A 72089-nucleotide genomic window follows, 5' to 3' on the forward strand; every position below is an offset into this window, starting at 1 on the left:
ATTGCTCCCCCCTCTCAAAGTAAAACATGATTGGTTTACAGATATTTAAATAATGGCTTCTGATTGGTACACATATAGTACTTCTAATTGGTTAGAACTGAATCCATCAATTGATTGGTTAATAGCCTGTGGGCTTTTTAATATTCCACTATCGGGTTAATAGCTAAGACTGTGTTTTTAGAAAGGAATGCATATTTGGTTATTAGCACGCACACACCTTATCTTATCTCAACACACATGGCTAACTTCTATAGTTTTTAGCTTACACATCATTGTCAACTTTTTTTTCAGCTGTAAGCTGTCGCCATTTTCTATTGCGCACACAGAGAAATGGAAACATTAAGTCCTTTATAATATCCACTTTCAGAAAAGCTGGATAATTTCTTTAACAACCATTTGATCGCCTAAAGTTAATCTGTATCATTGAAACCTTTTCCTTGCCACATTACATTACATTTTTTTACCTTGTCTAGGGACAGTTAGTGATAGGTGGAGGAGCGGCTGGTATTGTGAGTGTGTGTGTGTGTTAGATAACTGTAATTTGGGTAGGAGTATATTTAGAGGGTATTGTGGGTTTTGCATAGAGTTGCATGGCATTGTATAATTGTTGTAGTGATTATACATATATATATATATATATAAAAAAAAAATATATATATATATATACACAGTATAATGAAAAACAGGGCAGCACAGCCTCAAAACGGCAATGGGTGCACGGCCCACTGGGAAAAGTCAATCCCACACCAATAAGCAGGAAAAAGGCAGCACTCCAAAAAATTAAATAAAAAAAATACTTTATTCACCTCAGTGGCAATTACGACGTTTCGGCTCTATATCAGAGCCTTTCTCAAGCTTGGGAAAGGCTCTGCTATAGAGCCGAAACGTCGCCATTGCCACTGAGGTGAATAAAGTATTTTTTGAATTTTATTTTTTGGAGTGCTGCCTTTTTCCTGTATATATATATATATATATATATATATATATATATATGTATATAAAACACAGATAATGCAGCAGCACAGTCAGAGTTGGTGGACTGGGTGCAAATCCCCACAGAGGTAGGCTCTTCCTCCACGATATACAAAGATGAAATAACGAGGCAGCACTTCCAGCTTTTAGTGTACGGGTGAAGACCCCAAACTTTAATCCAAGCGACGTTTCGGCCTGCTCAATGAGGCCTTTATCAAGCTACATAACAGTGCAAATAACAGGGTATATATACCCACACTCCAATACAAGTGAATTACAATCAGTGATTACACATGTTTTCAATCTAGTCACATGACCAAAGACTACATCGTCACATGACATTCGTGTATATTAAACATTACAATTATACTCATATTAGAGCACACAAATGTGTTCATATTAACATCAGAGGAAAGGCAATGTGCACAACTGTTTAAGTGCATATATAGTATATAGAGGATCCATGCCCTTTATAACCAGTGTACAAAATATACAGTGCTAGGTGCATATAGGGTTAAAATCATCTGCTGTCCTTACAGCTGTACCTTATTAAAAACCGGACGGAGCTCACCGCATATGGACATCCCCACGCCGCCAAGATTGGCGTCCCCTCGTCGGCGGTGCGCATGCGCCGGGCCAGACGCCTCTGGCCACGCCCCCGACGACGCCGTGCACCCACGCTACGCTCCAATGGACCGCAGCGTCATCCACCAGAACGCACGTAGGAGCCGCAGCAGCGAGGGGAGGGAGGCCAGACCATGTGACTCAGCGCACGTCACACCACAGGCGGGGCATATAGAGTAACCATGGGGATGTAAATATGTTTAGACAGGCGGACGAACCCAACGCGGCCAGAGCGCATACATGTGCACAAATCCAAAGTAAAAACGCACCAAAGGCTATTTGGAAACGGCCAAGGGGGAAGAAAATCAAGCTCTGCCATTAGCCTAAGCGATTATATCGTCCCCCTTGGCCATCACCATCAACCTTCATGATGTGTGGCTATGATGGGACACACCCCTCCCATCAACCTACACACAGTATGATCTCGTGCATGTCAAGTCACTGACCCCAGGGTGTGTGGCCAGTGAGAACGCATACACCATCAATATATTTATATGCTATAAAACAATATTGGACATAGTGTGCACCATGTAACAATCCCAGGCCGTCTAACGTCGTCCCGCATGTCTCCACAAGATGTTCACTGTCATATTCATAACCAAAATCATAGGGCGGCTCCATCCAATACATAGACAAAGGTTCATCAAGCTAATCAAAGTATTCTGAAAAAGAAGAAATACAGTATCAATACACGATGGTTGTAATCTCAAGAAGGCGTGCACTGTTATGTTTCTCCTACACCAGACTGAATGGTCGAGAACCCCCCCACGCTAATAAGCACTACACGTATCCCTTATCCATATAGTTCCCATCTACATTCAGCATTGAGGCCAGCAGGCTTCAGTGTGTGTAATCTGTGTATCCACATGATCTCACGTTGTTTCAATAATCTTTCCCTGTTACCTCCCCTTTTAAGTGGGGGGATATGATCTATCACCCTGAATTTAAGGTCCCTTTCTCTATTTCCTGCCTCAACAAAGTGCTTCGGCACCAGGAGGTCTCTCCTCTTTTGACGAATCGAGTACCTGTGATAGTTCATTCTGGTCTTGACCTCACAGATGGTTTCCCCTACATACAAGAGATTGCAGGGGCAAGACAAAAGATAAATCACAAATGAACTATCACAGGTCAAGAAATGTCTAATTTCAAATTGGGTCTTCAGTACCGGGTGTGTGAATTTCTCCCCTTTTAGCATATAGCTACAGTTGACACAGCCTAAACACGGATAGCATCTATTCTTCTTACGACCTATATAGGTTTGAACGGGGGCCTTACCCCCAGTAACTTCTGCTCTCACCAACTTATCCTTCAAGCTGTCTGCTCTCCTATACGACATCAGGGGGGGGGGGGGGGGGGCACGGCAAACTCCTTCACCTTTTTGAAGCTGTTACTTATTATCGGCCAATGTTTTTTAATGGCTCCCGCTATCTGATAACTACCCTCATAAAAAGTGGAGATGAATGGTACCCTATTCTGTTTAATGACCTCACTTGTCATCCTGGGTTCTAGTCCATCCAACTGTCTGTGGACCAATCTTCTCGGGTACCCTCTATTGATGAACTTGTGTGCCATCTGTGACAACCTCCTGTTACGTAACTCCGGGTCTTTAACTATGCGTTGCACACGGAGAAACTGACTCCGTGGCAAAGTCTTAACCAAAGATCGCGGATGGCAGCTCTCGAACCTCAATAATTTATTACAGTCAGTTGGCTTAGTGAACAAGTCAGTCACCAATGTTGTGCCCTGTTTCTTTACCATGGTATCCAAAAATTGGACCTGCTCGGTGGAGTGTACAAGAGTGAACTGAATCTCAGGATCCATTTTATTCAAAAACATATGAAACTCAGCCAACTCATTTTCAGTGCCGTCCCAGATGACAAAAACATTGTCTAAGTATCTCCACCACCCCCGCACTAGGCTGAAGTGGTGGGACACACAGACGTGCTCAGCCTCCAGGCCCGACATAAAAATGTTGGCATAAGTCGGCGCCATATTTGAACCCATTGCGGTTCCCCGCTGTTGAAGGTAGTAACCGTCTTGAAACGCAAAGTAATTGTATCTCAATACCACACCGAGCAGGTCCAATATGAACTCCCTGCATTCATCAGTGTACGGGGCTTGAGCCAGACACTTTCTGACTGCCTCATGATTGATAGAGGTGTTGAGGCTCACCACATCAAAGGAGACCAGCAGCGTTTGCGCAGTTACTTCCACATTAGAAAGAATTAACTATAGGGCCAGGTATGTCAGACAGGCCCACTAAATCCCAAAATTATGTAGCATGAATACTAATCCCGTAGGACAGAGGGATAAAACTTAACATTTAATTTTTGGTCAATCTAAAATTATAGACACCAGAGGAGGAGCCTCTATACAAAACAAAATTTAACAAGACAGCCCAGCGGGCAAAATGGTACATATAAAGACAGTGTGACCAGAGGTTTGGAAAAAGCAGGAACGTTCTCACCCGGTTGTGGATCAGGATGTCTCATGAGGAAGACTGGAGGTGGAAACGGTCCTTTGATGCTTCTCGTTCACACAAAAAGGATAGGTGTGCCCCTTCGGATTGGGTGGATAACGGGGTGGTTAGCCCTAGGCAACCCTAAGAAGGGGGGCAGGGGCTAGTATGCCCTACCTATCTACACGGGGACTTACCCCGCAAGGAGCGTCCCCGTCCGGATACCTGTCCCTGTGGGGACAGAAACCCTAGTAGTCCCTAAAAAAATGCTCCCTACGTGTCACGTTTCAGTTCGTCACAGAAAATCATCAGGGGAGATCAATGGTACACACAGGGCTATGGATTGGGCCTGTGCGACCAGAGAGACAGAGTAGTACGAAAAAAAGGGTTTTTAAACGTGGGTCAGAGGCCTGAAAACGTGTGTAGCCAGTCAGGCTAAAATACACAGGGCATGGCCGCATTAAAGAATAAGTTAATCAATATAGATGCACCAGTGGGTGCCAGCTATAGGATAACACTAGGCCACAGGATGGTTAATCCAAGGGCAGGCTGTCAGCAGAGTGTACTCACCACTCTGTGTCTTAAATACACTCCGATACCGCCGAGTTCCCCTGCCGCTTCCTTCTTCCGGGCACGTGACTGGGTGAACAGGATGTCACGTGCCCGGTGGAACGCAGGAAGTGAGCGTGCGTTTCACCCAGACGCGGCCCGTGGAGCGCGTCGCCAGAGGATGACGTCGCACGGCATGCGATGAATCACATGACCAGTAACTGGTCACGGGGCGCGCCGGGCCGAAAAGAACACGCCCACTGCCCCAGTGCCGAGGAGGAAGCCCAAAGTGTATTGGCAAGTGGCGGATCGGTGTGTGGGCAAAATAATTGGGCACATTTGTTAATTGTCACAATTAAATGCCAAGTGGATCCAAGGTTCTAAGGATCCATGGTAACATTTCATTTATATGAAGTAAATAAACTAGACTATTAGAGGCAGATTCAAATGTACATGGGCCAAAAGAGCGGTATAACCGGCCCGGCGAGGGAAGAGAGAGTACACATAATCGGATAATCAAATAAAACAGCTGAAATTGAGCTGTTCATTTAATCCCATGGGGGCCACTGTTTTCAAATAATAAATCCAGCGCGATTCGCGCTGCAATATGGCACGGTCCCAATCTCCTCCACGTTTGGGGGGTGGAACACGGTCAATGCCCATCACGGTGATGCGGGCTTTCCCGTTGTGTTGACGGTGAACATGATTGGCGACCGGAGTGTCCTTAGCTTTGGCTATGTTGCCAAGATGTTCACCGACACGTCTGCGCAGCTCCCGGATAGTTTTTCCTACATATCCCTTGCCGCATTCGCATGACAGGAGATAAACAACACCACGGCTCCTGCAGTTGATGAAGTGGTGTATGTGATATGTCTTCCCTGTGACCGTGCTACTGAAGTCTTTACCGGTTTTTAAATAGGGACAGGCAATACACCCACTGCATCTGAAGCATCCCTTAATATCTGATTTGAGCCAAGCTGAACCTGACACAGAGGGTGGGGGTATGAATTCGCTCGACACTAATGTATTGCGAAGACTCCGTCCTCGGCGGTAAGTGACGTGAGGGTAGTCCCCCACCACTTCTTTCAAATCTGGGTCTAGTTGAAGAATACCCCAATTTTTTTGAAGGATGCGTCTAACTTCCCCAGCGGCCCTGTCGAAGGTCATAATGGGGTGAATAATGTTGGAAGATGGCAACACGGTGGTCATGGACCATGGCCAATACACGGATATGTGCGAGACCTTGCTGAGGGATTCATCCACGTACGAGGTTCTTTCTGCGAATCCAACAAATAGATATAGACTAGAATTGAAAAGCATTCTTGATGAAGCTAAAACTGCGTCTATTATCTCCGAGGACGAATATAAATTCATGTTGCCCACTCATCCACGCTTGGCGACATTTTATTGTCTGCCCAAACTCCACAAGGGAACACGTCCCCTGAAAGGGCGCCCCATTGTATCCGGGGTAGGGAATTTATCCCAAAATGTAGGGATCTATGTGGACCGTGTATTAGCACCTTTTGTGACTTCGCTGCCATCCTACACTCGGGACACTACACATCTGCTCAAACAACTGGAGGGCATTCACGTCGATAACACGAGCCTTCTGGCGAGTATCGATGTGGAGGCCCTCTACTCCAACATTCCTCACACCCTTGGAGTGAAGGCAGTCGAGCATTTTCTTAGTACCCGTGGTTGTCAGTACCGCGCCCACAGCCACTTTGTCCTCTCCCTTCTTGAGTTTACCTTGACCACCAATGTCTTCTCTTTTAATGGGAGACTCTACCACCAGCTCAGGGGCACCGCGATGGGGTGTTCCTGTGCCCCGTCGTACGCCAATCTGTTCCTGGGGCTGGTGGGAGGAGACCCTGGTCTTTAGGGATGAATGTTCCATTCTTTTGGACCGGGTCGGCTTGTGGGCGCGGTACATTGACGACATCTTCATCATTTGGAACGGGAACGGTGCTTCGTTCCGTTCGCTGGTGAAGATGTTCAACGACAACCAGATCGGCATGCACTTTACCTGTGAGGTTGGGGGCACCATGTTACCATTTCTTGATGTCCTCATCTCCCACACACCTGCTGGCGTTCTGGAGACGTCGATTTACCGTAAACCGACGTCTACCAATACCCTGCTTAGGTGGGAGAGCAGTCATCCCCTCCCACTTAGGCGGGGTATTCCCAAGGGGCAATACCTCAGAATTAGGCGCAACTGCTCCACGAAAAGAGAATTTGTCAGACAAGCTGCCGACTTACGTACAAGGTTCCTTCAACGTGGCTATCCCGACAAGGTCCTAAGGAGAGCATTTGAGTTTGCATTACACTCAGATAGAACATCCCTCCTTGTTCCTAAACCCTGCACCACGCCATCTTCCAACATTATTCGCCCCATTATGACCTTCGACAGGGCCGCTGGGGAAGTTAGACGCATCCTTCAAAAAAATTGGGGTATTCTTCAACTAGACCCAGATTTGAAAGAAGTGGTGGGGGACTACCCTCACGTCACTTACCGCCGAGGACGGAGTCTTCGCGATACATTAGTGTCGAGCGAATTCATACCCCCACCCTCTGTGTCAGGTTCAGCTTGGCTCAAATCAGATATTAAGGGATGCTTCAGATGCAGTGGGTGTATTGCCTGTCCCTATTTAAAAACCGGTAAAGACTTCAGTAGCACGGTCACAGGGAAGACATATCACATACACCACTTCATCAACTGCAGGAGCCGTGGTGTTGTTTATCTCCTGTCATGCGAATGCGGCAAGGGATATGTAGGAAAAACTATCCGGGAGCTGCGCAGACGTGTCGGTGAACATCTTGGCGACATAGCCAAAGCTAAGGACACTCCGGTCGCCAATCATGTTCACCGTCAACACAACGGGAAAGCCCGCATCACCGTGATGGGCATTGACCGTGTTCCACCCCCCAAACGTGGAGGAGATTGGGACCGTGCCATATTGCAGCGCGAATCGCGCTGGATTTATTATTTGAAAACAGTGGCCCCCATGGGATTAAATGAACAGCTCAATTTCAGCTGTTTTATTTGATTATCCGATTATGTGTACTCTCTCTTCCCTCGCCGGGCCGGTTATACCGCTCTTTTGGCCCATGTACATTTGAATCTGCCTCTAATAGTCTAGTTTATTTACTTCATATAAATGAAATGTTACCATGGATCCTTAGAACCTTGGATCCACTTGGCATTTAATTGTGACAATTAACAAATGTGCCCAATTATTTTGCCCACACACCGATCCGCCACTTGCCAATACACTTTGGGCTTCCTCCTCGGCACTGGGGCAGTGGGCGTGTTCTTTTCGGCCCGGCGCGCCCCGTGACCAGTTACTGGTCATGTGATTCATCGCATGCCGTGCGACGTCATCCTCTGGCGACGCGCTCCACGGGCCGCGTCTGGGTGAAACGCACGCTCACTTCCTGCGTTCCACCGGGCACGTGACATCCTGTTCACCCAGTCACGTGCCCGGAAGAAGGAAGCGGCAGGGGAACTCGGCGGTATCGGAGTGTATTTAAGACACAGAGTGGTGAGTACACTCTGCTGACAGCCTGCCCTTGGATTAACCATCCTGTGGCCTAGTGTTATCCTATAGCTGGCACCCACTGGTGCATCTATATTGATTAACTTATTCTTTAATGCGGCCATGCCCTGTGTATTTTAGCCTGACTGGCTACACACGTTTTCAGGCCTCTGACCCACGTTTAAAAACCCTTTTTTTCGTACTACTCTGTCTCTCTGGTCGCACAGGCCCAATCCATAGCCCTGTGTGTACCATTGATCTCCCCTGATGATTTTCTGTGACGAACTGAAACGTGACACGTAGGGAGCATTTTTTTAGGGACTACTAGGGTTTCTGTCCCCACAGGGACAGGTATCCGGACGGGGACGCTCCTTGCGGGGTAAGTCCCCGTGTAGATAGGTAGGGCATACTAGCCCCTGCCCCCCTTCTTAGGGTTGCCTAGGGCTAACCACCCCGTTATCCACCCAATCCGAAGGGGCACACCTATCCTTTTTGTGTGAACGAGAAGCATCAAAGGACCGTTTCCACCTCCAGTCTTCCTCATGAGACATCCTGATCCACAACCGGGTGAGAACGTTCCTGCTTTTTCCAAACCTCTGGTCACACTGTCTTTATATGTACCATTTTGCCCGCTGGGCTGTCTTGTTAAATTTTGTTTTGTATAGAGGCTCCTCCTCTGGTGTCTATAATTTTAGATTGACCAAAAATTAAATGTTAAGTTTTATCCCTCTGTCCTACGGGATTAGTATTCATACTTCCACATTAGCAATTTTATTCAGGAAGTCACCAGTGTCACGTATATACGATTTGGCCCCAACTGAAAAACATCTAAGTATCTTATCCAAGAAGATAGCCAGATTGGAGAACACTGACTCCCTCCCGGAAACAATGGGTCTCCCAGGGGGGTTCTGTATACTTTTATGAATTTTTGGTAACACATATATCAATGGTGTCTTGGGCTGCGTTATCAGTAGGTATTTATAGAGAGCTTCATCAATCAAACCTCCTGCTTTGGCTCCATCTAATATTCTCGTGATAACCTTAATCACTTCAAATTTGGGGTCATGATTCAGCCGTCTGGCCTCAATGCTGAATGTAGATGGGAACTATATGGATAAGGGATACGGGTGCTTATTAGCGTGGGGGGGTTCTCGACCATTCAGTCTGGTGTAGGAGAAACATAACAGTGCACGCCTTCTTGAGATTACAACCATCGTGTATTGATACTGTATTTCTTCTTTTTCAGAATACTTTGATTAGCTTGATGAACCTTTGTCTATGTATTGGATGGAGCCGCCCTATGATTTTGGTTATGAATATGACAGTGAACATCTTGTGGAGACATGCGGGACGACGTTAGACGGCCTGGGATTGTTACATGGTGCACACTATGTCCAATATTGTTTTATAGCATATAAATATATTGATGGTGTATGCGTTCTCACTGGCCACACACCCTGGGGTCAGTGACTTGACATGCACGAGATCATACTGTGTGTAGGTTGATGGGAGGGGTGTGTCCCATCATAGCCACACATCATGAAGGTTGATGGTGATGGCCAAGGGGGACGATATAATCGCTTAGGCTAATGGCAGAGCTTGATTTTCTTCCCCCTTGGCCGTTTCCAAATAGCCTTTGGTGCGTTTTTACTTTGGATTTGTGCACATGTATGCGCTCTGGCCGCGTTGGGTTCGTCCGCCTGTCTAAACATATTTACATCCCCATGGTTACTCTATATGCCCCGCCTGTGGTGTGACGTGCGCTGAGTCACATGGTCTGGCCTCCCTCCCCTCGCTGCTGCGGCTCCTACGTGCGTTCCGGTGGATGACGCTGCGGTCCATTGGAGCGTAGCGTGGGTGCACGGCGTCGTCGGGGGCGTGGCCAGAGGCGTCTGGCCCGGCGCATGCGCACCGCCGACGAGGGGACGCCAATCTTGGCGGCGTGGGGATGTCCATATGCGGTGAGCTCCGTCCGGTTTTTAATAAGGTACAGCTGTAAGGACAGCAGATGATTTTAACCCTATATGCACCTAGCACTGTATATTTTGTACACTGGTTATAAAGGGCATGGATCCTCTATATACTATATATGCACTTAAACAGTTGTGCACATTGCCTTTCCTCTGATGTTAATATGAACACATTTGTGTGCTCTAATATGAGTATAATTGTAATGTTTAATATACACGAATGTCATGTGACGATGTAGTCTTTGGTCATGTGACTAGATTGAAAACATGTGTAATCACTGATTGTAATTCACTTGTATTGGAGTGTGGGTATATATACCCTGTTATTTGCACTGTTATGTAGCTTGATAAAGGCCTCATTGAGCAGGCCGAAACGTCGCTTGGATTAAAGTTTGGGGTCTTCATCCGTACACTAAAAGCTGGAAGTGCTGCCTCGTTATTTCATCTTTATATATATATATATATATATATACACACTCACCTAAAGAATTATTAGGAACACCTGTTCTATTTCTCATTAATGCAATTATCTAGTCAACCAATCACATGGCAGTTGCTTCAATGCGTGTAGGGTTGTGGTCCTGGTTAAGACAATCTCCTGAACTCCAAACTGAATGTCAGAATGGGAAAGAAAGGTGATTTAAGCAATTTTGAGCGTGGCATGGTTGTTGGTGCCAGACGGGCTGGTCTGAGTATTTCACAATCTGCTCAGTTACTGGGATTTTCATACACAACCATTTCTAGGGATTGCAAAGAATGGTGTGAAAAGGGAAAAACATCCAGTATACGGAAGTCCTTGTTGATGCTAGAGGTCAGAGGAGAATGGGCCGACTGATTCAAGCTGATAGAAGAGCAACGTTGACTGAAATAACCACTCTTTACAACCGAGGTATGCAGCAAAGCATTTGTGAAGCCACAACACGCACAACCATTTGTGAAGCCACAACACAACTCAGCAAAATTGGACTGTTGAAGACTGGAAAAATGTTGCCTGGTCTGATGAGTCTCGATTTCTGTTGAGACATTCAAATGGTAGAGTCCAAATTTGGCATAAACAGAATGAGAACATGTATCCATCATGCCTTGTTACCACTGTGCAGTCTGGTGGTGGTGGTGTAATGGTGTGGGGGATGTTTTCTGGGCACACTTTAGGCCCCTTAGTGCCAATTGGCCATCGTTTAAATGCCACAGGCTACCTGAGCATTGTTTCTGACCATGTCCATCCCTTCATGACCACCATGTACCCATCCTCTGATGGCTACTTCCAGCAGGATAATGCACCATGTCACAAAGCTCAAATCATTTCAAATTGGTTTCTTGAACATGACAATGAGTTCACTGTACTAAAATGGCCCCCACAGTCACCAGATCTCAACCCAATAGAGCATCTTTGGGATGTGGTGGAATGGGAGCTTCGTGCCCTGGATGTGCACCCCTTAAATCTCCATCAACTACAAGATGCTATCCTATCAATATGGGCCAACATTTCTAAAGAATGCTATCAGCACCTTGTTGAATCAATGCCACGTAGAATTAAGGCAGTTCTGAAGGCAAAAGGGGGCCCAACACCGTATTAGTATGGTGTTCCTAATAATTCTTTAGGTGAGTGTATATATATATATATATATATATACTGTATATATACAGTATATATAGTAAAGTAATTGACTGTAAAAAAAATTGTGTTTCAATAAATACATTTTATTAGTACACGCTGTGTAGAGTCTCAGTTGTAGGTGTAGTCCAAGTATGCTCACACATTTGGTTCTGTAAGGAAACAGAGCATTAAGGAAGAAGGCGGAGTCACAATAAGCCTCTCATTTTCATATTGATTATTAATATTCAATATAGATATTAATAATTAATATTTTCCAATAACATAAATGCAGCAGTCTCCTTCACTGACGAGCGTGTGCTTGCTGAAAAGGATCACTTCCTTCCTGACAATTGCCTGCTAAGGGCTCTTTCACATCTGCGTTATAGTCTTCCGGCATAGAGTTCCGTCGTCGGGGCTCTATGCCGGAAGAATACTGATCAGGATTTTCCTAATGCATTCTGAATGGACAGTCCGTCCTTCAGGATGCATCAGGATGTCTTCAGTTCCGGAACGGAACGTTTTTTGGCCGCAGCAAATAGCGCAGCATGCTGCGCTTTTTGCTCCGGCCAAAAATCCGGAACACTTGCCGCAAGGCCGGATCCGGAATGAATGCCCATTGAAAGGCATTGATCCGGATCCGGCCTTAAGCTAAACGTCGTTTCGGTGCATTGCCGGATGCGACGTTTAGCTTTTTCTCAATGGTTACCATGGCTGCCGGGACGCTAAAGTCCTGGCAGCCATGGTAAAGTGCAGTGGGGAGCGGGGAGCAGCATACTTACCGTCCGTGCGGCTCCCGGGGCGCTCCAGAGTGACGTCAGGGCGCCCCAAGCGCATGGATCCCGTGATCGCATGTACACGTCATCCATGCGCCTGGGGCGCTCTGACGTCATTCTGGAGCGCCCCGGGAGCCGCACGGATGGTAAGTATGCCGCTCCCCCGCTCCCCACTACTACTATGGCAACCAGGACTTTAATAGCGTCCTGGGTGCCATAGTAACACTGAAAGCATTTTGAAGACGGATCCGTCTTCAAATGCTTTCAGTACACTTGCGTTTTTCCGGATCCGGCGTGTAATTCCGGCAAGTGGAGTACACGCCGGATCCGGACAACGCAAGTGTGAAAGAGGCCTAAATTGTTCAGTGTAAAGGGGCCTTAAGAAGTGATCACCCCTACTATTTCACTGTCCCACACCATATCACCTTATCTGCTTAATGAACTTCTGGTCCACTGTAGAAACCTAGCCTACTGTAAGGGTTAAGGGTAAAAAAAGAGATTTGGATCTGCACAATGGAAAGTAGTTCACATTCTGAGCATACAACCCTTGTTCTTTCTCAGCTTCAAGGGAGCAATAGAAACTCATTTGCGACCAGAAAACCACTTGCAGTGTCTACTTCAGTTAAGCGGAGGAGTGCAGTTTGGGAACCTTGGGAATGAGTGGAGTGTGTCTTAGAGCTAAAGCATTCTTTGTCTTTGTTTTTTTGTTTTAGTGTGTGACTTGCGATTAAGTGTATAGTATAGACCGGAGCACTCTCCGTGGGCACCCGCTTCCTGGAAAAAGTCTATGGTGTACCAATATGCCTTAAACTTTTCCTGCATTCATTAGCACTGGGCACACTCTGAACAGAGCAGGCAGCACATTGAATGCAGGCTACTATAGCTAAATGATATAGTACATGGAACATTTACTATATTGGACTGTAGTATTAAGGTTAAATTGCTGTGTTGGCACTTTGCGATACATAAGGCTACTTTCACACTTGCGTTAGGAGCGGATCCGTCTGGTGTCTGCACAGACGGATCCGCTCCTATAATGCAAACGCTTGCATCCGTTCAGAACGGATCCGTTTGCATAACTGTTTATTTCAGATCAGATTTTTCACTTCGGAAAACTCGGATCCGACAGTATATTCTAACCACAGAAGCGTTCCCATGGTGATGGGGACGCTTCAAGTTAGAATATACTGAGAACTGTGTACATGACTGCCCCCTGCTGCCTGGCAGATGCTGCCAGGCAGCAGGGGGCAGACCCCCCCCCCTCCTGTATTTAACTTATTGGTGGCCAGTGCGGCCCCCCCTCCCTCCCCAGTATTAATTGTAACCAGTGCGGCCCCCCTCCCTCTATATTCATCGGTGGCCAGTGCGGATTCCCAGTATTAAATATGACCAGTGCGGCCTCCCCCTCCCTCCCTCCCCAGTATTAAATATGACCAGTGCGGCCCCCCTCCCTCTATATTCATTGGTGGCCGGCCAGTGCGGATTCCAAGTATTGTGACCAGTGAGGCCTCCCCTCTCCCCCCCCCCCCTAATTAAAATCACCCCCCCCCCCCCCATCATTGGTGGCAGCGGAGAGTACCGATTCGAGTCCCAGTTTAAATCGCTGGGGCTCCGATCGGTTACCATGGCAACCAAGATGCTATTGCAGTCTTGGCTGCCATGGTTACTTGGCAATAAATACAAGCATTATACTTACCTGAAGAGCTGCGATGTCTGTGTCCGGCCGGGAGCTCCTCCTACTGGTAAGTGAAAGGTCTGTGCGGCGCATTGCCTATAGCACAGACCTGTCACTTACCAGTAGGAGGAGCGCCCGGCCGGTCAGACATCGCAGCTCTTCAGGTAAGTATAATGCTTGTATTTATTGCTAAGTAACCATGGCAGCCAAGACTGCAATAGCGTCTTGGTTGCCATGGTAACCGATCGGAGCCCCAGCGATTTAAACTGGGACTCCGATCGGTACTCTCCGCTGCCACCAATGATGGGGGGGGGGGTGATTTTAATTAGGGGGGGGGGAGAGGGGAGGCCTCACTGGTCATAATACTTGGAATCCGCACTGGCTACCAATAAATATAGAGGGAGGGGTAGGCCGCACTGGTCATATTTAATACTGGGGAGGGAGGGAGGGGGAGGTCGCACTGGTCATATTTAATACTGGGAATCCGCACTGGCCACCGATGAATATAGAGGGAGGGGGGCCGCACTGGCTACAATTAATACTGGGGAGGGAGGGGGGGCCGCACTGGCCACCAATAAGTTAATTACAGGAGGGGGGGGGGGGTCTTCCCCCTGCTGCCTGGCAGCATCTGCCAGGCAGCAGGGGGCAGTCATGTACACAGTTCTCAGTATATTCTAACATGAAGCGTCCCTATCACCATGGGAACGCCTCTGTGTTAGAATATACTGTCGGATCTGAGGTTTACGATGTAACTCAAATCCGATGGTATATTCTAACATAGAGGCGTTCCCATGGTGATGGGGACGCTTCAAGTTAAAATATACCATCGGATCGGAGAAAACTCCGATCTGATGGTATATTAATAGGGACTCCTGACTTTACATTGAAAGTCAATGGGGGACGGATCCGTTTGAAATTGCACCATATTGTGTCAACGTCAAACGGATCCGTCCCCATTGACTTGCATTGTAAGTCTGGACGGATCCGTTTGGCTCCGCACGGCCAGGCGGACACGAAAACGCTGCAAGCTGCGTTCGGGTGTCCGCCTGCTGAGCGGAGCGGAGGCCAAACGGTGCCAAACTGATGCATTCTGAGCGGATCCGCATCCACTCAGAATGCATTGGGGCAGTACGGATCCGTTCGGGGACGCTTGTGAGAGCCTTCAAACGGAACTCACAAGCGGAGCCCCGAACGCTAGTGTGAAAGTAGCCTAAGTGGTTTTTAGGTTGCAGTTTGGGCACTCGGTCTCTAAAAGGTTCGCCATCTGGTATAGACAATGAAATTGCAGGTTTAAGTCCCATAAGGGGGCTAAGATTTTTACAAATATTAAGCATCTGTGTCATTTTTTCCACACCTGCATTGATCTATTTTTTTGCACAGTACTGTGTGCGTGTATATCTATATATGTTTCTTTGTATCTATCTATCTATCGAGAGAAAGGATATACGTAATCCATAGTCCAACGCTGCTCCCATGAATGCTCTAGATATAGTGTAAAGCTGCAAAATAATAGACATAATTTCCCCCAGAGGTATCTTATAATCTCATGTGGGCATATTATATCATAAATATATTTATAAGTTTAAAAAACATATAATCTAATATATAAAGCTGAGTGTATGTGTGTATGTATGTATGTCCGCTAAAGGAATCCGTACCATCGCATTTACTATCACGAAATTTGGCACACAGGTACATCAGGTGTCCGGGAAGATTTTAGACCAGGTCTCAGCTCTCTAGGACGTACTGTTCCTGAGATATTCCCAAAAAAATGCTTCAGCCAATAGAAGCTCGCAGGTCCTTCAGCATCCACATACACAGTTTTACTCCAGGTTTCCATAACAACCCAGCCATTTATCTTTACTGCTGATAATCGCTATTGAAGTAAAGCCATGGCCTAATAGCACTTAGTACCTTATTTCAAGATGTGCCTTTGTTCCAGCAATAGATGTTTTTATCCTCAGAAAATCCAGTTTATTTGGTATGCAAATGAGCCAGTAAGGTGTCCAGAGGGGCGTCACTCTTCCAGGAAGGAGCCCAGACACGGCCCCTGCCACAATTTGTCCAGCCTCAAAAGACTTAAAACCACGCCCCCAGGTCCCACTTAGCCATGCCCCGATCTGGTTAGGCCATGCCCCTCCCACTGCTGAGCCGACGGGGATCTAAAAAATGAAGGTAAAAATCAACTTCTGTCAGCTGCAGGGGTGGGAGGGAGAGTGACTTTCTCCCTGCAGTTTACACTCAGACAGTACAGTGCTGCTGTCTTAGAGGGAGCTGTTCAAAAGGACACACCCCCGATCCAGTAAAGGCCACTGTTAAGGGGGCAGTATGCTGTGAAAGTCACTGTTAAAAGGGAAGGCTGCTGTAAAAGTCAAAGTTAAGGGGGCGGGCTGCTGTGGAGGTCCAATTTTAAGGGACGGGGCACTGTGGGGGGGTCAGTGTTAAGGGGTGGGGGGCTTTGGAGGTCACTGTTTTGGGGGTAGGGTGCTGTAGATGTCACTGCTAGTAGATAGTGTTGATATCTTTTAACAACACACACAAACATTAAATGAAATAGATTAAATATACCCAAGCAAAGCCGGGTCCTTCAGCTAGTCTAATATATAAAGCTGAGTGTATGTCCGCCAAAGGAATCTGCCCCATCACATTTACAATCATTAAATTTTGCACAGCTGCCTCCTGTGACTCGGGGAACGTCATAAACTATGTTTTGAGTGGAAATTTCCAATTATTTGCCAAAAAATATGCTTAGTAACCTAACTGCCAAACTACAGGAGCCATTGTCTGTTGGCTGTTGTGCAAGTTAGCCTGGATATTCACCAGGTTGCATATAGCAACCAATCACAGCTCAGCTTCTATTTTGCTACAGGTCATTAATTTGAGCCCTTATTGGTTGCTATAGGCAACAAAGGATATTCTTGATATAAGACAGCTTATGTGTGAGTTAATAGGATTTCGATTTGCGACGCTTAGCCAATGTTATTGTAGAGGCTGATGTAACTCACCTGACTTTAAATGTATACTAATTATGTAGAGATTTATAAACTGTCAATTAAAGACAATAATGCACCGTAAGAACAGGAATTCGATCTCTTATATATATATATATAAAAATTTACTTCTGTCTCTCTGTTCTTTATACACGGCCAAACGACTAGACCAATCTGCACTAAATTTGGCACATAGGTACATTGGGTCTACGGGCAGGTTTTAGCTCTCTAGGACGTACCGTTCCTGAGATATTCCCAAAAATGCAAATATGGCACCATCACATGACCTGCATTAGCCAATAGAAGCCCACAGGTCTTTCACTCATACCCCAACTGCCACACACATGATCACATGACCCTTATCAGCCAATAGAAGCTTGCAGGTCCTTCAGTCTCGACATACACACAGTTTTACACTAGATTTCCATAACAACCCAGCCATTTTTCATCACTGCTTTGCAGGGCGCTGTGGATGACACTGTTAAGGGAGTGGAGTGCTGTGGAGGTCACCTTTAAGGGGGAGGCTGATGTGGAGGTCACAGTTAAGGGAACAGTCCGCTATGGAGGTCAGTGTTAAGGGGGAGGGGTGCAGTAGAAGTCACTGTTAAGAGGCGGGTGTTGTGGAGGTCACATTTTAAGGGAATGGAGCACTGTGGAGGTCACTGTTAAAGAGTTTTATGGAAATCATTGTTAAAGAGACAGGGTACTGTGGAAGTCACTAATAAAGGGACGGCCGCTGTGGAGGTCACTATTATAGGGGCGGATGCTGTGGAGGTTACTGTTAAGGGGGCCGGTCGCTGTGGAGGTCACTGTTAAAGGTGCAGGCACTGTGGAGGTTACTGTTAAGGGGCAGGGGACGGTGGAGGTCACTTAAGGCAGCGGGGTACTGTGGAAGTCACTGTTGAAGGGGTGGGCACTGTGGAGGTCTCTGTTAAGGGGCAGGGAACAGTGAAGGTCACTGTTAAGGGGGCAGGAGGCTGTGGGGGTCACTGTTAAGTGAGTGGGGTGTTGTGGAGGTCACTGTTAAAGGGGCAGTGCTGTGGAGGGTCACTGTTAAGGAGGTGGTCCGCTGTGGAGGTCTTTGTAAGGGGTGTGGGTGGGGTGCTGTGGAAGTCACATTTTAAGGGGGTGGGGCACTAAGGGGGGGTCAGTGTTAAGGGATGGGCTACTGCAGAGGTCACTGTTATGAGGCACTGTGGATATCTTTTAACGACACACACAAACATTAAATGAAATAGTGGAAATATATTGCATTTATATTTAACTTTTCATATAATTTCTACCTAACAAAGCTAAAAAAGAATATAACAGGTATGAACCAATATAAACTTACTGCTATACCCCTCTACCTACACTGCCACAGGATGGATTAAACATTGGTAGCTCCTCTACCTGTGACCCCCACCACCCCCAGAATGAGGAGGGAAGGTAATAACATCACCAACTGTACCCACTAGCTCCTTTCAATACTGTAGATTCTCTTGAAATCTAATCAGCATAGTGTAGGGGCACATCTCAGGCTACCACTTCCTTCATCTATCTCATCACTGGAGTGAAGTCAGAGCCTTAAAATCAGCTAGATGTATAAAATTATGACAATGAAGATATTTCAACAGAAAGTGAATATTTTAACGATATTCTTATTAATATAAGTAGTTTATTTGTAGATTTGCCAGAATTATATGAAAGGAAACCCTTAGCAACAGAATACATATACAAATGGGACTGTGCTGTTTATATCACTTTGATGAAATGGAGTGTTTTCCCAGAATCTGAATATTTAGAACACAAGATCAAAAATTATTCCTTTAGTGTATAAACTTGGTTCTTAAGCGTTCCTTACTTAAAATAGTTTCGGAGGGAGAACAAGATGAAAGATTTTTTATTGCTCTCTGTTATACTCTGGATCATCATTATATGTTGGCATTGCGGACCAAACCCTTCCAGTAAACTTAGACCTTCAATTATATGGAATGAAACAAACATGCTGGCATTGTAGGGACATTTTTTGTAAACTGTGTGGCCATAGCAAGTATTGACATTACAGGTTCTTATGGTGGGAACGTGCTTGATGACGTCACTTCTGTGGTTTGATTGGCTAGAGATGAACAAAGAGGGAGTTTATATTGCAATATGTCCAACAAACCCAACAAACTAAATCTGTGCTCTTCACTCTTAGCTTCAGAACACTTTGAAAAAGGTAAGAAGGACTCTGTCTCTTTCTAACTTTATTCACTTATCTTCTATTTCCCTTTTATGTGTTAAATATTTTATCATTATATTTTTTTACCAGTAAGTGGACAAGAAGAAATAGTATTATTACATATGTGGCTTAAATTGACTATTGATTCCTAATTTCCCCAACTGTATTGATGTTTTACAATTTCCTGTCCTAGCTCCCCGACGACCATATGATACTCACGCATATTTTTTTAAATTCCTTTTATTAAAACACAAATTAAGTTTATTTTATTTTTTTATTTACTGTGATTTTGGATGTTATTAAAATGTTATTGGCATTCTGAAGAAAAATCTTTGAGGGCTTTTATGGACCAAGGGCCTTTAAGATGTTCTTAGGACACCCAGGAAGGTTGCTGAGACTAAAAAGGAGTTCACACTTCAGTTTTTTGATCACCTATTTACATCAGTTACTGTGAGTTAAAACCAGCAGTGAAGCCTACTTAGAGATAAGGTATAATGGAAAGATCTGCACCTGTTCTTTGTTTTTGACCCGGACCTAGTTTTGGCTCACAATAACTGATGGAAATAACTGATCAAATAACAGAAGTGTGAACTCAGCCTTATTATTTTTACCAATGACCAAAGGTGTTAGGGTACTTTCACACTTGTGTTGATGGATTCCGGCAGGCAGTTCTGTTGCCGGAACTGCCTTCCGGATCCGGCAATCTGTATGCAAACAGATACCATTTGTAGACGGAACCGGATGCGGATCCGTCTCACAAATGCATTGCAATACCGTATCCGTCTCCCCAGTTGTCATCCGGAAAAACGGAGACGATATTTATCTTTTTCATATATTTAAAGGTCTGCGCATGTGCAGACCGCAAAACCGGATCCGTTTTTCCGGAACATTAATGCATTTCAATGGAAAAGAATGCCGGATAGGGCATTCCGGCAAGTGTTCCGTAGAGTGACTGAACTGAAGACATCCTGATGCATACTGAACGCAGTGGCGTACACACATTCCATGGGGCCCCGGTGCAAAACTGAATCATGGGGCCCCCCTCCCCGTCGCCGCCCCCCCCCAACCTCCCTCCACCAGCAGCAGAGTTAGGCTACTATCACACCTGCGTTAGGTGCGGATCCGTCTGGCATCTGCACAGACGGATCCGCACCTATAATGCAAACGCTTGTATCCGTTCTGAACGGATCCGTTTGCATTACCACGAAAAAAAAAAAAAAAAAGATAATGCAAACGTTTTGACTTACACTAAAAGTCAATGGGAGGCAGATCCGTTTTCAATTGCACCATATTGTGTCAGTGAAAACGGATCCGTCCCCATTGACTTACATTGTAAGTCAGGACGGATCCGTTTGGCTCTGCATCGCCAGGCGGACACCAAAACGAATCTGCACAGACGGATCCGCACCTATAATGCAAATGCTTGTATCCGTTCAGAACGGATCCGCTTGGCTGCTTGACTGGCGTTTCTGGGTCCGCTTGTGAGATCCGTTTCAGGGCTCTCACAAACAGTGCAAAACAGATCAGTTTAGCCCCAATGCATTCTGAATGGATAAGGATCCGTTCAGAATGCATCAGTTTGCCTCCGTTCAGCCTCCATTCCGCTCTCGAGGCGGACACCAAAACCCTGCTTGCAGCCAAACGGATCCGTTCTGAACGAATACAAGCATTTGCATTATAGGTGCGGATCCGTCTGTGCAGGTACCAGACGGATCCGCACCTAACGCAGGTGTGAAAGTAGCCTAACTCTGCTATATTTCTGTAGCCTGCAACCTCTAACTGCCCAGTTGGGCTGAAACTACTACACCCAACATGTTTTGGCAGTAATAGTAAATGGATATTGGTGCAATTCTGAGCTATTAGTCTATATAATACATATGTATATACATATGTATTATATAGACTAGTAGCTCAGAATTGCACCAATATCCATTTACTATTACTGCCAAAACATGTTGGGTGTAGTAGTTTCAGCCCAACTGGGCAGTCAGAGGTTGCAGGCTACAGAAATATAGCAGAGTTAGGCTACAGCAGCAGACCAGCAGACCCTACTCTGAACTCACTCACTCATAAATGTGGTGAGCAATTAGGAAGACCTTTTTTTTTTTTTTTAACAAATCTAATCTTATCTTAACTTCCGGACAGGCACTGGCACCGGCTTCTTCGCGCTCTCCTGAAAGTGCCTTCTCCCTGCTGCGTCTCGGCGTCTTGTCCGGTAACAGGAAATGAAGAGGCTTGCCGCACCCACACGGGGAGGAGAATCAGGGGGTGGAGACTCAAGGAGGGTAGGGCTGGCCTGGTACTGACTGCAGCGCAGAAACGCAACACTGGGCGGCGGGCCCCGGGTTAAACAGGCAGGCACAGCACTTCTGCAGGGCGGGGCCAGGGGTCCACAGGCGGCCGGGCCCCCTGGAGTGCCGGGCCCGGTCGCAACTGCGACCCCTGCGACCCCTGTATGTACGCCCCTGACTGAACGGAATGCTCTCCATTCAGAATGCATTAGGATAAAACTGATCAGTTTTTTTCCGGTATTGAGCCCCTAGAAGTATAGTAACTGGGTACAAGTTTGATTTTCACTTCAAAAATGTTATTCCAACTAACACAAGATATTTGGCCTAAATACACACAAACTTATTCTTCTGAAATGTCTTCAAACGGAGCTCACAAGCGGACACCCGAACGCTAGTGTGAAAGTAGCCTAAGAACACAGCCAGACAAATCAATGGACATTTGTTTACAAAATTGCATAGTAAGTAGTACACTATGGAGGGTCTACAGTTTGGGAAACCAGGTACACACCATAAGACTGGATGATCTGAACAAATCTCTATGGTATATCAATATATACATTTAGATTGAGGATTCAAATTAGAGATGTATACATATAGATGTATACATATAGATGTACTATAGTTAATATCATTTTCATATACAAATGCAGTAGAAATTTATAATTGCTCATTTTCAAGTATTAGTGAAAAGGCTTCTTGCAGCAATGCAGAGCAAAATTACAAAGTGTCTGGTGTGTGCTTGTGCATATCCTACTGTGTGCTTGTGTTTAATGCGCAAAATAAATGTTAATGGATTATATTACAATTTAACTGTAGCTGCTCTTCATAATTTATAGGTTAAAGGGTTTCTGTCACCACAATTGGCCTTATTAAACTGGCTGACATCAGCAGACCCTAACTCTCTTATTCTTATGCTTATCAATGCCTGTGCAATTTGAACTTTGATGATAAGCAAATAAGCCTCTAGGAGCGGGGGGGAAGGGGGGCGTTGCTCCTAATTTTAGAGGCTCGGTTCTCCCACCTCAAGTCACGCCCTGCCATCCTTGATTGATAGGACCAGGCAGCGCACAGGGCCAGCAGGAGAAGACAAACGCTGGCCCTGTCAATCAAGGACAGCAGGGCGTGACTTGAGGTGGGCGAACGGAGCCTCTAGGAGCAGGAGCAACGCCCCCCCCCCCTGCAACTAGAGGCTAATTTGCATATCATAAAAGTTAAAATTGTGCAGTTAACGCTAATCACACGCACATCGCTAATGTCAGCCAGTTTAATAGGGTTAATTCTGGTGACCCTTTAAGAGGGATAATTATCATTAGAGATGAGCAAATTTCATATTTTACTGGTAAAAGGTGAATTGCGTTATGGATTCCGTTGCCACGGACTATAACGCAATTGTATGATAGAATGCCTTTAGAGGCATTCCGTTATTCATTCTGTCATAATAGAAGTCTATGGCCTGCATAACTGATCCGTCCCGATTCCGTTATGCACAGGAGTCTCCGAACAGAGATAATTTTATTCATTTTGTGTCGCGAACTTCTTCTTGTGATCAATGGGATTTTGTTCTATACAAAGTAGCACATGTTAGCCATTGAAAAGAACTTGACATCACAGCATGCAGTGCAGTATGCAGGCAGCATGTTATAGAGCAGAAGGAGCGGAGCAGATTGAGATATAGTTTTGTGGGAAAAGATTTAGTAAAACTAGTAATTTATTCATTTAAATTTCTACTTTTTGGGGATGACCTACCCAAAGGTAAAGCAGTACTATATCAAAGGTTTAAATAGTCCCCCCCTGCCAGTGCAGGTTAAGGGTACAACTCCTCTAATCATCCAAGTCAGCAGAACTTGATGCTTGATACAAACTTGAGTTTGCATCTTACCTCCTTCCATGACCCTTAAGCTGGCCATACACATAAAGTCCCCCATACACATTAGTGAATAGTTTGGAGAACCGTGAGTTTGGCCGACAGTCTAATGCATATGGGAATCTCCCGACAGATGATGTAGGGGAGAGAAGGATCAGGTGAAGTGAATATTTGCTCCCAATCCATTTGTTCTCTCTGGAGTTAAGCCACCTTCAGAAATGTTTGGCAGGGACTTTTTCCTATCTGCCCATTTAATACACACTGGGGCAGATTTCAAAAGCCTTCATTCCAGAGTTATGGCTTCAAAAAGTCACAAAATAGGGCTTTTGTGACTTTTTGCACCACTCACTCCAGTTTTACAATGTGCGCGGGAAAGTGGGCGTGGCTAAGCTGTTAATGAGTTTTACTCCACATTTATCATTAAGACTTTTTTTTTAAGTTGCAAAAAAAAGTTGCAATCTCACTCCAGGAGGAGGGTGCAGTAAGAAAACTGGAGTAGCTTCTCTAGACAAAACTGTTAAGTTTAAGGACAAGACAAATTTATCAAACCACCTGAGACATTTGTTAAATGTGTCACAAAGTACTCCAACGCAGACTCAAGGAAAACTGACTTCAAATATTCCACTTATAATAAATTCCTCCCACTCATTTTAGCCAAACTAAATGTATATGTGTATGGGGGAGTTAAGAGAGATAGCTATTGAATATGTATCACTCCCAATCCCCTGGTACACATGCCTGCTCAGCTTAGCCGAAAGCATGTGTTCTCAATACCCAAACGCCTTTATATCTAATAAATTTGAATAATTACAAGTTTGTGCATTTCATTTTCATTAACAGGAAAATGAAGGCGGCTCTCATATTCATCTTTCTCTGGGGTCTCAGCAGTGCATTTTATGTGAGTATGAAACCTAAAGTGGTAGCCCTTTATATAGATTGTACTGTATCATTATCTCAAATACTACAGAGGTTGTACCAATATAGAACCATATTACACACCCATAGAGTAAGGGATAAGCATCTAATGAGGGAGGGTTCGACCACCCGGACCTCAACAATTATGAGAATGGGAGTCCCGAGCTCCCAAATGGAGTGGTGGTTGGGCATGCTCACTGCCGCTCAATTCTTTCTGTATGGGAAACTAAATAACTGACCATTATTGAAGAAAAACAATATTTTATTCAAGCACTTGTGGATGGGAATTTACTTTATTGTGTGTCGATACTTACTTCATAAAGTATCAAGTCTCTGACAGGGAGCTTCACTTCCAATCGGTGCTGTCCTCTAGAGAAAGGGGCCAGACTGTTGTAGATGACATTCCTCTGGCTGCCTCCAACATTCCCTAGACAGTGATTATGTTTCCAAGAGGCTTCAGTAGAGTCTGTGAAGACAGGTGCTTATTATTTTATCCATATGTTCAATGTGGGGAAGTCATGTGGACATCCAATTTTTATAATGATTTTCCAATTAGTACAGGCGATGCTGCAGTCAGGGCCCTCAGGCTCAGCCACCTGGACATCTTCATTTATATTCACTTCACTACAGTGAATAATACTGAAGCTGCTTGGTCTGGCCAGTCGCTTACCACCAATGGAGGGCCCAGGTTACAGAGAGGCATCTATCTGCCAGGACCTGTGAATACATCATCACAGGTCCTTCAACCCTCAACAGCAATTATAAAAACTGCAAGATAAGTACTCCAGTGAGTCTAGAATGGAGTGGTAAAAGGAGGTCCTCCACCTTTTCTTCATCCCCCCCCCCCTCCTATTCACTTTTTTTTTATTTTTACTCAAAAGTCGTACCTCATGCCTCATTGATTTTCATACTTCAAAAGAGCCACATTATACATTATAATGATATATATATATATATATATATATATATAATATATACAGCGGTGTTCTGATATGTGACGTACGAGGTGTAATTTATACCTTGTACCCCATGTCAGTACACTGCTATATATTCTCTATATCTGCACACACTGCAATTATTACACCTCCTACTATCTGACCATCAGCAACTTGTGACCTGCGACGTCACAACTCCCTTTACCCTCTCTCCCTTCAAATCCAGCTTTACTGCTACTGTCCTGGAAGTCCCAAACAGAGGTGGGGAGAATACTGCTGCCAATGGGGGGAGGGGTTGTCAGGGAACTGGCGCTGTTGGGCAGATATTTTGTGCTGGAATGTTGTGTTTATATGGTAAAGTTAGGGAAATATTTTGGGATGCACACTGGTACCAGATACTGCTCGGAGGTATTTTGTGCTTTATCATGGTATGTGTTGCTGTTGGGGAGACTAACATATGTTCCTGACCACGTGATTAGACATTTTTGTGTTCCACTTTTATTTCCTTTCTTGTATTGATACATTGAGGCATGGCCAAGTAAAGGAAAATTCACCTCAGCAGTATGCATTGTGCACCATTATTTTTATGTATATTCATATGTGGGCTGGTGGAGTTTGTGTGTCGGGGTTGTTTTGTAATCCCAGTCCAGCCCTGATGGCGCACTATATAACATGCAGCAGCAAGCACAGTTCATGGAGCAAGGGGAGGGGCCAAGAATGGGTAGTGGGTGGGGCTATGGATGGGGCATAGGGGGCCTAATTTAGATTTTTGCTCTAGGGTCCAATGATTTCTATGTACACCCCTGTGTCTGGCCCTTCCCTTTATGTGGGTTGGAAGAGGAGCTCTCTCCCAGCACATATGTATGACAGTAGAAATGTCTGTGGCTAAAAATCTGTAATAGTAAGACTATTAATTAGCTTTTTAAGCACAAAAATGCTGTATACTTTATAAACCACAAGGCTATAGAATTTTGGTAAACCCACTGCCTAACATAAATAAGACCTAGGATTAAATTTCCAGCAGAGACCTATGTGAGAGTTTTTAAATAAAGGTTAAGGCAGGAAATGTAGCTTAATTTTCTTTTATGGTAAAAGTAATTTTTTTTCTGCAAAGTTAATGCTAAAAATAAACAAACTACTGTAATTAAAGATAACAGAGCCCAAACCATCATAGTAAATGCATTTTTGGAACATACTTAGATCTAATACCATTGATAGTGTATGTAAAAAACAGGTCGATAATGCCTCTGACTTCTGACTGTTTTAGAATAAAAGAAAAATCTGTGCTGGTCATGTAATGGGCACACAATTGCAAAGCTTGTTATATAGCTCTGAAGAATATTGGAAAATTACATAATTCTGGAGATAATTAGTAGTTGTATTTGCTGAAACTGTATGTACCACGTTAACTAGTTCAATGCCAAGTCCTATACCTCCATTCCTGTCCCAAACACATTTTCTGTTATTTTTATTAAAGAACATACATCCTCGAAAACCCATAATTTTTTATGTTTAGTTATTTAAATAATTTTTGTGTCGTTTTTGGTAAAACATGGGGCCTTATTTTTGTCATTTTTTTTTTGTTTTATTTTTCATGCATGGGAAAATGTAAAAAAAAAGGAAAAGTCTTTTTATATTTTTTTCAATTTCTTTTAACAGCACAAAGTTGTTCAACTACTTTTAAACTTTTTCCCCCATATGGTTGTTGTGATATATGGCAGATATATTGTTTATGGTTGCAGTGTGGCAGGGCTAAAAGCTGCTATTTGAGTTAGCATGTTGTTTATATATATATATATATATATATATATATATATATATATATATTTTTTTTTTTTTTTTTATTTATTCATTTATTTATTTGCTTTACACTTTGTGCCTCCATAGGGTCATACAAAACTTTAGAAGAGCATTATGACATTCCTTTTTTTTTTTTTTTATATTCATGAATTCTCCTCTAGATGACATATTAGTCCCAGTTACAGGGGAGAATACATCCACCAGAAGCTTTACAAGGCTGTGGAGCCTAACTTCAGAGGCTCTGAGTCTTCTGAAACCCAGCATGTGTATATACCCAGGACCCATCAATCTCATGATCATTAGAACCTGATCTGTATACACAGTGCTTTATGAGCACAATATATACAGTGATAGGGAAGGCATGGATGGTAAAACAAATGTATTTCCTTCTCAATGATAAGTAGTGTTGATCACGAATATTCAAATTGCTAATTTTTATCGCGAATATAGGTACTTCGAAAATTCGCGGATATTTAGAATATAGTGATATATATTCGTAATTTTGAATATTAGAGATTTTTTTATTGCGAATTCTTTGTCTAATAGTTGTAATTTTTTTCTCATCTGAAGTGCAGATTGGAAAAAAATTACAACTATTAAAAAAAAGATTATAGCACTATACTAGCTAAATTGCTCTACATTAGTTTTTTTTCGAATATTCACTGTATTGCTATATATTCTTGTTTTAGAATATTACGAATATTTGAAAAAATGAATATATTCGATATAGTGCTATGACTTATTGGCCTACAAGCAAGAAGCAGGGATGAATCATGTGTTTTGCTCGGCAATTGAAACATTTGCGATAAAAATTAGCATTACGAAAATTCGCATATTACGCGATCATTACCTTGTCGATTTTTCGAGTAAAAAAAAGTTAAATATAACAAATATTTGAATTTGCGAATATTCGCAGAATATTCTACAAAATATTCGCGAAATATTGCGAAATTAAATATGACCCCTGCCGCTCATCACTAATGATAAGTACAATGGGCTCTCCGCTACCACATGTGCACGATCTCTGTGTAGCTGTTTATCCTGCAAGGACATTCAGGGATGTCCTTGCAAGGTTAAATATGCAATACCTCAACGTATGTCACCCACAGGTGGTCCAAAACTGATTAAGAAAGAAAATCAATCATACACACAGACGTGTAAAGCTGCAAATATTACATAGACAAAAAGAATTTTAGTTAATATGTATGCTTTCTGTTCAAGATAAACCGCTTCCAACGGAAATGGAAAGGGGATGATTCTGAAGAAAAAGGGGTAAGTGATTTGTCTTATTCTCAAAGCTATCATAAAAACGTAATTATATTATATAGGTTTCCATTATTCCATTATTCCAAATGACGTTGTGCACAGTCCATAATATGGTACACAAAACAGGATCATATTGCACATTACATTGCGGATGGTGCAGTATGGATTTTGGTAACCATTTGAAATATAGGAAAGTCATCCTAGCCTCAGGTAGTCAGGATGTTGTAATCTGATGAGAACCCCTCCATCTATATGAGCTCAGATAAGTTAAGGGCACTGTATGTAGTCTGTGACCAACTCTTTAACATTGGTACAGTATATAAAAAAACATAAGTAGCAGCATTGTATAAAAGGTGGATGTCTTGGCTGATGGATATGATTGTGATGGATTATGAGCAGGATTTTTTTTTATTTTAAAGCCTGTGTTCCAATGCTGGAAGTGAATGTGTGGGATCACAGCTATATATGTTTTGGCAGAGAACACCTACAATTACATAATTATAGAGGAACACCACATAAACGTCCTTTCGCACAGTAAATGATCATTAAAGTGAATACATAGCCTGGTAAAAATGTGATGGTGCTTATTTTGTAGGCATGCAAAATCTATTTTCAAAGCCAAGCCTTTTTGATAGACTAGACCTTTATTTCACCCCAAACACCGCTTTACTTGCTATATAACTTGTGAATGTTATATGGTTGGATAAATATCCCTTTCTCTACATAGCCAGCCGATGATTGTGTCATAATCACTGAGATGAATCATTCTGTCTACATAAAACCAGGCATAGACAGAAAGCAGCAATGAACTTTGAGCACATTCTCAGATACATACAGAATACATTTACTCACAGATTTAGGCCTCATTCACATGACTGTATTTTTGGTCCGCATCCGTTCTGCTTTTTTTTCTCCATTCATTTCAAAGGGTCAGCAAAAACTGTGGACAGCACACCATGTGCTGTCCGTATCCGTATGTCTGTTCAGTACCCCCACAAAATAGATAGAACATGTCCTATTCTCGTCCGTTTGTGGACAAGGATAGTCATTCTTGCAAATATTCCGCAAAAAAAATGATGGGCAATGCTGCACCAATATGTACCAAAATCTCATTAAAAATTTTGAGCAATGTTAGACAACCATTAGGTAGTGTAAAACTAGACAATGGGGGAGATTTATCAAACTGGTGTAAAGTAGAACTGGCTTAGTTGTCCATAGCAACCAATCAGATTCCACCTTTCATTTTTCAGAGCTCCTTTGGAAAATGAAAGGTGGAATCTGATAGGTTGCTACATGCAACTAAATCATTATTTTCCAGTTTTGATAAATCTTCTCCATTGTGTCTAAAGATTCATCAAATTTATCTCACAGAGTGAGCCACTTTGATATATTTGGTGCATCTTTAGACTGTCTGGTCTAAGTTTTTGCTTAGTTTAAATATTAGACAATCTGCCCCATTTTGTATTGAGCTACATTACTTAGTAGTCGCTCTATATGTTTTGTACATTCTTAGAATAGCAATATACAGTATTACTACATTACTATAGCATGGTATAGGACTTTCAACACTGTTACTCAACATGATTATTTAGCCATTCACAATCTGTAGCTCTACTGGCAGAGAAGAAAGAGGTATCCCATTGGGACTCTCTGGCGCCTGACTCTAATTTTTGCCAGAGTACCAAGAAAAGAGGATTACTCAAAGACAACTGCTCAATGATCATAAACATCCCCTCCAGTGGTAATCCTCGTTTGCAATAAAGGTCCGTTTTTGGAATACCCCATAAAAAGATGGCATTGAAACAGACATCTAAAAAAACTAATGTGAGGTCAAATATGACCTCAAAAAGTTGCTGATGATATGCAATCCTCTAATATATTATATAAAGTGGCTACAAGTGGGAGCTTTCTTTTCAAAATGCCGCAAAATGTAATCCCTTTAACAGTCTCAGAATTTACAGTTAGTTAAACACACTCAGTTACTCACATTTACAGTGTTTTCTTTTTCATTCTTCAGGCACTAAGAAACAGATATAGCAATATCTTTTTCAGAAATGTTTTCTTCCACGCACCTCCAAAATACATAACTCATGCTAAGGTAAGAACATGCTCTCCTAGGTATCTTATTTCAGCAGTGTTGCATTAAAGGGGTTGTCTCACTTCAGCAAGTGGGATTTATCATGCAGAGAAAGTTACTACAAGGCACTTCCTAATGTATTGTTATTCTCCATATTGCTTCCTTTGCTAGCTAGACTCATTTTTCCATCACATTATACACTTCTTGCTTCCATGGTTATGACCACCCTGCAATCCAGCAGTGGTGGTCGTGCTTGCACAGTAGAGAAAAAAAACGCCAGCTTCTCAGGTCGCCGGGACTGTAGGAGCATACATAGGCCAGTGCTTTTTCCTATAGTGGGCAAGCATGGCCACCAATGCTGGATTGCAGGGTGGTCCTCACCATGAAAACGAGTATTGTATAATTTGATGGAAAAATGTGTCTAGCCAGCAAAGGAGGCAATATGGACAATACGATACATTAGGAAGTGCCTTGTGTGTCCAAGGTGCAGGAGGGATGATCCCTCCTGGTTTCATAATACAGCTGACACCCAGCAGACCTGGATCAGAGATAACCCCGTACTGCTCATTAAACTCCTCAGAAGTCATGGTCACTAGTCTGAGGGGTTGGATAGAGAGAGGAGGATCCCTCTGTCCTTCAATCTCAGCCCTCACAACAAAATTGCAGGGTTCTAATCATGGCTCAGTTACTATGGCAGCCTGGGGTCTTGTAAAGGCTTCCAGACCTGCCACAACAAACTGCCTGCCAAGCATTGCCTGCAGCAGGGTTTAAAGGGAACTCGTCACATTGAACATGGTGTTTGAGCTGCAGGCAGGATATTTTAGAGCAAGAGGAGCTGAGCAGATTTATAGTTTGATGAAAAAAGCATAATTTTTAATAATTTATACTATATTTAAATTCCTGCTCATTCTTTGAAGTCAAGCAGGAGGTCCTATCAGTGATTGACAGCTATTTCTGTATACACAGTGATAGAGGGAAGGCTGTCAATTTCTGATAGGACCGTCTCCTTGTCCTCAGTCAGTGATTGACAGCTATCTCTGTATACACAGTCATAGAGGGAAGGCTGTCAGTCACTGATAGGACCGCCTCCTTGTCTTCAGTCAGTGACTGACAGCTATTTCTGTATACACAGTCATAGAGGGAAGGCTGTCTGTCACTGATAGGACCGTCTCCTTGTCTTCAGTCAGTGATTGACAGCTATCTCTGTATACACAGTCATAGAGGGAAGGCTGTCTGTCACTGATAGGACCGTATCCTTGTCTTCAGTCAGTGACTGACAGCTATCTCTGTATACACAGTCATAGAGGGAAGGCTGTCAGTCACTGATAGGACCTCCTCCTTGTCTTCAGTCAGTGACTGACAGCTATCTCTGTATACACAGTCATAGAGGGAAGGCTGTCATCACTGATAGGACCGTCTCCTTGTCTTCAGTCAGTGACTGACAGCTATCTCTGTATACACAGTCATAGAAGGAAGGCTGTCAGTCACTGATAGGACCTCCTCCTTGTCTTCAGTCAGTGACTGACAGCTATCTCTGTATACACAGTCATAGAGGGAAGGCTTTTAGTCACTGATAGGACCTCCTCCTTGTCTTCAGTCAGTGATTGACAGCTATCTCTGTATACACAGTCATAGAGGGAAGGCTGTCAGTCACTGATAGGACCGTCTCCTTGTCTTCAGTCAGTGATTGACAGCTATCTCTGTATACACAGTCATAGAGGGAAGGCTGTCAGTCACTGATAGGACCTCCTCCTTGTCTTCAGTCAGTGATTGACAGCTATCTCTGTATACACAGTCATAGAGGGAAGGCTGTCTGTCACTGATAGGACCGTATCCTTGTCTTCAGTCAGTGACTGACAGCTATCTCTGTATACACAGTCATAGAGGGAAGGCTGTCAGTCACTGATAGGACCTCCTCCTTGTCTTCAGTCAGTGACTGACAGCTATCTCTGTATACACAGTCATAGAGGGAAGGCTGTCATCACTGATAGGACCGTCTCCTTGTCTTCAGTCAGTGACTGACAGCTATCTCTGTATACACAGTCATAGAAGGAAGGCTGTCAGTCACTGATAGGACCTCCTCCTTGTCTTCAGTCAGTGACTGACAGCTATCTCTGTATACACAGTCATAGAGGGAAGGCTGTCATCACTGATAGGACCGTCTCCTTGTCTTCAGTCAGTGACTGACAGCTATTTCTGTATACACAGTCATAGAGGGAAGGCTGTCAGTCACTGATAGGACCGTCTACTTGTCTTCAGTCAGTGATTGACAGCTATCTCTGTATACACAGTCATAGAGGGAAGGCTGTCAGTCACTGATAGGAGCATCTCCTTGTCTTCAGTCAGTGATTGACAGCTATCTCTGTATACACAGCCATAGAGGGAAGGCTGTCAGTCACTGATAGGACTGTCTCCTTGTCTTCAGTCAGTGATTGACAGCTATCTCTGTATACACAGTCATAGAGGGAAGGCTGTCAGTCACTGATAGGACCTCCTCCTTGTCTTCAGTCAGTGACTGACAGCTATCTCTGTATACACAGTCATAGAGGGAAGGCTGTCAATCACTGATAGGACCTCCTCCTTGTCTTTAGTCAGTGATTGACAGCTATCTCTGTATACACAGCCATAGAGGGAAGGCAGTCAATCACTGATAGGACCGTCTCCTTGTCTTCAGTCTGTGATTGACAGCTATTTCTGTATACACAGCAATAGAGGGAAGGCTGTCAGTCAGTGATAGGACCGCCTCCTTGTCTTCAGTCAGTGATTGACAGCTATCTCTGTATACACAGTCATAGAGGGAAGGCTGTCAATCACTGATAGGACCGTGTCTATGTCTTCAGTTAGTGATTGACAGCTATCTCTGCATACAGTCATAGAGGGAAGACTGTCAATCACTGATAGGACCGTCTCTTTGTCTTCAGTCAGTGACTGACAGCTATTTCTGTATACACAGCCATAGAGGGAAGGCTGTCAATTTCTGATAAGACCGTCTCCTTGACTTCAAAGCCCAGAATGAGCAGGAATTTGAAAAATATGAAATACAAGTATAAAATCTTTTCCCATGAAACTATATATCAATCTGCTCTGCTCCTCCTGCTCTATAACATGCTGCATTCAGCTCAGACACCATGCTTAATGCGATAGGTTCCCATAGACTATAATAGTACTCTATTGCAGTCTATAGTACAAGCTATCAGAAAATTACATATTGAAATACCTGAGATGACTAAAAAAAGTAAAAAGTTTTTAAAATGATAAAACACTATATATAAATATAGTGTCATAATATAAAAAAATTCCAATCCCCTCTTTCCCAATTTTGCATATAAAATAGTAAACAATAAAGATAACTAGTATCGCCATGTCCAAAAATGGTCAAACTAATAAAATATAAAAATATTTATGGTGAACGCCTTAACGGAAAAAAAATGCAGTTTTTTGGTCACATTGCCACTCCTCCCCAAAAAATAAAATTCAATAAAAAGTGATTAAAAAGTCATATGTACCCAAAATGGTAGCAATAAAAAACTACTGCTTGTTGGTAGTAAGTTTGAGGGCATAGGATAGCTGCAAGGTCTTAGCAGACCCTGATCAGCTCTATGTACAAATCTCCCCAGAGGGGGCTGTTTTCCCCTGCAACTGGGACTCCTTTGGATGCCCCAGTTAAAGTGGAAAAAGAGGAAATGAAAAAATAAAGTGTCAGTGTCCCCCAGAAATCTGTGAAGGACATCTGTCAGCAGATTTGTACCTATGATTCTGGCTGACCTGTTACATGTGCACACGGCAGCTAAAGACATCTGAGTTGGATCCATGTTCAAATGATGTTTCAATATATGCAAATGAGCCTTTAGGAGTAACAGGGGCGTTGAAATTACTCCTAGAGGCTCAGCTCACTCTGCAACTGCCACTCCTCTGCACTTTGATTGACAGAGCGTGGCACTGTAAAAGTCATCACTCCTGGCCCTGACTGCAGAGGGCGCGGCAGTTGCAGAGAGAGCTGAGCTTCTAGGAGCAACATCCACGTCCCCTGTTGCTCCTAGAGGCTCATTTGCATATAATTAAACAGCAATGCGGCCACATATGAACATTGGACCAGCACATATGCCTTCAGAGGCCAAGTGCACATGTAACAGGTCAGCCAGTTTCATAGTTACAAATCTGCTGAGAGAGGTCCTTTAATGAACTATTAAGGGGCCTATTATGTGCCATAAATACAGTACATTTAAAAAATAATTTCCAAAATAATAAAATACAAATGAAAAAAATACCCACACCAACCAAAACCATTGGCACAAAATGACTGACACAAAATAGAGAACTCAGTTCAAACACTCATTTTGGTGTCAGTTTAAATATTTAAAGATGACTTTTTAATATTTTTTTGGGCAGTTTTAACAAAATAAAATTTAAAATAGATATTAATTTCTTTAATAAAAAGCCCTAGGTGTCACTTTACATTTTTTGCAAAAATGATGCCTTTTTAATATTAAAAAAAAAAACAATATCACAAGATGTGCTTTATATTTTAGGCAAGTGATTCTTCAGAGGAAAATGAAGATAGCTCTGATGAGGTAAGAAAATTCCCATAACCTACAGTTTTTCATTTTAGGATGTATCTAATATTCAAATAAACATGTAAAGACATAATTTAATGATGAAGCTGTATTATTTAAGCAAAGGAAAGTCTGCACTACTCGTTAAATGGTTGGTGCTATTGAAGGACTTTGTAGTCAGTGTCACAGTTCAAAAATTCGCTGCAATACGATGCAATTAAAGTGTCAGTTTATTGTATAGATGACATCCAACGTTCTGATCCAGACATATGTATAATAGCTTGAAATATCCACAATCTAAGACACAGGATGCTTTGGTCCAACAGGACCTTCTAGCGGTATTATCTGTGGTGCGACCCAGTGCCCAATTTCCACACCACAGATAATACCGCTGAAGAAGGTCCTGTTGGACCAAAACATTCAGAGTCTTAGATTGGAGATATCTCAAGTCATAATTTATACTATATGTCTGGAAGGATCAAAACCTTGTGTATATTACATTAACACTTTAATTTCATCATACTATTTGAGTGCAGCAAATTTTTTGACCGATAAAGTTTTATGCTTCTAGAATAAAATGATTGGTTTATATAGTATGTTATAATATTCTCTTTCCCATAGACTACTGAACACTGATGAGACGATGTTATAGAATGTTAATAAGGGCTGATTTAACAGCTATACTTTTTGGCCAGGTTATCGCAGTTATTTTTAATAACCTTTATATATACTGTAGTTTTTAATTCATTTACTCATGAAAGTAAAAAAAATTGTGAAATCATACACATTTACACTTTTTTAAATAATTTTTATTTTTTTTAGTCATTAGTGGACTTTACTTGCCATTCATTATGTTCATTTTCAAATATACAGTGGTGCTTGAAAGTTTATGAACCCTTCAGAATTTTCTATATTTCTGTATACATTTGAGCTAAAACAAATTTTCACACAAACACTAAAATCAAATAAAGATAACCAAATCAAATACGAGTCAAAAATGTTAGATATTTATTTATTGAGGAAAATGATCCAATGTCACATGTCTGTGAGTGGTAAAAGTATGTGCACCTTTGCTTTGAGTCTCAGATGTGACCCTTGTACAGCAATAACTGCAACTAAACATTTCCGGTAATTGTTGATTAGTCTTGCACATCGGCTTGGAGGAACTTTAGCTCATTCCTCTATACAAAACAGCTTTATATCTCATTTCAAGTTCTTTCACAACATTTGAATTGGATTAAGGTCAGGACTTTGACTTGGCCACTCTAAAACTTTAACGTTATTCTTCTTTGACCATTGTGTGGTAAAACGACTTGTGTGCTTAGGGTTGTTTTCTTGCTGCATGAAGCACATTCTTTTGGGATTAATGTCCTCACATTTTCCTTTACAATTTGCTGACATAATTCAGAATTCATTGTTCCATCAATGATGGGAAGCAACCCTGGGCCACATACGGCAAAACAGGCCTAAACTGAGATATTATCACCACCATGTTTCACAGGTGGGATGAATTTCTCTTTTCTCTTAACATATAACTGTATTTAAACCAAAAAGTTCTAATTGGTCTCATCTGTCCACAAAACATTGCTCCAATAACATGTGATCAGTGATATATAGTGATTATAGACCACCATTATTGTAATCCCAGAAAACCTATTTAACGCCCATACTGACCTCTACTTGGCATCTTAAAATGAAACATTTGACTCCCCTAAAAAGACAGGCAGGGATCCTTACATTCACTACCAAAAACCACTAGGGATATTGAAATGAATTTGATCACTGTAGTAGACCACATGGTATAGTGTCATTTACCACTTCACTGCCATAGGCCACCAGGAATACAAGAATAAACACTTTCACTGTCCTAGAACACTAGGTGTACTAAAATGAACTCCTTCCCTGCAATCGACAACCAGGGATGCGGGAATTAACCTCTTTAGTACGCTAGACCATCAGTAATATTGACATTAATCCTTTCACGCTCTTAGATCAGTAGACACAAGCTTTGTAACCCCATCACTGCCTAGATCAACAGGGATACAAACAATAATTCATTGAGTTAGACCTAAAAGTAGTTTCATACTATTAGCCTGGATGCTGTATGGCCATGTATATCTGGCTACTTTATAGCTATTACAATGCTGTACATATGATATTCCTGGCATGTGACCGCAGTAGCCACTCACTGGCCTCAGCAGTGTTGCCAGTATGTATTGCACATGATCAGCTGGAATGTCCGCCTTTAAAATTCAGCATTTCCCCTTGGGCTACTAATGATTTTTGTATCTGTTTTTATATGTACAATGCATTTGCAAACAACATCAAATAACCTTAATATTTGCACAAGATAATCTGGACCATTGGGGCAATTCAAGGTGATACATGTTTTACCTGTAATAAGTAATTTATTCCCACCCATGATAAAACTTTTTAAAATTTACTAAATTTGTATGCCCAGTATACAAAATGTACGTGTGCAGTCTTCCAGCATACAAAACAATGTAGTGTGCAATCTTCTATCCTGTTTTTAAATCTTGTGGTTTTATGACTCATTTAAGAATCTTTTCCCAGCAATTTATTCTTGCTTCTAAACCACCATAGAGGGTAACCTCAAACACAACAAAAGGCACAGAGATACACTGTCCTGGCTGTATAGATTCCAGATGAGTCTGCTAAGCCAATACTTACCGTATATCTAGTGTAATATTAAACGCTCAATAAATAGTAGTGCAAATATAATTGTAAAAGCAGAAGCAAAAAGACATAGTAAAAAAGGCAAAATAGGAACAGGTGGAAACTGAAATTGGGGGGTACTATCTCCTTGGGGAGAGAGCGCCTTAATCGGCATGAGGAGACTTATAGGCTATACACGCTCCTGGAATTCTGGGAAGAAAGGGATGCAAATGAGTTCCTAACAAGCTCTTCCTCTAAGGCCTCATGCACACGCACGTATATTCTTTATGTGTCCGTTCAGTTTTTTTTAAGGCTGTATATGGAACCATTCATTTCAATGGGTCCACATTATGGACAAGAATAGTACTGTTCTATCAGGGGCCAGCTGTTCTGTTCCGCAAAATACGGAATGCACACAGACGTCATCCGCATTTTTTGCATATCCGTTTTTTTGCGGACCGCAAAATACATACGGTCGTGTGCATGAGGCCTAATGCCACCAGATGTAGGGCAGCTATCCTATGAGTCAATGTTCAACCTTTTAAATAGGCCTTGAGACATGACTGATATTAAATAAGCCAGCACCCCATCTGCAGACAGCTGTTTCGGTGTGATTGTCCCTCATGAGTGCAGAGCAGAGAGTACTGACTTAATTGGGTGAGAGGCCAAGTCAGGATTTGGGGGGTACTATCTCTCCTTGGGGGAGAGAGAGCATTAATCGGCGTGAGGAGATTTATAGGCCATACGTGTTCTTCTGGAACTCTGGTAATAAAGGGATGCAAATGAGCTCCTGACAAGCCTGCCTCTAATGCCACCAGATGTAAGGCAGCTATCCTAAGAGTGGAAATGGGAGAATATGCCATGATATTTCTTCTGCGCACATATATCATATTGTATCAGAGTTTACCAGTTTTGTTAAAGGGGTTTTCCGATCTCAGAAATCCCTTTTAATTACAGTAGTATTTTTCTGGTTTTATATCAGTATTTTGACATATTTGATTATAGCAGGAGGAATCAGTGGATGCTGGCAAAAATGGAAACAATACTGCGTCAGAAGAAACAGGAGCAGAGGAAGAGGAAGAGTCTGAAGGTGCCGAAGAGGAGAACGAAGGAACCTCTGCTCCAGAGGTAGTAACAGTTTATTAAAGAGGTTGTCTCATCTTAGCTGTTCCTAAGGCGAGATGGGACTAACCCCCGGCCACCAGGTGATTGCAGCACTTGTAGTACATGGGAGCCACATTAAGGAAACAGCAGAGTTGGATGTGCTACGCTGCTCCTGTAACTCTCATGCACTGCAATGGGAGCCACTGAAACAGAGGAGCATCAGACCGCTTCTCTGTTTCCCGGCCCCATGATGGTCAATAATAACGGCGAGATAAGACAACCTGTACAAGCAAGCGGGACAAGTGTCCATAATAACCAATCAAGTTGCTGGTTTCATTTTCCAATAAGATTTTAAAAGATATAAGAAAGAGTCTGATTTGCTGCAACAAGCAACTGCTACATTTTCCCTATGCACAGCATTTAATACTGCCTCACAGTGAAAGCGGTCATGACTACATTGTCTTATATTTACGCACATTTGTATACTAACTGTTTACATCAATTTTATAGACTCGTTAAGGGTACATTCACACTGCAGTTTTCAGAACCGTTGCAAGTCTATGGGCTTTATCAAAATGGGTACAAATGAAAACTGGCTTATTTGCCCCTAGCAACCAATCAGATTTATCCTTTAATTTTACAATGGAGCTTTGAAAAATGAAAGGTGGAATCTGATTGCTTGCGATGGGCAACTAAGTCAGTTTTCCTTAGAACCAGTTTTGATAAATGTCCCCCAATAGATCTATTCACATGACAGTTTTTTATGGATCGTAAATAATGTTTAGCAAAAACTAGACATGTCCTATTTTTTACCTTTTTTAATAATAGACAGCCCTATTACAATGCAATAGGGCCATTTTCAATGGCCGTTTTTCAGAAAGGCATTTGTTAGAAAACAGCTGAAAAAGGACTGTTTTTCCGTTTTTAAAGGCCATCTTTTTTCACGGTTGTGTGAATGTACCCTAAGATCAATGACAACGAATGCAAAACAATATGGAGGTAGAGTAATTACTTATATCACATATATGCAGTCAGCTTTGACAAGACTATCATGCTCTACAGTCTTTGCTCTATACACAGTTCCCCGTCAGTTCATCCTTCATATTAGTGTATGAAAGAGGACTTGTCTGCTTCCCTGACATGTCTATTATAGAAAATATTTGCATTCCCCATAATATAACAGTTGTGGAGCATCTTTTTGTTGATATCCACATTGTGCTGTTCCCCTGTTATTCCCCATAATATATTTATAGATAAATTAACAACAGGATGTTACTAGTGGGAGTTGTATTCTTTGACACTGTTAAGCCTGTATTAGATTATGCAGGCGATTGTTGAGGAGGAAAGCATTCCTTCCCAGCAATCGCCTGATCCTCAGCGATCGCCTCCACAGTATGGGGAGGTGCGATCGCTAATGCTATCACTTGTCCCCTTACTGAATCATTGTTTGCCGGCAGCACAGTGTGATTAGACGCCACAATCTATCGCCATCAAAGAATGCTAAAAGACTACGATTTCCTGCTGAATGATGCTCATTCGCCGGATAATCGGCGGCAGTATTACACTGCCAGATCATCCCTAATGAGCATTCCTACAAACGCTTGTTAGCAAAGATCTGGCAAACTATCTGCCCAGATTGTGAAAGAAAAAACTGGGAAAAGGGGTGTGGTAACTAAGAGGAATAACAGAGGCATGGCACAATGCATATACATTCCACTGTTCCTAGCAGCACTGCATCCTGGCAGGATGTATACATGTGGAACTTCCTGTTTTATCAGCTTCCTGTTGGCTTTGGTAACCCATCCTAGCATGCTTTGCACTGTAATGTTTCTCAGGTCTTGCTCCACCAGCCACACTGTTCTCTATGCAGTAGCTACTCCCCCCTACATGTTCGCTAGGTGGAGCATGATCTGAAAAACATCACAGAGCAAAGCATTCTGGGTTTAGTTAGCAAATAAAAGCCAATAAAACAGGAAGTTCCAGATGTAAACATCCTGCCAGGATGCAGTGGTACTGAAAACAGGGGAAGGAAAGTGTTAACAGGATAAACAGGTACTACATATGGGACAGAAATATGCAGTGTCTATGGTACTCTGGGGACATGAAAAACTTGTCATGATCAAACCAGAGAACCCCTTTAAGTGATTAAAGAGCAAAACCATGCAAGCTAGATTTCTTTAGTAATGGAATCATAGGCATAAATCAGTAGTTAGAGATAATTAAAATAATTGGAACCATAGTGCAATTAGTTGCTAAAATTAGACTTTGGCACTTCTTCATTTTGCAGTGTGGAGGACGTGGGTTCACATCAAGTTTTTTTCCATCCGTTTAATGTATACGTTAAGCAGATGCCTCAGACTGATGTCATACAGTAGCATCCGTTCACCATTGTAAAAAAAAAGTATACCGGACTGTGCAGGATACCACAATGTGGTGTGCTGCGTTTTTGTATCCTTTGTTTTGTAATGTATATGTCGAACGGAGGCAAAAACCCACCATAAATGTTGGCTCTATAACATGATAGAGCAGATTGTGCAGTGGGATTTTAATTTTTTATTGTTTTCTTCCTTGTTAATAGGTAGAAGATAGTACTGCAAGCCAGAATGAGACAACTACTGATAACGGAGAGCAGTTGAGCACGGCCCAGGAAAGCAGTACTGAAGTACAACCTACACAAGTCGCTACCATTGAATCTGCAACTCAGCAACTTGAAGAAACAGCTAGCATTCCCAATGAGCTCCCTAACCGTAATGACTATGATAACGTAGGTACTGAGGAAGGTAGCAATGCAAGCACTGCGCCTGTATATGAACCAGAAAGCAACGGGTATTATGATGAACATGGATATTATTATCATGAGAATGAAGTGGACCCTAGAGGTGTCAAAGGAGATACTCACGGAAGGTATGAGGATGATTATCACTACAGAAACCACCTGTATCAAATCTACGCCCAACAATACTATCAGCATTATCAATAGACAAACCAATGGAAATGAACACATTTCATGATGAGTTTTATGAGTTTATATGTTCTTTTTAATTATTGAATTGCTATAGTTTTAGCACTTCGGAAAGATCCTAAGCTTTCATCAAACACCAACACTACTCGGTTTATATTAATGTTTTTATATTAATAACTAGCCATTGGATCAGTCTAGTTTGATTGCCCAACTCAGGTATATCCCTTTTCTTTCTCTTGACTATTACTGGTGCCTATCACTGGAAGTCTGTTTCAGAGGCTAGAGAGCCATGATTTCATATAAAAATAGATATGCATTTTTACATGTGTAACATTGATAGAAAACTTCAGTATATTGATTTTTTTTCCCTTATAAAATAATAACAGTATTATTATAATATTTTCATTGAGATACAGTGAATAAACACATTCTGCAAATTCTTTCCATATTGTGAAGACATCTTGGTGAATCACATATTGGTAAATCAATGGCAAATTAACGAATTGATATTTCTGTGGTGAACCATTCTGTGCCGTAACTATTAGCAAGCACATCACTCACATGACATCTGTTACTTATCTATTGATAACTTAAAGCTCAGAGTGACTTTGCCTTCACCTCCTTGAAACCTAATGATGTGTCATATAAACATGTACATTTACATTTGCTGCTTCAAGTACATTCTATAAAATATGTAATAATAATAATAATAATAACATGTTTTCTGTATTCAAAAGTTGTGTTTCCATCTAAATGCAATCAAAGGAAGAAATCTTGGAGTAAATATGGTTTAATTTAATTCCATTTCAGAGCAGGAAAAAGATGTCCCATAAATTAAAATTAGATGTAATAATGCTTTTTTTGTTTTATCTTTTGGATCCATTGAGAATAAGTGATAATTCAGCGAAATATGAACTGAAAATATAAATATATTGTGACTTATTATATTTTGAAAAATAAAAGTTTGGCATAGGTTTCCGTGTTCTGTATCTCACCATGTTTTCTCTATTACGTATCAATTATTAACGGAAAAATCAATAGGTAGAACAATTACGATGAACATATTAAGAGAAGACATCCAACAGTCATGGTTAGAGATGAGTCAAGCTTTGAAAAATTTGATTCAGCAGTTTTGCCGAAGTTCACCAAGAAATTAGATTTTTTCCCAAATTAATTCGGTATACCCAGCCCAATCTGACTAATAATATTTTTCTCACTTGGTGACCCAATCTCAGTGTGAAGGTTTGGAAGTTAAACTGCAGGGAGAGTGCAGGGAGAGCGAATGAGACTGCTGAACTACAATGTATTGCCCTGTACATAACTGTGCAGTGCACCAATATTCAAGTAGTGGCCCCATGACAGATCGGGGAGGGTGGAAGCAGCAATAATGGCAGCAACAGTGACAATAGTGGCCCCATGACAGAGTGGTGAGGGTGGCAGCAGCAGTGGCAGTAACAGTGACTATAGTGGCCCCATGACAAAGTGAGGAGGGTGGAGCAGCAGCAGTGGCACTAACAGTGACAATAGTAGCCCCATGACAGAGTGGGGAGGGTGGCAGCAGCAGTGGCAGTAACAGTGATAATATAGGCCCCATGACAGAATGGGGAGGGTGGCAGCAGTGGCAGTAACAGTGACAATAGTGGCTCCGTGACTAAGTGAGGAGGGTGGAGCAGCAGCAGTGGCACTAACAGTGACAATAGTAGCCCCATGACAGAGTGGGGAGGGTGGCAGCAGCAGTGGCAGTAACAGTGACAATAGTGGCTCCGTGACTAAGTGAGGAGGGTGGAGCAGCAGCAGTGGCACTAACAGTGACAATAGTAGCCCCATGACAGAGTGGGGAGGGTGGCAGCAGCAGTGGCAGTAACAGTGATATTAGAGGCCCCATGACAGAGTGGGGAGGGCGGCAGCAGCAGCAGTGGCAGCAACAGTGACAGCAGTGGCCCCATCACAGAGTGGGGAGGGTGGCAGCAGCAGTAGTGGCAGTAACAGTGACAATAGTGGTGCCATAAGAGAGTGGGGAGGGTGACAGCAGTGGCATTTACAGTAATAATAGTGGCGCCATGACAGAGTGGGAGGGTGGCAGCAACAGCAGTGGCAGTTACAGTAACAATAGTGGCGCCATGACAGAGTTGGGAGGGTTGGAGTAGCGGCAGTAGCGGTGACAATAGTGGCCCCATGACAGAGTGGAGAAGGTGGCAGCAGCAGCGGTTGCAGTAACAATAGTGGCGCCATGACAGAGTTGTGATGGTGGCATCAGCAGCAGTGGCAGTAAGAGTGACAATAGTAGCCCCATGACAGAGTGGGGTGGGTGGCAGCATCAGCAGTGGCAGTAGCAGTAACTGTAGTGGCCCCATGACAGAGTGGGGAAGGTGGCAGCAGTGGCAGTAACAGTGACAATAGTGGCCCCATGACAGAGTGGTGAGGGGGGCAGCAGCAGTAGCTTACAGCACAAGATGGTGACAGATCACAGTAGTAGCAGAACCAACAACTGCAGTGTGATAGCAAGGACCAGAGGTAAGCATATACTTGTTGTAACATGTACGTATCAGTAAACCAAAAAGCCCTATTGCAGGAATGGCAGTAGTAGCAGCAGGTGGGTGGCATCAGGTGGGAGGCAGCCTCAGAATGGTGGCAGCAGCACATGGCCAGAATTAACGGCCCATTTTGCACAATATTCCGGTGTGGCTATACTGTTGAATCAGGAACTGGTGTATGGAAATCCTAGTTAATTCACGCCTGGTTTATCTTTATGAAGGTTAATCTCTGAACATTTTGGGAGGAAAGACGAGTTCTTTTAGGGGTAAGTATGCCCCGTCTCGCTGAACACCTGTTCTGATGCCACACTACTGGCCGGGCAGGAAAGCATGCCCATGGCAAACTTGGCTAGTTGCGGCCAAACTTCAAGTTTGCATGCCCAGTAGTCCAGGGGATCTTGGATTATGGGTGACAGGGTGCAGTCCAAAGATGTCACCGCCTGCTGGTTGAGGTTCTGCTACATGTCATGCTTCTGCTGGGTGTTTTCTTCAGAAGGTGGCTTAAGAAAACTGCTCATCAGAGACTCAAGACTTAAGTTGCTGCTTATGGAGCTGGTGCTGGTCCTGCCACTACCGCCCCCCACCAGTCATGGCTGTGGATCGTGAGTGCAGAGGGTCCTCCTGGTCAGACCGGAGATATATTACACCTGCCTTTAATACCGAGGCACACCAATTGTATCACTAAAATAACTGATTAACTAAATGTCGGTGCACACGGCGATATATCACACCTGCCTTTTAATACTGAGGCACAGTAACTGTATCAGTAAAATAAAATAACTGTATCTTTAACGGAAATGCGTGTTACACATGTGCAGGGATCAGCACATAAAACTAGCTAGTAGTTCAATGATAACCATTAGGGTTGATGTCCACTAGTTTAATATGCATAATTCATTTTACTAGCAGTTACTTTTACCTGCACACTGGCGCTGCAGTTCCAAAATGGCCACTGATGGAGGATCATGTGACCAGTTCCAACTCCATTGGCTTACACTGTGGACGGACAGAGGAACTAGTGCACATACAGTCTGTCCTCAGCATTAGTCAATGGAGGCTACTGATGAACGGGACTGGTCACAAGACCTTCCATCAGTGACCATTTTGGGATTGCAGCACTAGCGTGCAGGTAAGTGGAACTGCTATTAAACACACATTATGTACTGTACATTACAGTACTGGACTTTGGCGCTGATGGCTGTTTATTATATAGTGGCCAACCTGTTACATGCCCCCAAAAAAGTAAAAATTACATAGATATTTACTGAGGATACTACTTTGCATTTTAATTGTGTTTGGAATAAAAGGTAAACCGAACCTGTCAAATCATTTCTGCCTTAACTGAGACCAGGATATGATAGAGGGAGAGAAGCCAAGTTCTGTAATATACAAGTTTATAAAAAGCAGAGTAAAAAGCAGAGTGAATCCTGACAGGACTCCTAGGAGCGACTGTGAGAGTCCTGATAACCCTGCCCACATCGGATGATTGACAGCTCTCCCTCTATCAGTGTGTGTACAATCATCCTTTGGGGTAATCAGGACTCTTTCCATCTCTCCTAGGAGTCCTGTCAGTATTTACTCTGCTTTTTACACAGAAATCTTGCTCCAAATTAAATATACACGTATATCACAGAGCTCAGTATTCTGCTCCCAAGCAACAGAACTCACATGACAAGTTGACTTTAAGATTTAACAGTGGGTTATATGCCATAATTGATGTAAAAAATAAAAATCGGACATCATACAGAAGATGACAATACCTTTCTAACAAAGCTAGGACCGCCTTGTACTTCACATGGATCCAGAACTTCATTCATTGGTCCAATTGATCTGCTACATTAATTTCACACTGGCAACTCAGGGGGCATGTCCTTACTCGGGGGGCGTGTCTTTTCTGCTGCAGCTCTCTCCCCGTAACTTTCATAGCTATTACAATCTGTGGATGTGGATCCACTGTGCCAACCACCCTGGCCCACAAGGATCAGGGAGACCAGAACGGAGTATCAGAGGAATCAGGCTAACTCATAGTCAAGAACAGGCTGAGATCAAAGTCTATTAAGGCAACTGTCAGTCTATTGACAGGTAAACAGATTAAAGCTCAGATAGGAAGGTAAAGCAAACAAGCAGAATCTAGCAGGACTTGTATTGATCAAGCCAGGGAAGCACCCAGAAATTTTGTCTAGGGGGGCCTAAAAGATAAATATATGCGGCGTGCACAGCGCGCCACGCAAAATATTAGTATTTGGCCCCACCCATTGTTATAAGCCCCTCCTACATATAATAGGCCACTCCCAACAAACACTGTACAGCTGAAATTATATTGTTGAGGATGAAGGTAGGAGTCTCACCTTCATCCTACACAGACACAGGGGGCATGTCTTTTCTGCTGCAGCTCTCTCCCCGTAACTTTCATAGCTATTACAATCTGTGGATGTGGATCCACTGTGTACTCAATACTCAGGGCCCAACATAAAGTTCCTGTACTCAAACTCTTCTTCTTCCCTCCCTGTGACTGGAATCCACTTCTGTTTCACACACTGGCGACCACGTGGCTCCGTGGCAGGAGGTATTGTAGTTTTACTTCCTCCCTCCTAGTCCTGAAGGCGCCAAAAGAGGAGTGAAGAAGGAGCTGCATGATATTTAAGGTGTGTAGGTCTGGGTGGAGGAGCCCGGCTCTACACATCATACGGAGAGGGGGGTGTGCCCTGGCTGCACTGCTTGCTTCACATCATACAATAAACAGCAGGCTACAGCCAGGAAGCTCCTCCCCTCTCCTCCCTCCTCGGATCCTGCTCACGGCTTGTGGTTCCTCCTACCATCTGCCACCCGCCCATGGCCTACTGCCCCCCTCGGCCGTCCTTACCAAGCTGAAGCCCCCTGCCCCAATAGCAACTACCACCATGCTTATAGCTGCCCAGCTCTGAATCCTCCTTCTGCAAATGGCAGAAGCGCCTACATAGTGCCACATACCTCTTACATCCAGTGATATCATCTTTGACGTAGACATTTTCTTTCCTCATCTTCTCCATCAAGACCAGATTGCCGTAATGATTTTTCAGCCATCTCTCATCTCTGCAGAGATTGACAAAAAGACTTTAGTTTCCCACTTTTCCATCATCCTCTCATCTTCTGAACACCACTTTTCCATCATCCTCACATATTCTGAACACCCCATCCTGTCACCCTCAATACTGTGCTCCCCAATACTATACTGCAGAAACAGAGAAACAGTCCCCCTAAAAATACTAGTACCACACAGATAGTGTCCTTTTCAACAATTATTGCCACACAGTGCTCTAAAAAAAAATTGTGCCCTGTAAATAGTATCCCAGACACTAATAGTATAAACATTATGTCCCCCAAAATAATTGTGCTAAGCTGATACTGTGCCAAGGTGCCCCCAACAGTAACAGTGCTCCCCCAAATCCCACCAATAGAAATAATTCTCTGCCAGAGCACACTTAGTAGTAACAATGCCCCCATAGTGCTCATACTAGTAATCATGTTCCCCATAACCTCCCAGTAGTAAGAATGCTCACCATGATACTCCCTAGTAGTAATCATTCTCCTTATAATATGACAGTACAAGAACTACCCTCATTTAGTGCCTGTAGTTGAGCTAATGTCCCCATATGCCAGCATAAAATACCCCTATATAGTGCCCCCAGTAAATCCCCCCTAGTACTCCTCTCACCCTTCGCCATAGTGCCCCCATAATGTGCCAGTATAAAATCCCCCTTCTTAGTTCCACCAGATGCCCATAATGTGCTAGTTGAAAATGCCCCTTCTTAGTGTGACCATATGCTCCCAAAGTGTTCCTCTCCCTCATAAAGTGCCTATAAAAAATGCCCCTTTAGTGCCACCAGTTGCGACCATAGTGCCCCCATAATGTGCCAGTAAATATTGCCCCTATAGTGCCACCAGATGCCTCATAATGCTCCTCTCCCCCATAGTGCCCCCCATAATATGCCAATAGTAAATGCCCTCAGATGCCCTCATAGTGCCTCCCCCATAATGTGCCAGTAAAAAAATGCCTATTTAGTGCCACCAGGTGCCCCCTATAATGTGCCAGTAAAATAAATGCCCCTATGGTTCTTCCTACATTGTGCCATCTATAAAAAATAAATAAAAAATAAATAAATAATACTATGCGGCTGTCGCGATGCAATGCAGGCCTCTGGCCTGTGTCCCGTGCTGTATGCTACCCGGCTCAGGCGGCAAGATGATAATGACGTCATCACGCTGCCTGAGCCGGCCTCTGCAGCCTATCAGATGAATGGGGAAGGTAGACGCCTATCCCACTCCTGCCCCGCGGCAGCGCAGCTTTATAGATGAATATGATGATGAGCGCTTCCACAGTACTCATCTCCTACTGCCACAGCCCGGCCACCACCGCCACCTAGATCCAGGGCCACACCGCCTGAGGCGATCGGCGGTGCAGCCCTGACTGATAGAAAAAATAAAAATAAAAATAATGCTTCTGGGCTTTTGGTTATCACCCCCTTCCCTGTCGGTGCGCCCCTGGATCAAGAAAAGAGTAAGAGGGACAAGCCGTTATTTATTGGGGATCTGATGAACTAGTTAGTCAGCAACTGGACAGTAGCATACAGAGCAAGGAGAGAAAGGTGTAACACCTGCATTGCTGAATATGATGTGAGATACACTGAACTAAGCTCCTGTTCACACTTACACACCAGACAGACACATAGTGAGTGGAGCGGTGGACACAGCCAACCGGCGTAACAACAGCTTAGGGGCCTGTCCGTTCTCACTGTCCTATTATTTCTGCTGCAGCTCTCTCCCTGTAACTGTAAAAGCTTCTAACAGGAGATATGGCTGGTGGCAGTTGAAGGATGGAACTGAGCATGTGCGACCATGCTCATCCAGCTCAGTAGGTGGACATGCACATTAATATACAGATTAAACAGCAGGCTGTGCCATTATAATAAAGTAAAATGAATATCACAACCGGAGCATTTATGTAACAGAAAGTAAATAAAAAAGGGAACTAGTTTTTTTATGATGATTTATATTAAAATATATTTTTATGTTGGCTCAACTCATTTAATGCTCAAAAGAACTCTAGAAATGTCAGTGCGTTTTATGGGGCAAATAATAATGAGCGTTTCCATTATGGAATTGCTCATTAGTACAGTAGGACTGGGGAGTAGTGAATACAGAGCTCCTTGTGCTGGCTATGTACTCGCCACTTCCCGGTCTTCTTCAAGCTCCACACGCTGTGTTGTGACCCGCGCACAGCGTGAGGATGTAGGCGCACTCTGTGACCTCACACTGTGCAATGTCAGGTCACAGCACAGAACTGAAAAGTTTAGTTTTTTTTTTGTTTGCTTTGAGGCCTGAATGGGGGTCTTCTTAACATTGGGGACTGATTTGAAGTCTGATTGGGGGTCTTATTAACATTGGGGGTCTGATCTGAGTTCTAATTTGGGGTCTTATTAACATTAGGTATCTAAGCTAGGGTCTGCTCTGGTTAACATTGGGGGTCTTATTAGGGCACTGAGCTGAGGTTTGATCAACATTGGGGGTCTGAGCTGAGGTCTGATTGGGTGTCTTATTAACATTGGGGGTCTGATCTGAGGTCTGATTAATATTGAGGGTCTGATTGGGGCTCTAGGCTGAGGTCTCATTGGCTCTGAGCTGAGGTCTTATTAACATTGGGGGTCTGATCAGAGGTATGATTGGGGGTCTTATTAACATTGGGGGTCTGTTCTGACTAATGAGCTGAGGTCTGATTAACATTGGCAGTCTGACTCGGGCTCTAAGCTGAGGTCTTATTAACATTGGGGGTCTGAGCTGAGGTCTGATTAACATTGGCAGTCTGACTCGGGCTCTAAGCTGAGGTCTTGCTAACATTGGGGGTCTGAGCTGAGGTCTGATTAACATTGGCAGTCTGACTCGGGCTCTAAGCTGAGGTCTTGCTAAGACTGGGGGTCTGAGCTGAGGTCTGATTAACATTGGCAGTCTGACTCGGGCTCTAAGCTGAGGTCTTGCTAACATTGGGGGTCTGAGCTGAGGTCTGATTAACATTGGCAGTCTGACTCGGGCTCTAAGCTGAGGTCTTACTAACACTGGGGGTCTGAGCTGAGGTCTGATTAACACTGGCAGTCTGACTAGGGCTCTAAGCTGAGGTCTTACTAACATTGGGGGTCTGAGCTGAGGTCTGATTGCAGCACGCCAGACCTGCAGGGTATTGTGATAGTGAGGTCACGGTTATGGGCAATCGAGGGTTACTAACTTTTTGGAGGAGAACCCTGGGCAGGCATGCGGCAGTGAAGGAGAGGTAGACACAAGTTCCTCTGGGGCACACTCGGTAAATAGGGACCAGGCCTGATGGCAGATGAGATGCCCTGGATGTTGCAGGTATTTAGAGTGCCTGAGGCAAGGTCCCTTTAAGGATCGTGACGCCAGTGCCTGTAACGGTGGCACACCGATTTGTAGGAGTATTAATACGCAATAGTATGAGTACACAGATGGGAAACCAAACGTTGCTTTACTTTGGAAAACAGTCCAACTTTCTACAGACAGTTACAGTTGATAATGATGCTGTCCTTTACAGCACAAATGCACAGCAGGTTCACTTCACAATATGGCAGGCATAAATCTTGCAAGATACTTGGAGGGTAAACAGTTAATGCTTTGCAGTACAATGCTGCTCTATCGCCACAGCTATTCTAGCTGGCTGGATCCCAAGGCCCGGATGCCTAAATGCTGGCTTGAATCCTTGGTATATAAATCTTCCTCCAGTATTGACCCTTGCTTTATATTAAAGTACCTCTGCCTCTCAGCTTACTTCTCTGAGCTGGGTGTTCTGTCTCTGCTGGTTTTGAAGGTGGCTGCAGGTTGCTCCCAGGAGGCCCATTCCTACTACTGGGGTGTCTCATCTGTGTTTGCTGGATTACTGGTCTCCAGGCAGACTGTACTCCATCTAGCCTCCTGGTGCAGCTAGAAGCCTGGACTGTCCAGCTGCATGTCAGGAGGAGGCTCTCAGCATATCTCGGGCTGGTGCCTTCTCACTTCTGTCTCCACAGACTCCTGACTATGACCTACCCCCTCCCTGTCTGGGCTTGGACATTTATACTAGGTTCTCCCTATCTCCCTCTAGTGTCTGGGATGTCTAATTACACCCAACTAGGCCTGCTGAGCATATAACAGGGGAAACATACCAATGCAAAAACACACAGGAAATACATTACAATGCATGGATAAATATAATATCACTGTCCCTTGTGAGCAGGAGTAACACGTTACCCAATTGACCCTTGTGTAGTGCCTACTCCTACCTAGTGGGACACTACATGATTAACATTGGCAGTCTGACTCGGGCTCTAAGCTGAGGTCCTACTAACATTGGGGGTCTGAGCTGAGGTCTGATGAAAAATATATTTTCTTATTTTCCTCCTCTAAAACCTAGGTGCTTCTTATCGGGCAAAAAATATGGTAATTTGATCTGCAAATCAAGAATATACATAGAGACACACATACACAGATCTATCTAGAAATAATGGCTTGTCTTTACTGTGCTGGCCCTGGTGCTCACTAGACATGTACCTACCTCCGAATGGTGTCCAGCTTTCTTAGCTGTCGCCTCCATACACTGCGATAAGACAAATGAAGTAAAGCTGCTTCATTAATATACTATGGAACTATTGTATGTATTTAGGGAGAGCAGAGACACACACCACATATGCAGGTAAGATCCATTTGAGCTCCTAAGTATACACACCTCAGGCAGAAATGGTAAGATCTACCACTTTTAGAAAACACCAGTGTTGGTGAGATATGGAGTACAAGGCAGGTAGATGAGGTCAGCAGAGGGAGGCAACGATCAGGCTAGCTTGGGGAAACAAGAAACAGTTCTTTACCGAAGAGAACTGGGACAAAGTGCAAATACACATACCGTACTTTTTTAGAAGTAGGCACAGTTTGTCCTGAGACTGTAAATATGGGGTAGCAGACCATATGCTCTGAGTCACTCTTTTAATATATCCATGTTTTCTCTCTAATCTAACCAAATTTAAATTATGGTGCATCTCTCGCCAGTGCAGAACAGATTGAGCCCAGCATACAAAATGCCAGCCTTAATAAATGTACCCCTTTGTCTACAAACGTTACCTTAGTTTTTTACACCACCTTCTTACGTAAGTGAGTTTGTGACTTTTTTGTTACTTTTTCAAAAAGTTGCATTGATAAACCTGAACTGAAAATAATAAATATATGAGGCAAGCCCAGGAGGAGCAGAGCAGAGGATGGGAGTAGTAGCGGCTCTGGCTGTAACAGTTAGGCCTCTTGCACACAAACGTGTTTTTTTTCCGTTTACGTTCCATTTTTTGCGTTCAATATATGGACCGTATACGGAACCATTCATTTCAATGGATCCGCAAAAGAAACGGAAGGTACTCCGTATTCCTTCCATTTCTGTATTTCCATATTTCTGTTTCGTTCAAACATAGAACATGTCCTATTATTGTCCGCATAAAAGCTACATACACATGACCGTATGTGTTTTGCGGTCTGCAAATTGTGTATCCGCAAAAAAACGGATGACATCCGTATGCCATCCGTTTTTTTGTGTGGATCCATTGTAACAATACCTAAAACGGACAAGAATATGACATGTTCTATTTTTTTTTTGCAGGGCTACGGAATGGATATACTGATGCGGATAGCACAAGGTGTGCTGTCCGCATTTTTTGCAGATCCGTTGAAATTAATGGGTCCGCATCCTATCCACAAAAAAAAACGGAACGGACATGGAAACAATGTGCATCTGCACGTAGCCTAACGGACAAGGATAGTACTATTCTATTACGGGCCAGATGTTCCGTTCCGCAAAAAAAAAGTAATGCACACGGATGTCATCCGTATTTTTTGAGGACCGCAAAATACTGAAAAAGACATACGGTCGTGCGCAAGAGGACTTATTCACAGTGGCAATCCTCACATCGATGATCTCCTAGGGCCGTGCAGTGGTAGGAGGGCACACTCTTTCTTCACTCAGAGCACACTCAGATGCTGGGTCTTCTGCCTGATGGTAATTGTGGTGTGGTGTTAGTATTATAAGTGTTGTACGGATGCAAGGCAGGAGATGTAGGTGCCATGGCCAGCACACGGTGCTGTAGTCAGTAACCAAGCCAGTGGTAGAAGATAAACAAGGTTCTTTTTACTAAAGTGCAGAATGGGAGCTGTCGTACATACAGTATCAAACACAGTTTCAAACAATTCACAGTGGAAATCTTACCACATAGTGATGTATAAACATAAGTAAGGTTGGGAGTTGTAGTACTCATTTCTTCTACCTCTCCAAAGTATTTTTATTTTATTTTTTTGCAGAATCTGTCTGGCAACAAGGTTGTTGCACAATTGGTCTGTAATTCCAGGTGGAGGGTAAAGAATTAATATACAGCTGGCCAGGACCATGTCAAAGTATGAATGGGTGTATTAGTAATGTACTTCTCCCTGCAGTAAAGTTTCTATCAGCCTTAAACAACAAATACCTTACTGACTGACTCCAGTGCTTGGCCTTGAAGATTCTGCACCGTCTAGTCTATTTTCTCTTTCCTTCTCTCTGGAGTACTGTGAATTAGAGATGGTTTTCTCTCTGTGGATCGTTCAGAGATAGGGATTCTCTGGGATGTAGGCCTAGTCCTCTGTGGAGTGAGCACATGTAGCTTCTCTCACCTCCTCAGCTAGAAAACTTACTGACTGAACTAGGGGCACATCTAAGTCCAACATCTAACCTCCTACAAGGCCAAAGTCAAATTATTAACCCAGACTAATTCATACAAAACTATTGTGGTGCCTCACAAAGCATTAGAACATTAAATAACATGATGCAACAAAAACAATTTGGCTTTATTCTGGGCTACTGCACATGGCTAACCACCCCCCATTTTCCCATCCTCTTTTCAAAACTACAGTGATTGGTGTAAAATCCCTAAAAGTCACACATTTTTGCAGTAAGCCCAAAAAGTCACAAAAGCCTTTTTTGAGATTTTTTGAAGCCCAAACGGTTAAATTCTCCCCATTCTTAGCTCTTGAGAAGCTCTTGTGCATTTCATCCAGACTTCACTGGTTACCTAAGTATGAGTAAAACAAAAGTAGTGTCAAAAGATGTGGAAGCAAAAATAGTATAACTTTTTATAAAGCAGGAGAAGGATAGAAAAAGGAGGAAAAATAAATAAAATTCATTCTGGGGGCCCACTGTACAGCTACATGCAAATATTATCTGCTCATACAGCGACAGGCAGCAGCAAGATGGTACAAAATGGCTGATTATAGGGGTTCCTGCAGCGACTTCGACAGGGCAGGTCCCTGGGCAAAGAGGATGCTGTCTGGCATGCCTCTGTACCTAGAAGTCAACTTAGCCAACCAATGCTTCTATGATGATAATAAACTGGGCAGTCTGTTAACCTACCCAAATGTTTATAAGAACATAGGCTGGTTGAGGTGCTGTATGCTGCCTATCTATATGTAGTCAAGTCAGTCTACTGTGTCATGTGGAGGAGGTGGAGGACTAGGGACCCACTTTGCTCACGGGCCCACTGGGGATTCACTTGTTCTTGTGTGGGCCAGACAGAGCCTGAACACAAAGCCATGATCAGACTCCAGTTGCCAGAAAAAATTGTCATTATTCAAAGAAATCCCCACAAGCAATTTCTACTAAAACCTGTCTTCTCTAAACCAACGTTTTCTCAAGACTAATACCAAGATGAATGCAGCACCTTATCAGAAATACTAAAGGAGAATCTTCATTTTTATCAGCCAGGGACATGGGAGCTTAAAGTGGCCACGATACAAGATGATGGGTCCAAATTTACAGAAGGTGGGGCATCACAAGATGACAGGGTCAGTAAAACCATAGTGCAGCACAGAATACCATCCCACAGAACCAAACACCACAGTGCAGCACAAAATACCCCCCACCCACAGAAAATGCCCCTGTATTGTGACCATCAAAAGATGTCATGTTCTGTCCTCCTCTTCCAATTGACTCTAATATGGAGCAGGGGGCTTAGGATATGAGATGTACTAACTCCTTGCACTCAGGACCTGCCGATCCTTTACATCAATCACATACTTGAGAAAGAGGGTTTGCCCCTGAAATGTTGCAGGTGATATGCACTATGCCTTGTCCATCTCTGTGGTGAGCCAAGCTGCAATGTATGTCCTGCTGCAGCATCTAATGAACTGGTATGAATATACTGCCTCATTTACTTTTGTATATGGAAATATTGGGCCACAACACCAAGCCAGATCTACCTTTGGTATGCTGCCTGGTCTTAGTCTAATAATGATCCATATAGTTCCCTCAGTAGTATGTACAAAGACAGAAACAGTAAGGAGGACTCAGGTGGCCCTATGGGCATCAGCCCAACATGAGAATGCTCTGTGGGGCCTATGGCCATTCTGTTCATGCCTGTAATGATTCCTAACATAAGGCCAAGTCAATGTTTGGTGCCCCATAAATACAGCTGATTTCTATCGCTAAGTGTCCCGCAGAAGAACAAGCTATAGCTTATCACCAGGGGATCCCTAAAGAATTGTTCAAAGTGAAACTTAATTTAAATTAATTTTTATTACATATTTTGTGAAACCATTTCAAGGATGATTCATAAATACAATATCTTGAATGTATTATACATTTCAAGCTTGGTTGAGTAATTATGTTGTTTATATTGTAATTTGCACTTCTAAACTGATGCCAGGAAAATAAAATAAAAATTCCTAAACCCTTTGTTTGTAATGGTGGTTAATGCCCGTAAAATACTACATTATAATTAAACTTTTCAGGAAATGATCTTCGGCATATCTGGGAATTGATTTCAAAAGGGAAAAAATGTTGTTACATATTTCATAGACTTTAATTAATAAAATGTGACTCAAATTATGCAAATACCCACATTTCACACTCTTCATTGGCCTCATCTCTATCCCCACCATAATGATAGTCAATTATTGATTGCACTTTCCATTGTCCTGTGGTGTTCTCAAGCAAACCACAAGCATCCCTCTATGTATCACTGTGGTTAGCAGTTCTTGTAATCTCCAGATCATCTCCTTCTGCAGTGTCTCCAAAATTCTTACGTGAAGGAAACTTCTGAATTTGATATTAGCAGAACACATTTAGGTTTAAAAATATTCCACTCATTTCTTCTGTGCTGGTTGTGAAATCCCCTATTTTTAAATATGCTGGTTTGTTTTCTTCCTAATTGTTGCCACCACAGATGTATTTTATGTATGAAATAATCCAGTCACGTTTCGGTACGCTGGTGACTCCTGGGACATAAAATCTGATTGGCTGTCCCCATGTTTAAATTTCTGAAATAACCAACATTCACTCTACAAATGCAGAGGGGATGACACGATAATAGATGGCAGGTAAAATATTGTTTTATATATATTTGTATTCTGTTGCATGATTCATATCTGGTTACATTTTATTATGAGATTTCTTACATTAAGTGCTTATTTGATTCACAATTGAGATTGTAGTAGTATGAAAACTAGCAAAATGCATCTTCAAAATGCCCAAGTATACACCAAAGAAGTCAAATCTCTGCAAATCGGCAAATCTCATTTTTACTTGTAAAGGATGTTAATATTATTTTATTATATATTGGTCCTCTACCTCTTTCCAATATTGTTGTGTCCTCTACCAACTTTTTCGATTATATTGTTCTGTAGTACCATAGATACTTTAAAAAAATGGAATGAGGGATTCAATCGTCCATTGTCTTTAAATTTCCCATGCACTTTGACACTGTCGTATTCCAAGACCACTGCTATAAGATAAGATAAAAAAAGATAATCCTTTGATAGTCCCACTATGGGGAAATTAAGGGGAATTTTTAAACCTTAATTTTTTTACAAGGTTCTGCCAATTTAAAATTCCGCTCCATTCTTCTGCTGGGCCACACTTAATGTATAGCTGTGGCCACAATCAAATATCGCTTCTTCGGTCCCCAGAATAGATCTAATACTCATGTGATAAGGTTGAATGAGGTAAGAAAAGTTCAATACCTATCCATACAGTAGTGGGAGGAAGCAGCTTCCTAACAGATCACAAATTATTAGGTGGCTTAAAGAGAACCTGTCACGTTGAACATGGTACCTGAGATGGAGGCAGCATGTTCTAGAGCAGGAGGGGTCGAGAAGATTGATATATAGCTTAATAAGAAAACATTCATTATGATATATTTTATGCATTTAAATCCCTTCTCTTTCCATGCTTAGGAGTTCAGTGGGCAGTCCTGTTCAGTAATTGACAGCAGTTTTTTGTATGTAGACTCATACAGAGGATCACTGATAGGATCATTCACTGGACTCCTAAGCATAGAAAAATGAAAAAATGGAAAATAAAAGGTGAAATCTGATTGGCTGTTATGGGCAGCTACCTGTAAGTCAGTCTTCCTTTACACCAGCATACCTCCCAACTTTTGAAAAAAAACAAAGAGGGACAATATCTGCGGAGACAATAGCGTGCCACAGCAATTCTTTTCATGCTAGGCCACGCCTCTAACGCTTCCCTAAGCATAACTATACACACCCAGTCCCTTTAATGTCCCCAATGTCCCCACATAGTAATTATTCCCCCTTTGTGTCACACTGTGCCCCCTTCACAGTAGTAATGCCCACATTGTGCCCCCTTCACAGTAGTAATATTCACATTGTGCCCCCTTCACAGTAGTTATGCCCAGATGTGCCTCCTTCAAAGTAGTTATGCCCACATTGTACACCACACAGTAGATATGCCCACATTGTACCCCTCACAGTAGTTATGCCCACATGTACCCCTTCATAGTAGTTATGCCCATATATGCCCCTTTCACAGTAGCTGGGCTCAGATGTGCCCCCATTCACAGTAGCTATGCCCAGATGCGCACCCTTTACAGTTGCTATTCCCAGATATGCCCCTTCACAGTAGTTATGCCCAAATGTCCCTCTTCACAGTAGTTATGCCCTAATGTGCCCCTTTCACAGTAGTTATGTTTACATTGTGCCCCTCACAGTAGTTATGCCCACACTGTGCCATTTCACAGTAGTTTTGCCCACATTGTTTACCCTTCACAGTAATAATGCCCACATGTTCCCCTGACAGTAATTATGCCCATATATGTGCCCTTTCATAGTAGTTATGAGCATATATGTGTCCCCTCACAGTAGTTATGGACAGATATGTTCCCACTCACAGTAGGTTTGCCCAGATATATGCCCCCTTACAGAAGTTATGGCCAGTTATGTGTCCCATTCAGAGGAAGTAAAAATATAAAAATAAATACTCACTTGGTTCCTCCGATGATCACAGTTCAGCTGCAGGCTGTGTAGGAGGAGGAGCAGAGGCTGAATCCCAGCCTGCACCGCTCCTCCTACACAGTCCAGGAGCACAATATGTGAGGGCATCGTGCTGCTGCTGGGAAGCGCCAGTAGCTGAATGGTGAAGCGTGGAGCGGACCATTACAATCAGCTGTCTCCCTGCGTCCTGTGAACACAGAAACGGCTGACAGCGGAACATACCTCAGCCATTCCGCGACCGCGGGACAGCCACTGAAATCTGGGACTGTCAAGCCGAATCCTGGACGATTGGGAGGTATGCACCTGTTTTGATAAATCTTCTGCACTGTGTTCTCCTGACTACAAGTTCTACTGAACTGGACATCAGAAGGGTTGGCCTAAAACTGTAGATATAAGGATATATATAAGTGATCTAGAAAATATAGGATAAATACAAGGTACAAGCAGCACATATGTAATAAGGCTTTGTAGAAATATAGAACATAGAATAACAAATATGCATTAACATTTATTTGTTGTGTTTTGTCTATAGTAATATTCAAAATGAAGTTTTTCCTGGTATGGATCTGTCTTATTTCAGAAGCGTTTCCATTTGCAGTAAGTATGTTGGTACTGATAGTTATCAGATGGCAAGTATGTTTTTCTCTATACCTAGTAGAAGCACAGCACAGACTGTTCAGTGGTCATGTAAGAGTAATAATTATAAGCAAATATAAGGGTGTCCCCTTATATTTGCTTATACCTCATTCGCTTATACCTCATTTGTCTTTTGTGGTCCTAAGGGTGGGACCTGAGGGTGAGCACCTTATCCATACGGTGAAGGGGTGAGCCGCTGTATTCCTTTGTTTTACTTAAGAGTAATAATTGTTTAACCCTTAAAGTGTACCTGCACTTTGAAAAAACTGTTTTAGAACGAGGAGAGAGAAGCGCTCAGATAGTGCTTTGTCTCTCCGCGCTGCAGGAGAAAATCAAGACAGCCCATAGACTTTCTACTAATGAGAAGAGGTCACTATGTGAGTGCTTCTCTCTCCTTCCAGTGATCAGTGGGGGTCTCAGCACTCAGACCCCCACCAATCAAGACCTTTGACATATCAAAAGTTTTTTCAAAGTACAGGGACGCTTAAAATATCCCCTGAAGAAAAGTTGATCCACTGAAAGGTCAATGCATATGTAAACCTTTAAGAGTACTTTCACACTTGCGGCAGAGGATTCCAGCAGGCAGGCCGGATCCGTCAAAACGCATGCAAACTGATGGCATTTGTCAGACGGATCAGGATCCTCATCCGTATGATAAATGCATTGAAATGCCGGATCCGTCTCTCCGGTGTCATCTGGAAAAACTGTATCCGGCATTTATTTTTTTAAAATTTTTTGCGGTCTGGGCATGCGCTGACCGCAATGCCGAATCCGTTTTGCCGGAACACTCGGGGCCGGATCCGGCAAATAATGGAAAATAATGCCGGAACCGCAGGATGTTTTATCTCCGTCCTGAAAAGTCAAAAAGACTGAACTGAAGACATCCTGAACGGATTTCTCTCCATTCAGAATGCATTGGGATATGCCTGATCAGTTCTTTTCTGGTATAGAGCCCCTAGGATGGAACTCAGTGCCGGAAAAGAAAAACGCTAGTGTGAAAGTACCCTTAGCTAGTGCTATTAGGAAATGCTGCATCAAGGCATATTTAAGCCATGTAACAACAAAATGTGTGTGACTTGTTGTTCCATTGAAGGTGCGCTAGTATTTTAGGCTGTGATTTGGTTGTGATTCGCATTTAATTTCGGATTTGAAATAACCCCAATAGATAAAAAGAATTGCTGGCACGTCCCAAATGAGTTGCAATTAGTGTTCAGCGAATCGAAATTCACAAAGTGGACTTCGATCCGAATTTCAAGTAAAATACTATTTTCCACTAAGGTGAATTTTCTTTTCCCTTGTGGTAACAAATCAATTTTCCCTTATACACTTGCGCGCGAAGAGTCCGCTGCGGCCATCTTGGTTGAAGGTCCTGCACAAAATCTCTTGCATGGTGATGTATGACGTCATCACACACCACGAGATTTCGCGCTGGATATTCAATCAAGATGGCAGCGGCGGACTCTTTGCAAACAAATTGATAAAGTGAGTATTTTTTATGTTTTAAGATTAACCCCTGAAAGCCCTCAATGGTCATCTCAGATGCCGCGATCAGTGATGAAACCGGCATCTGAGGGGTTCAATGACAGAGGGCGGTACCAACGCCGTTCCCTTTCATTGCACCTGCTACTCACAAAAAATGCGCTTTGTGAAATTAGTTGAAGCAGCTGAATCGAAGTTTTGAGAACTTCGCCCATCTCTAGTTGCAATCGTACAGAACTTTCACACAGTCAGGTCTAGTTTACACTTCAGTGATTTGGTCAGTGTTTGATCAGTGATTTCAATCAGTGATTGTGAGCCAAAACCAGGAGAGGGTCATAAACACAGATCAGGAGCAGATCTTTCCTTTAGATCTTTCCTCTGTGTAGCCTCCACTCCTGGTCTTGGGTCACAATCACTGATGGAAATCAATTACCAAATCACTGAAGGGTGAACTGGGCTCAGTGTTTGATCAGCGTTTGATCAGTGATTGTGAGATAAAAAAAAACTGATGCAGGTCTAAAACACAGAACAGAAGCAAATCTTTGACCACATTCACAAATATTACCTACAATGTTGTAATGCAACCTTCTGATCTTCATGTTAATTGACCAAAGTGAAGCCCTAGGCAGAATCCACTGAAAGTGCAAGAAATAATTATTTCTTTTACAAATACAATTCTAGGATAAACTCTAGTCTTCAACAGGAATAGCAGATAGGGGAATGTTACCAGTGCTGTGTCCTGGACTTGCAAACAATTTAAAGGAGGATGGACACAGGAGCTGAACAAAGCAACATCCAACTTTGCCTTTAATACACGCTTTTTTCCCTACAACATGTATTGTATTATTGTTATTCTTTATTATTAAAGCGCCATTTATTCCAGGGTGCTGTACATATGAAAAGGATATAAATGCATAATACAAAACCTAGTACAATAAGCAAGAACAAGATGCGTTACAAACTTGTACAGAAGGATAGGGGTCCCTGGCCGTGAGAGCTTACAACCTACAATCATATTGTATAGGGTTTAACATTTCTTCTTTGCTTTCTTTATATGAAGACACATTCTCCTGAAGTCAACGATACAGAGGGTTGCTGTGGGCAAAACACAAAGGTAAATAATAAGCCATATTATAGTTTGTACTATTATATTACTAAAGGCCCATTTACCCAAGCCAACTGAGAAGGCAATTATCAGGAGCAAACTATTTGTTCTGCTCGTCAGAGGATGTGAGAGCCGCACGTACATGCAGCAATCACTGTGATCTCTCATCCCCATACACATTAATTGTTTATGAACAGCAGATCCCTATTTATACTTCTGCTGACAAACAATGATTTAGGTGACCACATGAGCAATGCTTTCACCCAATGAATAAGCGTTTGCTGGTTCATCGGGTGATTGGGAGCACCTTTACATAGGCTGATTACTGGGAATGAACATTAACGCAAACGTTCATTCCCGATAATTATCCTGTGTAAAAGAACCTGAAAGATGACCATATACATGATATAAATGTCAGCCACAGCCACTGATTTCAGCCACGCTGAGAGGTATTATAAATTCATGGGGCCTTCCGACACTCCCCCTACTAGATGTCATCAGGCAGTTAGGGTCCTACTACGCCTGCAGATGAAGCAGGTGATTGTCGGGCAGGAAGCATTACTTCTCGACAATCCCCTGCTCACTGTGGAGGAGACCGCATGCAGCGATCTCCTCCTCAGTATGTGGAGGAGCGAAGGCGTATGCCAACGCTCGCCACTATACTAAATCACTGTTTACCGGCAGACGATGGTGATTACACGGCACGATCTGCCACCATCAAACGAGGATTTTTAAACCTGCGAAAGATTCCGATTACCCGATGAATGAGAAAACACTTGGCGGCAGTATTACACTGCCAGATCATTGCTAGCGCGTGTTCATACGAATGCTTGTTAACCATAATCTGAACGGTTATCTTCAGGCATAATAGGGCCTTTAGTTTTATTTGTCTGATCCTTTTGTTCTCTATGACATAAACCTCTCATCTGATAGTAGCAGGCAGGCGTTCAGTTACTGAGCCCCTGTCACGCTATCTGGATTGGTTTTTGCAGCCCATATTACACAGTCTTACATATTATTTGACAGACACTAAAGCCCTATTGCAGAACCTAAATACATTTGAGTGTCATGGAGAGTACATGCCACAGGTGAGCCTGTACACACATATTGTCCATAATGATGCTTACATGTCGTGGGTAGGTTTCTGATGAGGGCAAGAAAGGAAGAGCCATGTATTGATTTCATTATTGAATCCCCACGATTTGTGTTGGAGAATAACATATTCCATTTTGGTGGCCACTGGCATGCCCAGCGTAAAAATAACTATATATATATATATATATATATATATATATAAACGTGGCTAGGCTAACCCTTTCCTTCAATATATTAAATATTGGACAAGATTTATAGAGGACGTACTGGTGGTATGGTCAGGCTCACTAATGCATTATTGCATTATCATAGTTACCACCCTATACATATTAAGAGATCCATCCCCTAGAGACAATTTATTAGACTAAGACGCCACATTCGTGAATATGAAGTTTTCTTGGAACCGGCATTTGAGTTAGCAGACAGATTGAGAGCACATGGGTATGAAGAGACGGTCATCTCTGAAGCATTTGAGCGTGCAGTTAATCAAGATTGACAGAAATTGGCATATAAAGATCGTAAAAAGAAACAGGACAACAGATTTGTTTTCTTGTTTAAGTTCAGCCCCCTATCAGATTACATTCCACATATCGTACAGTCTGACAATGAATTAATTGAATGAGCGAGAGATCCCCCCATAGTCACATTCCGTAGGAGCAAGAATTTAAGAGATGTACTAGTAAAAGGACATTATCCAAGGAGGAGACAAGAAACTTGGCTCAAAAGGGCTGTTCCTGCAGGCAATTATAAGTGTGCTAACTGTTTACACTGCAATTCCGTGCGTGGTGGTAAAACAATGCATTTATGTCTGATACAACATACGGTCCATAACATGTACATCAGATTTTTTTGGTATATGTGATTTTTTGCACATGCAAGTATTATTAAATCGGTATATAGGGAATTAGTGTTTTTTATTGATAAGGCATTATGTGGGGATATAAACGTGGTCACGCTCACTCCCCCTCACGCCTTGAAAAAGCGCCCTAGGACGCAAAACGATCATTGGCTGCTGATGCTGCATAGTCTGTCCCGTACCTGGGTTGCCATGCTCTTTATATACCAATGAAGTGAGTTTCTAGCTCACCCTATTGAGCGCAGGTCACACTCAGGGAATCAGGCTTCACTAGCCATCAAGGCAGCCAGCTTCCTAGGCTTTTTCCAGGCCTGGGATGTGCTTTTATTTCCCCCTAACAATCCCAGCTGGACTACACCTGGGAATCCCTCAGGCTAGGGGAAAACATGCCCTGGAATGGGGGTGGACTGGGGAGGTCCCACTAACAAACCTACCATCCCAATCCAAAAAGAATCCAGCCCTTGAACTTTAACAAAAAATAGCTCCAGCAACTATGTTTGCTGAAGCGAGCGCCATCTTCCTGGATTTTACTTTCCTCACCCAGTTGAGGCACCTGGGTAGGATATACACCCCGTCCAGGACTTTACCATACACTTTACCACAGTATGTAATAAAGCCGTAGGTTATATTCACACATTGTTGCATCTATTTCTGTGATTGTTCCTTTCAATTGAATGGAGCATGCAGAAATATATGTGCATCCTACTAAAACTACCTCATTTAGATAAATGAAAATTATTTTCATTTGATGCCTGAAAATACCCACACATTTCTGCAGATGCAACGGATAAATCCATTCCTCACTTATGAACAGAATTGCTTCTGCAGCATGTGTATGGATTTCTGCAAACCCCATGCAGCTGTATGGCACATGTTCACAAATGTAAGACATCTTTCTGCTGATTAACTCCTATTTGTTTTAGCTGTCTATAAGGCTACATGCATACGACCATGTGCCCTCCGTGGCCGTATTGCAGCCGTATTGCGACCTATTCACTTGAAAAGGTCCGCAGTCACAGAGATGCGGAACGGAGGCACGGATCGTAACCCCACGGAAGCACTACAGAGTGCTTCCCTGGTGTTTCTGTCCGTCCCTCCGCACTGCAAAAAAGTAGCGTATGCGGATCGCGGACCCCATTCAAGTACGGCCTGTGCCCGTGCATTGCGGACTGCAATTTGCGGTCCACAGCACGGACACAGAGCCCTAACGTTCGTGTGCATGTAGCCTAAAGGAAATATTTGGCGGAAGTGTATGTGTTCAATATGGCTGCCCCTGGGGAAGTTTGTAAAAGTTAAAAAAATAAATAGCTTCAACATTTAAAAGGCTTTTCCAGGCTTTTAATATTGTTGATGAATAGTAATGGGACAGCTCACTCTCTATATACACGGATAGGTGCCAATGTCCAAAAATGAATCCCCCCTTCAAAGACAGTAAATTTAAATAGTATTGGACCGGCACTCAAACATATGGGTTAATGCAAAGAACCAATAAAGTAAAGTAGTGCAATTTATGACAACATAAAAAACATAAAAGCATACATATACGTAATAGTGGGATGGATGAGATAATGGGCGGACTATCTCATGTATAAAGTCCATACAATGCAGGTTATTGGAGAAAATGAATAATGTCCCATACTTATGCAAAATCGATAACAAACAGTCTTATAGTGTGATGAGTATAATACTCACTATTTACTGCGCAACTCTGTGGCGTCCCACATGTAAGAGCGCTTACCTCGGTGTCGATTCAATCCAATGCAAACGGCAGAGTGTAGTTGCTTACTGACGTCATAAAATCGGATCTCCGTAAGATCACTATCAATAATTACTTTTTCTCTCTCAAAAAGAAGAGAAAGAAAAAGTAACAGCTCATCTCGTGATAATTGAAGTGATATTACAGAGATCCGATTTTATGACGTCAGTAAGCAATTACACTCGTTTGCATTGGAATGAATCGACACCGAGAATCCTTTTTTCCCCACAGATCCCTTGCAGTAAATGCCTATCCTTGTCCGCAAATGTGAAAAAAGTAGGACATGCACTATTGTTTTTGCTGAAGGGAAACACGGACAACAGACGCGGAACACAAACGAAGGAACTATCAGCATTTTTTTGCTGACCCATTGAAATGAAACAGAGAAAAACAACGCGTGCATGAGGCCTCATCATTATTGAAAAATAAAATACAACAAGAATATCCTAATGTTTAAAACCCTTAGAAAACATTAGCAGGACCAGGGATGGGTTAAATACACCGTAATATCTCCCTATTCGATAATTGAACCTGCCTACCAAAGAGGGAATGGCTACCCTGATAAGGGCGATCCTGTATCAGGAACCTACTTTACAGTATAATGCCCTATAAAGGTGAAAAAAACACCCCCAAAAATGTTATGTTTTAGGTGGCTACTCTGTGAATTTTTATCCTCAGGATAGGTCATCAATATCATATCAGCGGGGTCCAACACATGTCATAGATCAGCTGTTTGAGGAGCCATGACACTACGTTTAGCAGCTTACCAAGTAAAGCTCTGTCCATTGGATAGCAGCTGGGCTTGGTATTGCAGTTTACATCCATTTATTTGAATGGAATTTAGCTGGAACTAGGCCTTGTGACCAATGAATATGACATCACTGGCCTAGGAAGACCCCGCAGCACTCATTAGATCAACAGCTGATCATGGGTGCAGGGATTCGGACCCCCACTAATCTGATATTGATGACCTATCCTGAGGATAGGCCATCAATATCTAAATCTTGGACAGCCCCTTCCAAAGTAAGACGATTTCTAGTCAAATGTACTACATGGATGAACTTCTCAAACTACAGTCCAGAACAAGGACTGGATACAAAGATGTCTTTCCTATTCAGTCTGCAGTGTGTGAATAGATCATTCTGCTAATTATTGAATTTCTTTTATTCATTTGTTTTTAAATGATATTTTTTTATTTCTTCCTTGTGTTTAGCTTATTTACAAAGGTCATGATTCCAACAGTGGTATAAATATCTATGTATTTGAATACACGCCACAAAGCAAAGAAGCAAAGGTAAATATATGCCGTCATTTTAAGCAAATGGAAAAATGCCTGGCGTGTCTTGCATCACATATTTATATACTTGCTGTGCAGGAAAAAACAGTGAAGGGATTCAGTGCTAAACTAGTAGGAACAAACCCCACCATCATAAATCCAAAGCCTACCTGAGCAATAAAAGCTATCACTTCATGAGATAGGAGTCATTTAAGTTCTGTTGTCTACATACAGTAGATTGGTAACTCCTGTTCTTTTATTTGTGCGACAACCAACATCCATGTCTGTAAGAAAACTGGTAGGATCCAGAAATCTAAAATGTTACATACAGATATCAGGAAATTGTATTGGTGCAGCTCTTAGAGCAACGACCTCCATTGGTTCTTCAAGTTAACTTAAAATGGGATCTTTTGGGATACATAACCCTTTGGCAAGCATTGATTTTTCTGTCAATTGCAGTCACAATGATGGAAGAATACCTCCGAACTTTATAGTAGAGATTTCTAATGATGGAAGTGCTGAAAGGGTCTGGTCACTACATAAAGGACCACAGTTTTTTAAAACAATGCAGTTTCTCCTAGATGTTCACCAATACAATGTTCTGATGTGTTTCTATCCTTGAGAAAGTTAATTTAGGTGCTCGTTCACACGACCGTTGGTGTCCCGTGCCCGTGCTGTGAACCGCAAATTGTGGTCCACAATGCACGGGCACCTTCCGTGGCGCAGGCGCATAGGGATCGCAGACCCATTCACTTGAATTGGTCCGCGATCCCTCCGTTCCGCAAAAAGATAGAACATGTTCTACGGAATGGAACCCCAGAAAGCACTCCGTAGTGCTTCCGTAGTGTTCCATTCCGTGCTTCCGTTCTGCATCTCCGGACCCATTGAAATGAATGGGTCCGCATCCGTGATGCAGACTGACAAACGCAATACGGGAACGGGACACCAACGGTCGTGTGAACGAGCCCTTATCCAGTAAATGGCCTAGAATCTATACACATGTGCTAATACGAATCCCGGTGTTCTACACGCTGTGATGCAAAGAGATCTTGGGGGTCACATGAGATTTCAATGGGGATTCGTGGACATTTCTTCTGCTCCTCCCCCAATTGGAACTTTCTGGGGTCAATTAAAAGCTTTGATAACTTAGAGCCTCTAGCATTTTTAACCAAAATTTTGCATTTTATATGATCTAACTTAAGGATGGAAGAGTTGAAGATACAACAATGAAGAATGATTTGCAAAGTAGCAGAAATGCTCTTAAAGATACTGAAAATGGAGAAAACCATGAAGATACAATTATTCAGACCACCAAACCTACAAGCATATATGGCAGAAATAAGGATCCTGACACAGGGACTGGTAATAAGCCTGATTGGAAGTTTGATACTATTATTAGTACAGAAGGTGAAACTCAAAATGACATTGAAATGTATGAAAACACGGATCTACTCTCAAATGCCACTGAGGGACTTCAATCAGAAATGTCACACACTAGAGATGTGCAGAAAACCAGCGGACATAGTAATAGAGACGACTACTATGGTACTGAAGGTAGTGCAGTTCTAGACATTCCAGCCTACTATGACACTAATACTGGTACCCAAGGGCCACAAGTGTATTCAACACCAAATATTGATTTAAAAAACAATCTAGGATGCTCTGAGTCTGAGGGACAATGCAAGAATCCCACCAAATCAACAGAACGTGTTTTTGTGACACAGCCAACAATACATAAGGACTATTCCAAAAGGAGAACCAGGCCTGATTACTATGGAAACAGGGACAGAAAAACCATGAACCGTACAGTCAAACCAGCAAAAACAAGGGTTCATAAAAGTGATAAACAAACTAACGGGAAAAAAAGTGATAAACAAACTAACGGGAAAAAAAGTGATAAACAAACTAACGGAAAAGTCATTCCAATAAGCCACATTATTAGAAAAATATTTCAAAACAGGTATGGACAAAGAAGAAAGACTGGTGGCTACAGACACATTTCATCAGAAAGCAGAAGTGACAGTAGCCAGGAATTTGATTAAATCTTGGGATAATTGAAAATATAGAGTGCTAGAAGGCCTTACTTCATATGGTGGGCACTAGCCATTAATTATACTTTTCTTTAAAATAAAAATATTTAAGTGGGTTTTCAACTAAAACCTGTATGACATATGAATCAGACGAGTCATTTTAGTGGGGGTACAACAGCAGGGACTATTGACCTGATTTCCATCTAGCGGTGGCCACTGTCTAATAGCAAAACACTATCCATAATTCCTATTAACACCACTGGGAAGGTAAAGAACATTGGTGGGGAACAACTTCCCCACTCCCCATGGTTGTCTCATTCTTCAAAGTGGCAGGGTCCCAACTTTCAAACATATCATAAAAAATGTCTCCATAGAGAAACCTTATGAATACTTAGAAAGCAAATCTAGAAAGCAAATCTGCAGCCAAATAGCTCCCCAATGGTTCCAACATGTCTGATCCTGTGTCCTCCTAAAGATTAGGCATTTGCTGATTCTAGGGTGGTTTATTCCTTTTTACCTATTAAAATAAATGTCCATGCTTAGTCGTTCTAAGTATGCATGTTTATGTGGGATTTGGGGGAAATAACTGTTCTGCAGATGTTATGTATATAGACATCATTACTCTCCTTATTGTGTATGTGCTATACGTAATAGCAGGGGTGTACACAGATCTCATAGGGCCCCATAGCAAAACTTACTGTGGGGACAATGCACTACCCAGTTTCTAAGTATGTCTGCGTCAGTCACTCCCAGGCAGGGAAGAATGCAAAGTACAACGCCCCAGATTTCTGATCAATTTACCATTTTTTCTAATCAATACAAATTGTAATAAAGATGCCTTTGAACTCACTATTCTGACTTTTACTGGAACAGGTTCTTCAAAATTATTGTGCTCATTCTGAGCACTATATTTCTCGATGTAGTTACAGCAGAAAATTGGCAAAGATGCATTGATAAATCTCTTGCTTCCCTTCTATTACAAAGCTGTTTTGCCTGCATCCACCACTAGGTGGCACTCTGTGCATTGAAATTCATGCAATTTCCATGGAAGGTATATTCATCTGTTGTCTCCTCCTAGTGGTGGCTGCTTGATAATGCAGTGTTTTCACACAGGGAAGAGAAGCTGAACAGCCCAGTTGAATGGTCTTCTTACATTGAGGGTATGCTACTGTGTAATAGGCTTTTTTAGCTTTGGCTCAAAGCTTTTATCACATAATTGCATAAAATCTGGCTTATACATTGAGTGAAAGCTCCCACAATTACTTTTTGCACTTGCTCCCCAACCCCGTTCTTCATGCCCCCTACACATCTGAGCTTGTCACGTCTCCCCTACATGAGACGTCAATGTGTTTTGAGTACTGGCCAAGACTCACTAAGTGATTAGACAACAAGCATTCCACTACTAAGATAAATCTGTTAATGCAATAGCAGCTACTTATGATTGTAATAAAGTAGAATATGACATTTACAGCATTGTGTATTACTTTGTTTATTAATCAAATTCAAGTGACAATCTTGTTACATTGCATTTTTCGATTTCATGTTTTCAACACCCAGGGCCGTAGATAATTTTTTTTCCTGGGGGGGGGGGGGGGTTCAGCTTTCTCAAATTATAAGACTTTATCTAGCAGACACACCAGGGTTTGAAAAAATATACCAGCCATATCATTCCTAAACCAATCCTTTAGGCCGAATGCACACGACCGTTGTTCACGGCTGTGAGCAGTCCGTGGAACCGCGGCCTGGATTCCTGCTGAGTGCAGGAGCGCACGGCGTCATGGGTTGCTATGACGCCGTGCGCTCCCTGCTGCCGCCACAGTACAGTAATACACTGGTATGATCTATACCAGTGTATCACTGTACTGCGGCGGCAGCAGGGAGCGCACGGCGTCATAGCAACCCATGACGCCGTGCGCTCCTGCTCTCAGCAGGAATCCAGGCCGCGGTTCCACGAACCGCTCACGGCCGTGAACAACGGCCGTGTGCATTCGGCCTTACCTTGAGCAATACCGATTTAGTTGTTTGACACCATATGGAAAAAACATGTTTTAAAAAGACTCGTAATTGGTACCTACCCACTCCAGTCTGGAGTGACATCTATGGCACGCATGACACATCACATGCTAGCTTACTCTTGCAATTTCCATAAGAAATTGCGTTTCTTTATTGTTGAGGAGACTAGAAAAAATACATCAAACCATGCAGCCGGCACAATAAGTGATGTGGACCAGCATGGTGGTGGCCAGTTCCCTCAATTCATAAGAGTCCGGGGGCTGGACTAAATATATGAAATGACAGTAGCCTGGTGTGGGGGTGGGCTCTGAATCTTCTTGATTTCTTTTTTAACTATTACTTTTACTTACACTAGTGCTCCAGAGTCTCTGTCTGTCTCTCTGTTTCTCTCTCAAACTACGTCTTTTTCTTTCTTCTCTCTCTCTTCTAATCTTCTGAGATCTCCAGTCTCTGTGCTCTGTCAGCCGCCGCCCAGGAGTAGCAGGCACGCGCAGGCAGGAAGCTGGCCGGGGTCCAGACGTACAACAGGCGGAGGCGGAGCCTGAAGGCAGCGTGCATGCCATGTGATCACCAGCGTCATCCCTGCCTGGCTGCCCTGTGTGTCTGTGAGTTACTTGTGCCGCCGTACCTGCCCCCCTGCGCTGCCCGGCCCCGCCCTGAGGCCTCCATCACCTCTCTGTGTGCCGCACTGCCCGCGCCGCTATTGCAGGCAGCGGCACGCCCGGGCCGTTCTCTGGCAGGTTAGGCGGACAGACACTCTGGGGGGGGGGGGTTTGAACTCCCCTATCCCCCCCTTATCTACGCCCCTGTCAACACCCACAAACAATTCTACTGCTTAAAGGGGTTTATCTGTAAAGAATAAATCAAGGCAACTGGACGTACTGTAGATTTCTTGAAAACGTTTCACTCGTTCTTCCAACGAGCTTTCTCAATTCTGAGTGATTGTACAAAAAATTCTGGGAATAAATATGTAACTGAATCCACATCTGGTAATTAGACCCAGCATTGGGTCAAAGGTGTTGAATCCATTATCCTAATTGGAGTCAGTAGGTGATAAAGACTTCCCAGAAAAAGGTGTCAAGACAGCATTGTATGTGGCAGACAATAGATGTCTAAACCCCCACCTCTATTCAAGCACCTCAGAGGGGCACTTAAAACTTGTGGGTATCCAGTTTGGGCCTTTGTCAAAACAGAAGGAAGGAAAAG

The 72089-nt window shown here is 42.9% G+C and overlaps 2 protein-coding genes across 2 annotated transcripts; both read left to right on the forward strand.

Moving 5' to 3' along the window:
* Positions 1–19283: 19283 nt before the first annotated feature.
* On the forward strand, positions 19284–42764 carry LOC122925890 (integrin binding sialoprotein). Its single transcript, XM_044277238.1, has 7 exons — positions 19284–19344; positions 24343–24400; positions 28374–28424; positions 30436–30516; positions 35025–35066; positions 38730–38852; positions 41407–42764. The coding sequence occupies exons 2-7, from the start codon at positions 24347–24349 to the stop codon at positions 41806–41808; spliced, it is 753 nt and encodes a 250-aa protein (XP_044133173.1). The 5' UTR covers positions 19284–19344; positions 24343–24346; the 3' UTR covers positions 41809–42764.
* A 13883-nt stretch (positions 42765–56647) lies between these two features.
* LOC122944676 lies at positions 56648–70340 on the forward strand. Its single transcript, XM_044303216.1, has 5 exons — positions 56648–56723; positions 59170–59234; positions 61813–61866; positions 66778–66858; positions 68043–70340. The coding sequence occupies exons 1-5, from the start codon at positions 56717–56719 to the stop codon at positions 68880–68882; spliced, it is 1047 nt and encodes a 348-aa protein (XP_044159151.1). The 5' UTR covers positions 56648–56716; the 3' UTR covers positions 68883–70340.
* Positions 70341–72089: the final 1749 nt, after the last annotated feature.

The sequence above is a fragment of the Bufo gargarizans genome, chromosome 1 (genome assembly GCF_014858855.1).
Source record: "Bufo gargarizans isolate SCDJY-AF-19 chromosome 1, ASM1485885v1, whole genome shotgun sequence".
Taxonomy (NCBI): Eukaryota; Metazoa; Chordata; class Amphibia; order Anura; family Bufonidae; genus Bufo; species Bufo gargarizans.

Excerpts from the sequence above, each read along its gene's own strand:
- LOC122925890 (XM_044277238.1), top strand. The coding sequence starts at position 24,347 with ATGAAGGCGGCTCTCATATTCATCTTTCTCTGGGGTCTCAGCAGTGCA. Across the intron at positions 24,401-28,373 it reads GTCTCAGCAGTGCATTTTAT|ATAAACCGCTTCCAACGGAA; the intron begins GTGAGTATGAAA and ends TTTCTGTTCAAG. Across the intron at positions 28,425-30,435 it reads ATGATTCTGAAGAAAAAGGG|GCACTAAGAAACAGATATAG; the intron begins GTAAGTGATTTG and ends TTCATTCTTCAG.
- LOC122944676 (XM_044303216.1), top strand. Across the intron at positions 59,235-61,812 it reads CAGAAGCGTTTCCATTTGCA|ACACATTCTCCTGAAGTCAA; the intron begins GTAAGTATGTTG and ends CTTTATATGAAG. Across the intron at positions 66,859-68,042 it reads CACAAAGCAAAGAAGCAAAG|GATGGAAGAGTTGAAGATAC; the intron begins GTAAATATATGC and ends ATCTAACTTAAG.